The sequence below is a fragment of the Dromiciops gliroides genome, chromosome 2 (assembly GCF_019393635.1).
Source record: "Dromiciops gliroides isolate mDroGli1 chromosome 2, mDroGli1.pri, whole genome shotgun sequence".
Lineage (NCBI taxonomy): Eukaryota > Metazoa > Chordata > Mammalia > Microbiotheria > Microbiotheriidae > Dromiciops > Dromiciops gliroides.
The window spans coordinates 548246642-548318730 of record NC_057862.1 but is presented as its reverse complement, the minus strand read 5'-3'; the positions used below and the strand labels follow the sequence as shown (position 1 = coordinate 548318730).

Below are 72089 nucleotides of genomic sequence, written 5' to 3'. Positions count from 1 at the left end.
GTCTTCCAACAAATTGTTGAATGATTCTTAATTGGTTATGTTGTAAAGTGAATAATTTTCTAGGTATGGGTTGGACTTACTGACTATTGATGTCCCTTCCTATCCTGAAATTCTGTGATTCTCAGCTATGTCTGTCACCAAGATCCAGGGCTGTTCATCCTTTCTGGACAGCTACACAAGCAGTATGCACTTAGCCCTTTGCCTGGTGCTAGAACCCACTGTTCCTATATATTCACACAACCCAAGACCCACTCACCAACTGTGAATGTAGAATTAGCTACAAAGACCCCTTATGTCCCTTTCTTTCTTCCTCCCTTCCCCGTCTTCCTCTTCTCTTCTCTCTCCTTCCCTTCCTCTCCTACTATCTCTCCCTTCAATTCTCTTTAATTCTCTCTCCCTCTTATTCTCTTTCAAATTCTTCCTCCCTTCTCATTCTTTCTCTCTCTTCCTTTCACTCATTCTCTCTCCCTCCCTCCTTCCCATTTATTCACCCTCTCCTCTCCTTCCACCCTCTCTCATTTCTTAGACTGAAGATTTCTCTCATATTCCTGAGATAATAGACCTGCCTTCTCTAGTTCCTCTTTTCTGAAGTTTGGAGCCTTTGATAACACTTGGGGGACCAGTTTCCCTGAGGTGAACTTTTGCACGGGGCTAAGAAGGAGGAGTGAGCAGTGACTAAATAACCTGTGATGCTAAAAGGTTACCCTAGTTTGAATTTGTTTGATTCCCCAGGGTAAGGAATTAGTCAGATACAATCTCCTCCTCTGGTTTATTGGAGGATGATCTTAGTCAACCTGAGGACACATATCAGACAGGAAAGACTGTCAGCAAGGTGTTGCAAACGAAACTCTGAATGAAGATGTGGCTCCAAATGGACACTCTATTACAACTCGTGGGCCAGTGAAGGAGAGGCAGAAATCTGCCAATACCACATTCCTAGGCCTGGCCTGCCCGGCCCTGCCCTGTACTGTTCTGCTTCTGAGCTCTTCAGCTTGGATTTGGTGCGTAACTGGGCAGGTATTTATTTTCTCCTTTGGGGAAAAAAAGATCTGCACACATGGGGTTACTTACCCTTCCCAGGCTGGTAGCATGAATCCTCCCAGAAGCTATTTGACCCCATATTTTCCTCTCCTTCCAGAGAAACAGGGCAGGTTCATCATTGGCTGGGGTTAAGGGGTAACAAGAAAACATTTTGAGAATGAGTCATATTCTTTTTCTTTTAGTTCCCTTTAATCTACTACCCTTTTCCATAACACAAGATGCCTATGGACAGACTGGTTAGCCCACCAACAGAGACCTTCATTCTTCGCATGCTCTCTAGCTAAGGGGTATGTTCTGAGACTCCCTTTGGATCCCATCCTCTTTTTTTCCCTCTAAATTCTCTCACATTAGAGTAGCATAAAAAGAGCCCTGGACACAGAGTCAGGAAAACCCAAGTTCAAATCCTAGTTCAAACACTTACTAGCTGTGTGACTCTGAGCAAACTGCTTAATCTTCCTTGATTTCAGTTTCCTTAGATGCAAAATGGGAGTAATACTCTGAAGAAATAATGATATAATTTCCAAATTATTTTGTAAACTTTAAGGTGCTTTGAATTAGTTATTATTGTTAGTAGTAGTAGTAGTTACCTTATCAGCTCACATGGATTTAATTATCATCTCTATGCATGACTAACAGAACTTTCTTTCTATCTATCTATCTACCTACCTACTTATCTATCATCTATCATCTATCTATCTATCTATCTATCTATCTATCTATCTATCTATCTATCTATCTATCTATCTATCATCTTTCCATTCCCAGTCTTTGTCTGGACTGGATTCCAGTACTATATTACCAATTGACTATTAGACATTTTAAACTGAATGTCCAACAAGCATCTCAAACCCAACTTGTTATTTTTCCCCACACACTCACCCTCTTTTTGACCTTCCCTATTTCTGTCAAAATTAACACCATCTTTCCAGCTGCTCAGGTTCCTCAATTCCTCACTCTCACTCACCCCACACATACAACCAGTTGCCAGTTGTGATGGTTTCTATCTCCACAACATCTCTGGAATTTCTCCCCTTTTCTCCTCGCCCTACTCCACCCACAGCCACCACCTGAGTTTTGGCCCTCTCACTTGAACTGCCTCCAGAACGGTCTCCCCCACACACACACACACTGCAATTCATCTTCCTCTCCACTGTCAAAGTGATTTTCCCAAGCATAGGTATGACCACATTGCTCCTCTGCTCAATAAACTTCAGTGACTTCTTATCACTTCTTCTTCTTCTTCTTCTTCTTGTTCAGTTGTGTCCAACTCTCTGTGACCCCATAGACCGCAGCACACCAGTTTCTTCTATCCTCCCCTACCTGCTCCTATATTACTGCCAGGAGTAAATAGAACCAGATTTGTTTGGCATTAATGTATTCCCATCCTGCTTTTCCAAGCCTTCTTACACCTCCCCCCCCCCCCGCCCTTTTTTTTTTTGCAGGGCAATGAGGGTTAAGTGACTTGCCCAGGGTCACACAGCTAGTAAGTGTCAAATGTCTGAGGTTGGATTTGAACTCAGGCCCTCCTGAATCCAGGACCAGTGCTTTATCCACTGTGCCACCTAGCTGCCCCTTTCCTTCTCACACTTTCTCCACAAACTATGGTTACAGCCAAACTAGCTCCCTTACTATCCTATCTTCCATCTTTGTCCCTTTGCACTGGCTGTCACCCCATACCTGGAATGCTCTCCCTTTAATTAAAATGTGGAATATCACAGGAGCCCTGGAAAGATGCCTGGGGCACTCCATCCAAGACTCTCCTCTAAATTTTGACATTGATCACATTACATTAACCACATTAATCACCAACAAAATTTTACTAAATTCATTCTACATTCAAGACATCTTTTGCTCCGTGCTAGAGATTAAAAATTCAAAGGAACTAGTTGCTATAGTAGAAACAATAGGAACTTTGGGGTGAAGTAACTAAGCTATCTTAGAATTCACAAGGTGGGGGAGGGGAGGAGGGAAATCTTGGCATAGTCTTATATGCGCTCTGATTTTAAGATAGTAGAATCTAAAGTATTAAGAAAAAGCTTAAGTAGGAATGCTTGGCCTAAAACTTTGAAAGGTGAGTTAACCCATGAAGGACTCTCAAGAATGGTATTCTACAGTCACAAAAAGAGAGAATTCCAAAGATAAGGAAAAGAGGAAGAATATCTAAAGAGGAAGATATACAAGGATCTCATCAATCAACCTGGATCTTTAAAAGACTTGCCAGAAACCTTTGTATTTTTTTTTTGCGGGGCAATGGGGGTTAAGTGACTTGCCCAGGGTCACACAGCTAGTAAGTGTCAAGTGTCTGAGGTCGGATTTGAACCCAGGTCCTCCTTGAATCCAGGACTGGTGCTTTATCTACTGTGCCATCTAGCTGCCCATGCCAGAAACAAACAAACAAACAAAAGACATGCCAAGGGTTTCTTTCCTCTCTAAATTCATGATCCAATGTATTTGTCATGACCCCATTTGGGATTTTGTTGGCAAAGATATTGGAGTAGTTTGCCACTTCCTTCTCCAGCCCATTTGACAGATGAGGAAACTGAGGCAACCAACATTAAGTGACTTGACCAGGGTCACACAGCTAGTTAGTATCTGAAGCCAGATATGAACTCAGGCAGAAGAGTCTTCCTGACTCCAGGCCTGGCACTCCATCCCAACAATCCTATGTATAGAAGATGTTAACTAGGGCAGGTAACAGAAAATAAATACAACATCCTAGTAAAATTGTTCCAGGGATGCTAGAACTAAAAATAAATGGAAGTTGTTGAGGAAAAGAAGGATCACAAAAAGGACTGGGGTTTGGTGCAGAGGAAGGGAGAGTGTATTTGGTACAAAGAAGGAAATAGATCCATTGTTCAGATCAAATGTACAATGATAATAGATGATAGTGAGAAAACAGAACTTATAAACTCTAATTTTGCTTTTATTTTCTCTTCCAAGGAGAAGAGTCCCTGGACTTGAAATGACAACAAAAATGGGGACTAAGCAGTTGCTGCTCCAGGTAAGTAGGGAGGTAGTGTAGTAAGAGAGGATGTAGCTGACCTCAATGAGTTCAAGTCACTAGGACCCAAACAAATAACATTCCAGTCATACAAAGAAATTGGCAGATGTGATTATGGGCAGCTAGGTGGCACAATGGATAGAGAGCCAGGCCTGGAGTCAGGAAGACTTCTCTTCCTGAGTTCAAATCTGGCCTCAGATACTTATGAGCTGTGTGGCCCTTGAGCAAGTCACTTTAACCCTGTTTGCCTCAGTTTCCTCATTTGTAAAATGAGCTGGAGAAGGAAATGATAAATCACTCTGGTATCTCTGCCAAGAAAACCCCAAATGGGGTCTTGAAGAGTCAGACAAAACTCAACAACAGCAGCAGCAACAACAACAACAAAAAGAAGATAGATTACGGGCCACTGTTAGAGATCTTTGACTGGTCAAAGAAAACAAGTGAGGTACACAGGACTATCAAAAGAGCAAATATTGCTCTGATTTTCAAAAAAGTAGACTAGGATGATGGATTTAGTGCCGAAAGGGGGACATAGGCATCGCCTAGTCTAGCCCTCTCATTGTATAAATGAAAAAACCGAGGTCCAGAGAAAAAGCTTTACTCAAGGCAAAAAGCTGGTATTTGAAGCAAGGTCTTCTGGTTCCAAATCTAGCACTTTTTCCATTGCACCATGAAAAGGGTATATAGTCTACAAGTGTGAACAAGTAAGCTTGATTGCACTATCTGGCAAATATTAAAAGGGATCATTTGGGCGGGGACCAGCTAGGTGGTGCAGTGGATAGAGCACCGGCCCTGGAGTCAGAAGGACCTGAGTTCAAATCTGGCCTCAGACACTTGACACTTACTAGCTGTGTGACCCTGGGCAAGTCACTTAACCCTCATTGCCCCGCCCCAAAAAAGGGGGAGACAGTTTGTAAATACCTAGAAAGGGAAGCATTTATGATGTGCCATGCACTGTGATAAAGAATAATCATGGGGGGCAGCTAGTGGCACAGTGGATAAAGCACTGGCCTTAACCCTCATTACCCCGCCAAAAAAAAAAAAAAAGAGTAATCATGAAGACAACATGGTACCTCTAAAAACAATCAATCCAAATTAATCTCCTTTTCTTTTTTGAAAGGGTAACCAGAATGATAGATTAGGGGGTGCTACAGAGTAGATACATTTGACAAAGTTTCATAATCTATTTTTGTGGATAAAATGGAAAGAAAAAGGGTCAGCTAAGTGGATTTGAAACGAATTGAATTGGCCAGACCTAAAGAATAATCATTAACATTAATTTGAAGGGAGGTATCTGGGAAGGAATCCCAGGTTTCTGTTCATGATTCTATATTGTTTGATGTGTTTATAAGTTACTTGAATGAAAGCACATAACAGATACTTATAAAATTTCAAGATGAAATTTCAGGATGCCTTGCTGACATAGGTAACTAACATGTTGGATGATGAAAAGAGGTAGGAAGGAAAGAAGGAAGGAGGGAGCAAGGAAAGGAAAGAAGGGATGAAAGGAGGAAGGGATGAAAGGAAGGAGGAATGGAGGAAGGAGGGAAGGAAGCAATGAAGGAAGGAGGAGAAGGAGGGAGGAAGGGAAGGAAAAAGGAAGTAAAGAAAGAAAAAACAAGCATTTATGTATTTATTCATTTATTTATTTGTTTATTTATTTATTTTGCAGGGCAATGAGAGTTAAGTGACTTGCCCAGGGTCAGACAGCCAGTAAGTGTCAAGTGTCTGAGGTCAGATTTGAACTCAGGTCCTCCTGAATCCAGGACTGGTGCTTTATCCACTGTACCACCTAGCTGCCCCTGAAACAATCATTTATTAAATGCTTACACTATGCCAGGCACTGTGCTAAGCACTTTACAAATATTATCTCACTTGATCTTCACAACAACCCTGGGAATTGGTGCTGTTATTATCACAAACCTCATTTTACAATTGAGGAAACTGAGGCAGACAGAGGTTTAGGTGACTTATCCAGGATCACACAGCTAGTATCTGAGGCAGCATTTGAACTCAGGTCTTCCTGATTCTAGGCCCAGTACTCTATCCACTATACCACCTATCTACTTCTACCTGAATCCACCCAGATCTTAAAGCACTAGAACAATCCCACCTAAGAAGATACAATTTAATAGATATAAATGTAAAGTCTTATACTTGGGTTAAAGAATCAGTTTCACACATAGAAAATGGATACCAGTAGATACTCTTATTCAAATCTATGTCAATTGATGTGTTGTCTATGTATCTACTGATGTCTGTTTCAGTTTTTCTGAAGAAAAAAAAAAGAAGTATATGTTTTAGTGGATGGCAGGTTCTATATATGCCAAATGTGTAATATCCTGGCATAAAAAGCTCATGTATTTCTGCTTTGCATTAAGAAAAATACAGTGGGGCAGCTAGGTGGCACAGTGGATGAAGCACTGGCCTTGGATTCAGGAGGACCTGAGTTCAAATCCAGCCTCAGACACTTGACACTAGCTGTGTGACCCTGGGCAAGTCACTTAACCCCCATGGCCCTGCCAAAAAAGAAAGAAAGAAAGAAAGAAAGAAAGAAAGAAAGAAAGAAAGAAAGAAAGAAAGAAAGAAAGAAAGAAAGAAAGAAAGAAAGAAAGAAAGAAAGAAAGAAAGAAAGAAAGAAAGAAAGAAAGAAAGAAAGAAAGAAAGAAAGAAAGAAAGGAAAGAAAGAAAGAAAGAAAGAAAGAAAGAAAGAAAGAAAAGAAAGAAAGAAAGAAAGAAAGAAAGAAAGAAAGAAAGAAAGAAAGAAAGAAAGAAAAGAAAGAAAGAAAAGAAAAATCAATTAAAAAAAAAGAAAAGTACAGTGTCCAGAACATGAGAGTTGATGGCCCCTACTTCCCCATGGGAGGTGACAGAGAGATAGGGCTGCCCCATCAGAACCCATCTGGAAGACTGTGCTTGGTCCTGGGAGCCACATTTTAAGAAAGACATTCAAAACTGGAAGACTGTGCAGGGAAGGACAATCAGGATAGTAAGGGGATTGGACACCATACCATGCCAAGAATCAGCAGAAAGTAGGGATATTTAGCCTGTAAGAAAAAATAATTAGGGCAGACATAATAGCTGTTTTCAAGAGTTTGAAGAGCTGTCAGGTAGAAGAGATTAGCCTTGTTCTGTGCGGTCCTAGAGGCAGATGTAGGAGCAATGGATGGGAATTTCAGAGAGGCAGATTTAAGATGAATGTAAGGAAAACTTTCATAACAATGAGAGCTCTCCAAAACTGAAATGGATTGTACTAAAAAGCCTCTACTTCTCCCTCACTTGAGATCTTCATACAAGAGCAGGACAGCTACTTGTTGGGGAATGGCTTCAAAGGGACTCTTTTTTGGGTCTGTGCTTCTTGAGGTACCTTCCCATTAATTGTCAAATGCTAAAATTCTGTGGTTTCTATTTGGGTCTACTCATTCAAACAGTTTTATATCCACCTAAGTGTATCTAGCCCAACTTATACAGAAGGTCAGCATGAAAAAAAAGCTTATCAAATGCTTTGCTGGAATCCAAGAGTACTGGGTCTCTGAAATTCCCCTGATATAGTTAAGTAACTCTGTCCAAAAAGAAGAGATTACTTTAGCTTAGCCTAACATTTTATTGTTTATATTCCATTCCATTTCATTTTTAATTTTATTTAAGTTTTATTTAAGTTAATTTATTTAATTTAATTTTATTTATTTTAGACTGAGTTTTCCTATCTCACCAAGGCTAGAAATGCAATACTTACTCACTGATTCAACCCCATCAATGAACAGCATGGAAGCTTTGACCTGCTCTGTTTCTTATTTGGATCTGTTCACTCCTCCTTAGGCAGCCTGATGCCTTCCCTCCCACCCCACTCCCACCCCAGAGATTCACCATATTGGTGCTGGACTTAGTTTGGAGACACCCAATTGACTTTAGCCCTACTACAATCCAGAACCCCCGAACTCAAGCAATCAAACTTAGTGTCAGTTTTCCCCACAGCAAAGACTATGAGCCTGAGCCACCATGCCTGGTAGCCTTATCTTTCTTCATAAAGAAAGATCCAGGGGGCAGAGCCAAGATGGCGGAGAGGAAGCAGCAAGCTGCCTGAGCTCTCCTTCTGTTCCCTCAAAACGAACATTAAATCAAGCCTCTGGATGGATTCTGAAACTACAGAACCTGCAAAGAGACAGAGAGACACAGTCCTCCAACCAGAGATAATTTAGAAGACTTCAGGAAAAGGTCGGTCTGACTCGGGCAAAAGGGAGGTCCAGCACAGGGCAGCAACCCAGGGCCAAGGGGGTCGGGGCAAGTCAGCAGGAGCTGCGGGCCACAGCCGAACAATTGAGGCCCCTGGAACCTGGTTAAAAAACCTGGTGGCCAAGAAGGACAGTGGAAAAACCTACCTGCACTGGCCTAGAGGGCCACAAACGGGTCAGGCGGGATCAGACTCTGGGGTCCAGCGCCTGACTGGCTGAGCACAATCAGACAGGAAGTGCAGGGCTGGGGATCTCCACACACCATAAAGGCCTCAGAGTAAAAGCCCAGTCACACAGCACCTATACCCCTGCACAAGAAGCCCAAAACAGGGACCCTGGTGCCCCCAGAGCAGACCTCAACTTAAAAAATAAATAAATAAGCTGCAATAATGAGTAAGAAGCAAAAAAGAGCCCTCTCCATTGAGAGCTTCTGTATCAATAGGGAAGAAGCCAACATAAACTCAGATGAGGACAATAGCCTCAAATTGCCTACATCTGAAGCCTCACGAGGGAGAGTGAATTGGTCGCAAGAACAAAAAGCCTTCCTGGAAGAGCTCAAAAAGGATTTAAAAAATCAATTGCAAGAGGTAGAAGAAAAAATGGGGAGAGAAATGAAAGGAAAACAAGAAAACTATGAAAAAAGAATCAGCAGTTTGGAAAAGGAAGCACATAATTTCACTGAAGAAAACAAAGCCTTAAAAAATTCATTTGGCCAAATGGAAAAAAAGGTGCATAATCTCACTGAAGAAAACAATGCCTTAAAAATTAAAGTGGGACAGTTGGAAGATAAGGAATCCATGAGACACCAGGAATCAGTCAAGCAGAATAAAAAAAATGAAAAAATAGAAGAAAATGTGAAATACCTCATTGGAAAGACAACTGATCTGGAAAACAGATCGAGGAGAGACAATTTGAGAATCATTGGACTTCCTGAAAGCCATGACCAGGAAAAGAATCTAGCCACCATATTCCAGGAAATTATTAAGGAGAACTGCCCTGATATCATAGAATCAGAGGATAAAATCATCATTGAAAGAATCCACCGATCACCTCCTGAAAGAGACCCCAAAAGGAAAACTCCAAGGAATATTGTAGCCAAATTCCAGAATTATCAGGTGAAGGAGAAAATACTCCAAGCAGCCAGAAAGAAGCAATTTAAATATCATGAAGCCACAGTCAGGATTGCTCAGGACCTGGCAGCTTCAACATTAAAGGACCGCAAGGCTTGGAATATGATATTCCGGAAGGCAAAGGAGCTTGGATTGCAGCTGAGAATCTATTACCCAGCAAAAATGTGCATTTTCTTTCAGGGGAAAAGATGGACATTTAATGACATTGGGGACTTTCAATCTTTCCTGGTGAAAAGACCAGAACTGAATAGAAAATTCGATCTCAACATACAAGACTCAAGAGAAGTTTAAAAAGGTAAACAGAGGGGGAAAAAAAAGGTTACCCTATTAGGTTAAACTGGTTATATCCCTACACAGGAAGATAATACTCATAACTCTTAAGAACTGTAAATGTATTTGGGCAGAGAGAAGGACTTTATATAGAGGGTATAAATATAAATTGTCTTTGATGTGATGATACAAAAGAATTAAGGGGTTAAAAAGGGAGTCTATGCCGGGGCAGCTAGCTGGCACAGTGGATGGAGCACCGGCCCTGGAGTCAGGAGTACCTGAGTTCAGATCCAGCCTCAGACACTTAACACTTACTAGCTGTGTGACCCTGGGCAAGTCACTTAACCCCAATTGCCTCACTAAAAAAAACAAAATAAAACAAACAAAAAAAAAAGGGAGTCTATGGGGAGGAGAGGAAAGGGGATGTGGAATGGGATGAATTATATCATATGAAGAGGTAGAAAGAAACCTATTACAATAGAGGGAAAGAAAGGAGGGGGGAACATTGTTTCAACCCTATTCTCATTAGATTTGACTCAAAAAGGGAATAACATATACGTTCATTGGGATAAAGAAACTTAACTCATTCTTTAGGGAAACAAAAGGGGAAGGGAAAGGGGGGGACCGATAGAAGGGAGGACAAAAGCAAGGAAGAAAAGGGTAAAGAAAAGAGAGGGGGGTGATAAAAAGGGAGGGCAGATCGGGGGAGGCAGGGGTAAGAAGTAAAACCTCGATGAGGAGGAATAGGGTGAAAGAAGGGGGGGAAAGTACAAAGGGGGTAAATAGAATGGAGGGGAATAGACAGTCAGTAATAATAACTGTGAATGTGAATGGGATGAACTCTGCTATAAAACGGAAGCGAATTGCAGAGTGGATTAAAAACCAGAACCCTACAATATGCTGTTTACAAGAAACACATTTGAAGCAGAGAGATACATACAGAGTAAAGGTAAAAGGCTGGAGCAGAATATATTATGCCTCAGCTAAAGTAAAAAAGGCAGGGGTAGCAATCCTTATCTCAGACAAAGTGCAGGCAAAAATAGATTTCATTAAAAGAGATAAGGAAGGAAATTACATCTTACTTAAAGGTACTATAGATAATGAAGTAATATCAATATTAAATATGTATGCGCCAAGTGGTATAGCATCCAAGTTCTTAGAGGAGAAGTTAAATGAGTTACAAGAGGAATTAGACAGTAATACTATATTAATGGGGGATCTGAATCTCCCCCTCTCAGAATTAGATAAATCTAGCCAAAAAATAAATAAGAAAGAAGTGAAAGAGGTGAATAGATTACTAGAAAAGTTAGACATGATAGACATCTGGAGAAAATTGAATGGGGATAGAAAGGAATATACCTTTTTCTCAGCGGTACATGGCACATTTTCAAAAATTGACCATGTATTAGGGCACAAAAACATCATAGTCAAATGTAGAAAGACAGAAATAGTAAATGCATCCTTCTCAGATCATGATGCAATAAAAATTACATGTAAGAAAGAGCCAGGGGAAAGTAGAATGAAAACCATTTGGAAACTAAATAATTTCATTCTAAAGAATGAATGGGTCAAACAAGAAATCATAGAAACAATCAATAACTTTATCCAAGAGAATGACAATAATGAGACAACATACCAAAATCTATGGGATGCAGCCAAAGCAGTGCTTAGGGGAAAATTTATAGCTCTAAATGCTTACATGAATAAAAAAGAGAAAGAGGAGATTAATGAATTGGGCATGCAACTTAAAAAGCTAGAAAAAGAACAAATTAGAAATCCCCAATTAGACACTAAATTAGAGATCCTGAAAATTAAAGGAAAAATTAATAAGATTGAAAGCCAAAAAACTATAGAATTAATCAATAAAACTAAGAGCTGGTTTTATGAAAAAAAACAATAAAATAGATAAAATATTGGTTAATTTGATTAAAAGAAAGAAAGAAGAAAACCAAATTACCAGTATCAAAAATGAAAAGGGTGATGTTACCACCAATGAAGTGGAAATTAAATCAATAATTAGGAATTATTTTGCCCAACTGTATGCCAATAAATTTGACAATCTAAATGAAATGGATGAATATTTACAAAAATACAAACTGCCCAGGTTAACTGAAGAAGAAATAAAATCCTTAAATAAACCCATATTAGAAAAAGAAACTGAACAAGCCATTAATGAACTCCCTAAGAAAAAATCCCCAGGGCCAGATGGGTTTACAGGTGAATTTTACCAAACATTTAAAGAACAATTAATTCCAATATTATACAAATTATTTGGAAAAATAGGTGAAGAAGGAGTTCTACCAAATTTGTTTTATGACACAAATATGGTGGTGATACCAAAATCAGGCAAAGCAAAAACAGAGAAAGAAAATTATAGACCAATTTCCCTAATGAATATTGATGCTAAAATCTTAAATAAGATATTAGCAAGGAGATTACAGCAAGTGATCACCAGGATAATACACTATGACCAGGTGGGATTTATACCAGGAATGCAGGGCTGGTTCAACATTAGAAAAACTATTAACATAATCAACCATATCAATAAGAAAACCAACCAAAATCATATGATTATCTCAATAGATGCAGAGAAAGCTTTTGGCAAAGTACAACACCCATTCCTAATAAAAACACTAGAGAGTTTAGGAATAGGTGGAGCTTTCCTTAGAATAATAAACAGTATCTACCTAAAGCCATCAGCAAGTATTATATGCAATGGAGATAAATTAGAGGCCTTCCCAATAAGATCAGGGGTGAAACAGGGATGTCCATTATCACCCCTATTATTTAATATTGTCCTAGAAATGTTAGCTTTAGCAATCAGAGAAGAGAAAGGAATTAAAAGAATTAGAATAGGCAAGGAGGAAACAAAACTATCACTCTTTGCAGATGATATGATGGTATACTTAAAGAATCCTAGAGAATCAACTCAAAAATTCCTTGAAACAATTAACAACTTTAGCAAAGTAGCAGTATATAAAATAAATCCACATAAATCATCAGCATTTCTATACATGACCAACAAAGTCCAGCAGCAAGAGATAGAAAGAGAAATTCCATTTAAAGTAACGGTAGATAATATAAAATACTTGGGAGTCTACTTGCCAAGACAAACCCAGGAACTCTATGAACATAACTACCAAACACTCTTCACACAAATCAAATCAGATCTAAATAATTGGAAAGATATCAATTGCTCATGGATAGGCAGAGCTAATATAGTAAAAATGACAATACTGCCTAAATTAATTTACTTATTCAGTGCCATACCAATCAGACTACCTAAAAATTATTTTATACAGCTAGAAAAAATAATAACAAAATTCATCTGGAAAAACAAAAAATCAAGAATATCCAGGGAAATAATGAAAAAAAATTCACAGGAAGGTGGGTTAGTGGTACCAAACCTGGAGCTTTACTATAAAGCGGCAGTCATCAAAACTATCTGGTACTGGCTAAAAAATAGAGTGGTAGATCAATGGAATAGGCTAGGCTCAGGAAATGTAGTAGTAAATGACACTAGTAATGTAGTGTTTGATAAACCCAAAGACTCCAGCTTCTGGGATAGGAACTCAGTATTTGACAAAAACTGCTGGGAAAACTGGAAGATAGTATGGCAGAAATTAGGCATAGACCAACATCTTACACCTTATACTAAAATAAGGTCAAAATGGATACACGATTTAGACATAAGAAGTGATACCATAGGTAAATTAGGAGAGAAAGGAATAGTCTACCTATCAGATCTTTGGAAAGGAAAACAGTTTTTGACCAAACAAGAGATAGAGTATATTATAAAATGCAAAATGGATGATTTTGATTATATTAAATTAAAAAATTTCTGTACAAACAGAAGCAATGCATCCAAAATTAGAAGGGAGGCAGAAAGCTGGGAAACAATTTTTGAGGCCAGTACTTCTGATAAAAGCCTCATCTCTAAAATATATAGGGAACTAAATCAAATTTATAAGAATACAAGTCATTCCCCAATTGAGAAATGGTCAAAGGATATGAACAAGCAGTTTTCTGATGAAGAAACCAAAGCTATCTATTCCCATATGAAAAAATGCTCTAAATCTCTAATGATTAGAGAGATGCAAATTAAAACAACTCTGAGGTACCACCTGACACCTATCAGATTGGCTAAAATGACAAAAAAGGAAGATAATAAATGTTGGAGAAGCTGTGGGAAAATTGGAACACTAATGCATTGTTGGTGGAGCTGTGAACTGATCCAACCATTCTGGAGAGCAATTTGGAATTATGCCCAAAGGGCGATAAAGCTGTGCATACCCTTTGACCCAGCAATTCCACTTTTAGGTCTTTTTCCCAAAGAAATCATGGAAGGGGGAAAAGGACCCACATGTACAAAAATATTTATAGCTGCTCTTTACGTGGTAGCAAGGAATTGGAAGTTGAGGGGGTGCCCATCAATTGGGGAATGGCTGGACAAGTTGTGGTATATGAATACAATGGAATACTATTGTGCTGTAAGAAATGATGAGCAGGAGGAGTTCAGAGAAACCTGGAGGGTCTTAAGTGAGCTGATGATGAGTGAGATGAGCAGAACCAGAAGAACATTGTACACAGTATCATCAACATTGAGTGTTGACCTACTGTGGACTATATTCTTCTCACCAATGCAGTGGTACAGAAGAGTTCCAGGGAACTCATGATAGAAGAGGATCTCCAAATCCAAGAAAAAAAAAAAGAACTGTGGAGTATAGATGCTGATTGAACTTGCTGTTGGTTTTTTTTTTTCTATTTTGAGGTTTTGCATTACTGCCCTGATTTTTTCTCTTATAACAGGATTAATGCAGAAAAAGGATTAATGTTATTATGGATATATATATGTGTGTGTATATGTATATGTATATAGATATATAGATATAACCTATATCAGATTACCTGCTGTCTAGGGGAGGGGGGAGGGAGGGGAGGGAGGGAGAAAAATCTGAAATTGTAAAGCTTGTATAAACAAAAGTTGAGAACTATCTTTACATGTAATAGAAAAAATAAAATACCTTATATGTAAAAAAAATAAAATAAAATAAAATTTTTTTAATTTAAAAAAAAAGAAAAGAAAGATCCATCCTGGCTTTTCGTAATCACTACTTCCTGTTCGAAAAAATAAAATAAAAAAATTAAGCATCCCTTTAATCATCCATTGAAAATTCTGCCTGGAATGAAAATAAAACTCATTGACCTATAGTTTTCAGAGTTTATTTTTCTCTTTATTTAAAATTAGGACCCTTTTCTCCTGTCCCACTTTTTCAGTGATTACTGATAGCAGCTCAGCAATCATACCTTGTAATCCTTTCCGTATGCTGGGATATCATTAGCCCTGCGTTGATGACTTGAATTAATCAGAGACAATAAGATGCCTGCTTACCATCTTTTCACTTAATACATCTCAGATTTCAACTTCCTGTTAACTATTTTGTTATATCCTCCCAGAAAGATCATTCTCCATGACAGGAAGAAAAAAAAAATAAAGAAACAAGAGGTGAGTAGTCCTGCCTTCTCTCAGTGATCAAATATCATCATCCTGTCCATAAAAAGTCTGGTTACCCCTTCTTCAATTTACTTCTTGTCACCAACATAACCAAAAAAGCCCCTTTTTGTTGTCCTTAGAATTCCTTGCAGACTCTGCCCATTTCGAACTTTAGTATCTTTGATTCTACTCTTTTGTATTCATCTTCAGTTATCTACTCATTCAAATTTGTCAACTGATCTATGTATCTCCTGGTATCTATGTGCATGTGTATCTATCTATGTAACTATTACAGGCAGTTAGGTGATGTAGTCTATAGAATGCTAGGCCTGGAGTCAGGAAGACTCATCTTTCTGAATTAAAATTTGGCCTCAGACACTTACTAGTTGTGTGACCCTGGGCGAGTCACTTAACCCTATTTGCCTCTTTTTCCTCATATGTAAAATGAGCTGGAGAAGGAAATGGCAAATCATTCCAGTATCTTTGCCAAGAAAACTCTGAATGGGGTCACAAAGAGTCAGACACAACTGAAAAACGACAACAAATGTATCTATTGGTCTCTTTAGACACTTCCTTCTTTTTCCTCAGAATCATTTCACAGATTCACAGGTTCATAGATGCAGAGGTTGAAAGAACCTGAGAAGTCATTTAGTCCAAAACCTTCATTTTACAGATGAGGAAATTGAGGTCCACATAGGTTAAGTGATTTGCCCAAGGTCATAAAGAATACTTAGTAACAAGAAGCAAGATTTGAATCTAGGGTTTCTGACTCTCAAGCTAGTGTTTATTATATTGAACCATGTTTGTATCATTAGCGCTGCATTCTTAAAAGCTTCCCATCCCTGCTTGACTAATTTTCCCTGCAGAATTTTAGACTCTAAGGTCCTAACTATCCTTTCTTTGAACTCCTCAAAATCTACTTTCCCAAAGGTCTAGGATGAATGTCAGACCTTGCCCAAAGTTCCTTCCTTCTTGATCATGGGTTCTAACATGAAGAAATTCCCATCGTTTCTTCTTCATAACTTAATTCTACTTGTTGAGTAAAGTCCAGTCAAGAGTAGTATCATTCCTTCTTGCTTCTACCTTCTTCTTCTTCTTCTTCTTTGGTGGGGCAATGAGTGTTAAGTGACTTGCCCAGAGTCACACAGCTAGTTAAGTGTATGAGGCTGGATTTGAACTCATGTCCTCATGAATCCAGGGCTGATGCTTTATCCACTGTGCCACCCAGCTGCCCCTTGCTTCTACCTTCTTGAGAAAGATATTACCCAGGCGAGTCAAGAATTTATCAGTCAGGCAGATAGAAGCTGAGGGGGTGCCAATCAATCAGGGAATGTCTGAACAAACTATAACATATGAATAGTTGGAATACAATTATGCTATTAGAAATAATGAAGGTGATAGGGGATGATTTCAGAGAAAGCTGTGAAGATTTGTATAAAGTCATGGAGAATGAGGGCAGCTAGGTGGCACAGTGGAAAGAGCACTGGGTGTGGAGTCAGGAAGACTCACATTCTTAAGTTCAAATCTGGCTTTAGGCACTGACCAGCAGCATGACCCTAGGACCATTTGCCTTAGTTTCCTCATCTGTAAAGTGAGCCAGAGAAGGAAATGGCAAACCTCTGTAAGTATCTCTGCCGAGAAAATCCCAAACAGGGTCACAAAGAATTGGACACAACTGAAATCACTGAACGATAATAACAGACAGCAATGCAGGATGACGTGAACAGAACCAGGAGAACAATTTATGGAGTAACAACATCACGGTAAAGACAAACAATTTAGAAAGTCTAACAAATTTTGATCAATGCCATGACCAGCCACAATTCTAGAAAACCAATAATGAAGTATACTACCCACCTCCTGACAGAGAGGTGATAGATTCAAGATGTCGAATGAGAATCATCACCATCATAGCCAGCATTTATATAGAGTTTTAATGTTTGCAAAGCACTTTACAAATATTGCATTTTATCCTCACCACAATCCTGGAAGGTAGGTTCTATTTATTATTGTCCCCATTTCATAGATGAGGGACCTGAAAATAGATAGTGGTTAAGTGACTTACCTAAAGTCATATAGCTAGTAAGTGTCTAATGCTGGATTTGAACTTAGGTTTGCCCAATTCTGGGTCCAGTGCTCTATCTATTGTGTCACCTAGCTGCCACTTCCTGACCTCTAAGTTCCTGGCTAGCTCTAAATCAATGATTCTACAGTCTTTCTTCTTATTCATAGTAGTGGAGGTTCAAAATAAAACCAATATGTAGTGGATAGAGCACCGGCCCTGGATTCAGGAGGACCTGAGTTCAAATCCGGCCTCAGACACTTAATACTTACTAGCTGTGTGACCCTGGGCGAGTCAGTTAACCCCAACTGCCTCACCAAAAAATAAAATAAAAATAAAACCAATTACAAGAAATGAGTGCTCGTGGTATGTAAACGTATTCCTAGGAATTCCTTGCAGTGTACAGACTGTAACCTCAAGGAACTCAATTCAATCCAGCAAGCATTTATTAAACACCTACTATGTACCAAACTCTGTGTTGGGGCCTGAAGATAAAAAGCAACAGTTTATGTTCTATTCATTATGTCCACAGGTAAATATAACTCAAGGTAGAGAGTGAAGAAAGAAAGGGAAAGGTCAGACAAAGAACTCTAGGATAATTTGAGAAGGGTAAGAGCACAAACAACTTTGTTACAAAACAGATCTGCATGCAGATTGGCATGAGTTGTACAATGTTTTATACACGCCACACAGACATTATTTTTAAATTTTCTTTTATACTACTTATTGTTCTCTTTTTTTACCCTCTCTGATTCTGTCTTTCATTTACTCTTTTTTTTTTTTTTTTTTGGTGAGGCAATTGGGGTTAAGTGACTTGCCCAGGATCACACAGCCAGTAAGTGTTAAGTGTCTGAGGCCGGATTTGAACTCAGGTCCTCCTGAATCCAGGGTCAGTGCTCTATCCACTGCGCCACCTAGCTGCCCCCATTTACTCTTTTTAATGATGTTTTCTTTTTTCCCAATTACATGTTTAAACAATTTTTTACATTTTTTAAAAAAGTTTTTAATTCCAAATTCTTTCTCTCCCCCTCCATCCACTCCCTAAGACAACAAGCAATCTGATATAGGTTATATATGTGCAATTATGTAAAACATTTCCATATTAGTCATTTTGTACAAGAAGACTCAAACAACAGCAGCATAAGAAAGAATGAAAGAGAAAGAAAAAGGAAGAAGAAAAAAGGAAGGAAGGAAGAAATAAAGAAATGAAAAAATATTTAGACAATATCAGTTCTTTCTCTGGAGGAGGATAGCATGTTTATCATGAGTCCTTTAGGATTGTCTTGGATAGTTGTATTGCTGAAAATAGCTGAGACATTCACAATTCATCATACAATATTGTTGTTACTATGTATAACTTCTCCTGTTTCTGCTCATTTCACTTTGCATCAGTTCATGTAAGTCTTTCCTGGTCTTTCTGAAATAATCCTGCTTGTCATTTCTTATAGCACAATAACATTCTATCACAATCATATACCGCAGTTTGTCCAGCCATTCCCCCATTGGTGGGTAATTTTGAGCTATAAACATTATTTCAGAGTTTATGGGGCTTTTGTTTATTTTATTCTCACTATGAAGACTCATATGCCATTAAAATACTACTCACGAGAGGACATCTTTTCCAGGATGCTTCACTACATACTTTTGAATCTTTTTTTCTCCTAGCCTCAGTTTCCTCATTTGTAAAATGAGGTGCCTGGATTGGATGATCACTAGGGTTCTATTCAGCCCTAAATCCTAGGATCCCACGAGTATAATTTCACAGGCCTTTAAATAGTCTGAGCCCCTCTTACTCCTCCATTACAGTGCTATTCTTTTTGTTGTTATGTTGTTCAGTCTTTAATCCTTCTTGACTTGTCGGCTGCATTTGATGCTGTTGACCCCTTCTCCTGAATACTCTCTCCTTGTTGGGTTTTCGTTACATTTGTTCTTGTTCAATTGTTTCAGTTGTATCCAATTCTTCCTGCCCTGACTTGGGATTTCTTGGAAAAGATACTGGAGTGGTTTGCCAGTTCCTTCAGCAACTCATTTTACAGATGAGGAAATTGAAGCAAAAAGGATTAAGTGACTTGTCCAGTGTCACCCAGTTCATAAATATCTGAGGCTGGATTTAAACTCAGGAAGATGAGTCTTCCTGATTCCAGGCCTGATACTCTAGCCATTGTGCCACCTAGCTGCCATTTTTGCTCTTCTTTAGTCATTGTAATTATCTATAACTTTCCCTCAAGAGCAGAGAAGAATTAGTTTAAGAGGCCAGAGTCTGGGAAGGGAAAAGGGAGAGAGTGAAAAAGCATTTATCTAACACCTCTCAGCAACCCTGGGAGGTAGATGTGATTGTTATGACCATTTTACAGTTGAGGAAACTGAGGCATACAGAGGATAAATGACTTGCCCAAGATCACACAGCTAGTAAGTATCTGAGATAGGATTTGAACTCAGGTCTTCACCTAGCTGTACCAACTAGCTGCCTTCAAGCAAAATACTCTCACTTTTGTTGTTGACCTCTCTATCAAATAAAGAATGGTTGACAAATCACTTCATCCCTTTGTACTTTGGGCAGCTAGATGGCACATTGGAAGAGCACTTGAGTTCAAATTTGGCCTCAGACACTTACTGTCTGTGTGACCCTGGGCAAGTCATTTAACTTCTGTTTGCCTCAGTTTCTTCAAGTGTAACATGGAAATAATAACAGTATCTATCTCACAGGGTTGTTGTGAGTCTCAAAAGAGATGATATTTGTAAAAAGCACTTAGCACAGTGACAAGCACATATAAATGCTCTTTTCCTTATTAAGCTTTCTATCCAAGTCACAGATGGGAAATGTGCTTGGGGGTAAGTATGGGGGGGGTGCTTTGGGGCTCCCAAGTGGGAGATGGGTTGGGACAGGTCTTATATTTACTCCAGGAGGTCTCAGTTTATCCGTGTGTCCCACCTCCAATAGTGCAGAACAAAACCTATCCACTCCTCCTGATAATGTGGATTCTTGTCCCTGTGTTCCCATCTCTGGATCTTTATAGAAATGAGAAAATAAGTATGTGGAACAGAGTGCTGTCCTCTTAGTTATGATTTTGAAGTAAAAAACAAAACAACACATAATAACATTTATTAAATGTTAACTATGGGAGCAGCTAGGTGGTGCAGTGGATAGAGCACTGGCCCTGGATTCAGAAGGACCTGAGTTCAAATCCGGCCTCAGACACTTTATACACTTACTAGCTGTGTGACCCTGGGCAAGTCACTTAACCCTAGTTGCCTTACACATGCACACAAAAATGTTTACTATGTGTTAGACACTATGCTAAGCTCTATGTGCAAGCAAAACAATCCTGTTTTCAAGCTTTGTGCTAGCTAATATTTAACAACTGGCTTTGGGGGGGGTGGGAGGGTTAGTATGTGTTCACAGCACGTTTTAAAATTTAATCTACATTTCTAACGTTTTCTCCAACCCTTTCTTAAGTGTAAACAATCAGCAAAACAATAAATCAAGCCCTGATTTGTAATTTGCTCATTTCTGAGGTATAAATGCTCACACTGAAAATTTAACAATTGGCTCTTGGGAGCCAGTAGGGCCAGCTGTAGCTTGCCTTGTCCTCAAAGAGCTTACATTCTAATAAGGGAGAAAAGCAAGACACTGGGAAGTTAAGTGATTTGCCCAAGATCATACAGGTTGTAAATTTCAAAGGCAAGATTTGGTCCCAGATCCTGACTCCAGAAGTAGTGTTCTTCCCAATGTGCCATACTATCTATTTTGGTTATAGCACCAAATAAATAAATAATAACTCCCCGCCCTGATATGTTAGCATCTTCCTCTCTTTGCTCAACCTTGAAAGTCAATCCCTCAATGCTTTCAGTGCTAAATCATCCCCTGCACCTCATTTGGTCAGGTCCAGCCATTATTCTCAACTTCCTCTTTTCAATACTATTCGCACTTCCTCATAGAATATATTGGGGCTTGAAGTATTAGAATTCAAATGTGGTGGTCCCAATGTCTTCACAGATATTGTCTACGAATAAACACATAGGTAATGGAGCAGCGCAATGGATAGAGCGCCAGGCCTAGAATCAGAAAGATTCCTCTTCCTGAGTTCAAATCTGGCCTCAGACATTTACTAACTATGTGACCCTGGGCAAGTCACTTAACCCTGTTTGTCTCAGTTCCTTCATCTGTAAAATGGGCTGGAGAAGGACATGGCAAACCGCTCCAGTATCTCTGACAAGAAACCCCAACATGGAGTCACAAAGAATCAGACACAACTGAAAAATGACTGAATAGCAACAAACACATAGGTTAGTCAAAGGGGTTCATATCCTGCAGCAGAGTCTCAGAAACTGCCCCAAGATGAGGAAGAATGAATGAGTGGACACCTTGAAAGCCAGTAAGAGTCCTAGTCCTTGATGGCAAGAGACAAACAATGGGAGACAGGTAGGTGACATATGAAACATTAAACACACTTCTGCTGAGACTTCAGGACTCCCAACCCAGGCTGCCTTCTGTCAGAAATGTGGCCACAGGGCCCTGTCCCTTTTCTTCCTACAGTGTCAGGTGTGGTGAGACTGATTTTATACCACATGCTTAGGCACTCAGGTCTTGGACAGGGTGTCAGTATTGAGGTATTCAATGAAAAAGAAACAGGCAATTTAATGGGAAACATTCAGAAAGATAAAGTAATACCATTCCCAAGTTGTTTACAAGCTCAGAGCCATCACTAGCTTCCTTCCCTCTGCATCACATGTCCCAGTTGTTGACAAGTCTTGGTGATTTGACCCTCACAACATCTGTAATATGTTTCCTTCTCTCTACTCTTATTAATAACACCTGAAGCTCTGATCCCTTCTCTCCTGTCCTGTTGCAGAAGCCTCCGAATTGGCCTCCTTGCCTCAAGCCTCTTTCCACTCCAATCCATTATCTATAGAAGCTGCTAAAGTGGTTTAACCAGAGTATACAGTCTGATCACTTCACTCCTCTACCCAATAAACTGCAGTAGCTTCCTATTGCCTCTAGAATCAAATATGGACTGCACCATTTGTCATTTAAAAGCCCTTCACAACCTAGATCCAACCTACTTTTCAAAGGTATGACTCCCCTTTATACTCTACGGTTCAGCTTCCTGCTGTTCTTCCCACATGACATTCTGTCTTCCTTCTATAAAACTTTTGTGTAGGTTATTTCCCTTTCCTAGAGTGTACTCCCTCCTTAGCACACGCTATCAGAATCCCTAGCTTCCTTCAAAATTCTGCTCTAGCCCCATCTTCAATATGAGGTCCTTTGTACACACCCTTTTCTTTCTACTTTTCTCCAGCTCTGGAATCATTTGCACATTGCATATCCCATGGCTACAAGGTACCTCTTTGCCTCTTATAATTCCTGTCTTCCTTTAAGGGACAGCTCAAGTGCCAACTCCTTCAAGAGGCTTGTCCCATATCACCCCACCCCCATTCCCCACCAGATATTCATTTCCTTGCCCCTGAATTTACCTTGTATTTGCTTTGCATGTATTTTTTATTGACTTACCTGTGTAAATGTTTCTATTTGGTAGAATGCATGCTCCTTGAGGTCAGGACTTATTTCATCTTTGTCATTGTGTCCTTAGAGCCTAACACAGTGGTGTCCAAATTTTAGAGGTTTGATAAATTTTTGTCAAATAAATGGTCACTTATAATATGAGGGAATTGAACTAAACAACCTCTAAGGTCCCTTTCACTTCTAAAATTATGATCCTAATAATTCACACAGATAAAACCAAGTGGATGAAGGATTTCCATTACCCAGCCTATGATTTACAATTGGATGGGTTACCCATAGATCTCGTCCATCAATACATACATCTTGGACAGACATTACCATTGGACAATGATCTGAGCCCAAAGTTGAATAATATGAAATAGGACCAGGTTGCCTCTGGGGAAATTGCAGGGATCTTTTAAAGATGTCATAGGTCCTCCTGAAATAAGGGCCCATCTTATAACTGTGAGTCATAAACACCACTCTTTCCAAAGAATTGAAGTTAAAGGTGACCCAAAAGGTGATGGGGAGTCACAGTCAGGTAGGTATGAGAAAGCTGCAACATGTTACAAATTTTGCAGAAGAAATCATTTAAAGGATGTAATCAAAGAGGTGTATGATTGGCCGGGGTAGGGAGGGGAGATAAGACAGTCACATAAAGATGACAAAGGATAATCAAGCAAGCAAAGTAGTGAGCATTTATTATGCACCTACTCCATGCTCCTTGCTGGGAATAATACAAAGCCAAAAATGAAATGAGTTTACTTTGTGATTAAGGAGATAACATGTATTTAAATAGGTGTATATATAAAACACAAATAAAACAGGTACAAGGAAGGAAACCAGAAAAATCTTGTAAAGACTTGAGCCGAGTCCTAAAGGAAAGCAGAGTTTCAAAGAGGCAGAGATGACTATTCTGGGCATGAGAGGTGATAGAAAGGCTCAGATATGGATGATGGAGTGTCCTTTGTAAGAAACAGCAAGTAAACCAGTATGGCCCAGTGTGTGGGGAGGGGAGTGATGTTTAAGAATGCTGGAAAGCTGGAGAAGCAGGCTAGGGCTGGGTTGTGAAGAGATTGAAATCCCAAAGAGATAAGGATGGTCTCCATCCTTTCAATGATACAGACCAAAGTCCATCTATGCTTTCTCATCCTCAGTGACTCCTGTCCCCACCCATCACTGGTATACTGGAAAGAACATTGACTTGGGAGAATCACAGCTCCATCAAAGTCTGACCCTATCATCTCCAGAAGAAGGGAATTAAATCCTCTCCCAAGAAGGGGTTCCCATTGTAACTTTTTACAAATTTGATTTCATTGCTATCTTTTTTGTTTGTTTTGTTTGGGTTTTGGTTTTGGTTTGGGGGGGGGGTTGGGTGAGGGAATTGGGGTTAAGTGTCAAGTGTCTGAGGCCGCATTTGAACTCAGGTCTTCCTGAATCCAGGGCCAGTGCTTTATCCACTGTGCCACCTAGCTGCCCCATCTTTTGTTTTTACAAAGCACTTTATGTGTACTGTCTTAATTGAACCTGTAGAGTTCAGGTTATTATTCCCACTATTTCCCATTTTATAGCTAGGGCAATCAAACTGAAAGAGGTCAGGTGACTTGCTCTGGGACACACAACAGAGACAAAATTCAAACTCAGATCTTCCTCACTCTGTGACATGTCCATGTGTCTGATAGCATATTTCACAGTCACTTAAATTACTTTTCCAAAATTCCAAGTAGGCACAGACAACCCAGTGAGCTCCAAATGGGGTCCCTCCCCCACAACTGAGTCTTACTCCAGTTTCTTAGCCTGGTTTCATAACTCACTGAGGGGGCAGGCAGGAGGATAAAGAAAGTCTGAATGTAGAAGCAGAAACGTAAAGACAAAACAGCCAACACACTACAGAGTAAGAGAAGGAGATTTTTAAAATGCAGGGTTTTTATTATTGTATTCTTTTATTTTTAAATTATTTATTATTTTTATCATAAAAGTATTTTATTATTTTCCAGTTACATGTAAAGATAGCTTTCAACATTTGTTTTTATAACATTTTGAATTCCAATTTTTTCTCCCATCCTTCCTTCCTTTCCCCCTCCCCAAAACAGAAAGCAATCTGATATTGGTTATATAAGTACAATCACATTAAACATATTTCTGCATTAGTCATGTTGTGAAAGAAGAATCAGAACAAAAGGGGAAAACCTCAAAAAAGAAAAAAAAACAACAACAAAAAAGTAGAAGCAGTATGGTTCAATCTGCATTCAGATTCCACAGGTTTTGTTTTTGTTTGTTTGTTTGTTTGTTTTTCTGTATGTGGAGAGCATTTCCCACCACAATTCCTTTGGAATTATGTTGGATCACTGTATTGCTGAGAAGAGCTGTCTGTCACAGTTGATCATCACACAATGTTGCTTTTCCTGTGTACAATGTTCTCCTGGTTCTGCTCACTTCACTCAGCATTAGTCCACTTAAGTCTTTCCAGGTTTTTCTGAAATCTGCCTGCTCATCGTTTCTTACAGCACAATAGTATTCCAGTACATTCATATACCATAACTTGTTCAGCCATTCCCCAATGGATGGACATTCCCTCGATTACCAATTTTTTGCTACCACAAAGAGAGCTGCTATAAATATTTTGGTACATGTGGGTCCTTTTCCCTTTTTTATGATCTCTTTGGGATATAGACCTAGTAGTGGCATTACTGGGTCAAAGGGTCTGCACAGCTCCATTAGTCCTTCCGGCATAGTTCCAAATCGCTCTCCAGAATGGTTGGATCAGTTCATAACTCCACCAACAATGCATTAGTGTTCCATTATCCCCATATCTTCTCCAACATTTATTATTTTCCTTTTTTTTGTCATTTTAGCCAATCTGATAGGTGTGAGGAGGTACCTCAGAGTTGTTTTAATTTGCATTTTTCTATTCAATAGTGATTTAGAAAAACGCAAAGTTTTGAAACTTAAGTGGCCAAAATGTTGAAAAATGACCGAGAAAACTCATGATATTAATCATCTTGATTATAACATAGGATGGGCGTTGAGGCTAAGTAAGAGGAAATCCCCGCCCTACTGCAGCAGGTGTGGCTTTCGGAAAGGAAAGAAATGAATATACTTTGGGACCAAATCGGAGCCTGAGGGTGGATATTGGGGCGGGGGGGGGGGGGGGCGGGGGGGGGAGGGAGTGTACGGGGGACACATGTATACAGACAGCTAGTGGAAAGATCATTGGACTTACAGTCAGAAAAACTGAGTTCGAATGTTTGTTTCTTAGAGGCTTATAGAATTTAATCCTGGAAGGGACCTGAGAAGTTGCCCAGTCTTAGTAGCCTCAGGACCTGAGACAAATCGGTTTGCTTCCCTGGACCTTGAGTTTTTCATGTGTAAAATGAGAGGAATAGATGATTAGAATAGACGATTTCAAAGGTCTTTACCAACTGTAAGTGGGGAAGTCAGACCCTCTCAGTGCCCCAGGCAACTCTCTACGACTGTAAATTGCCCAGGAGATGGGCAGCCTGCCCTAAACCGATGAAATCACAGGTCCAGTCCCTATCTTTTCTAACTCCAATTCCTAAAATCCAGTGAATGTTATTCCCCTCCCCATCCCTGGACTCCTCTGCCACACCCACCCACACGTCTCCAGGGCAGAAAGTTCAATCCGAAGCCTCTAAACGTGGACACAGGAAACACTAGCCCCCTGAGAGAGAGCCGGTTCCCTCAGAGATGGGACAGAGAAGGCCCAAATTGGGGGCGTGGGGGAGTTAGGGGGGATACAGGTGAGGAGAAGGGAGGAAAGGCACTGGGACCAGCCCTGTCCCACTTAGGACACGTAAAGGCGGGAGTGCGCCCCTCTGGGGCTGGGCCCCGGGGCTCCCTGCTACAGGGCAGGTATCTTAGCACCACCGGGGGGGGGGGGTCTCCGCTGGTAGGGTCAGCTGAGCCCCGCGGCACCAGATGAATTCCTTCTGGTGCTCGTCTCCATCTTCAGGGAGGAAACACCTGCTGGGTGACTGATTGATTGATGGGCCACACCTCCCGCCGGGGCGCCAGTCTCCTCCTTCTCCTTCCTTCCCCCCTCTTAATCCTGGGAGCCCTGGGCCAGCGGGTCAGTTCGGAGTTCTCCGGCACAAGCGGAGAGAACGAGGACAGCCGGGCAGAGCCCCAAAGAATAAGCGGCACCAGGCGCGGCGGGTGTTCCAACCTTGAAAGCGGCGACGATGGCCCCTGCAGCGACTTCGGGAGGCGGCTCCCTGCCCAGCGGCTTCTCCGTTCTGGCCTCCTTCCCGGACCTGCTCTTCATTTTTGAATTTGTGAGTTAGACTTTTAAAGCAGCTGTTCTTTCCTGGCCATGGGGTGGGCGGCTGAGGTTAGAAATAAATAACACCTGCAGCCTTGCGGGGCTGTGATGCGCTGGGGCTGGTAGCGGCCCTTCTTTGAGCGAATGAGTGGCCGGCTTCCCCTACTCCGCTGACAAGGGAGGAGGCACAGGAATGATTCCAATACCGGCTTGGATTTAGCACTTTCCCGTTTGCCAAGGCTCTTTGCTCACTGCAAGCCCGTGAGGCACCCGGTTCAAGTATTACCCGCCTTTTCCCATTGCAGAAACCAAGGCTCAGAAAATGCTTTGCTTTAGCGATACACGGTCCTAGCCGGGAGCTAGTATATAAACGCAGGTCTCCTGGTCCCAGTGCCAAAGAGACCTGAACAAGCCGGTAAGAGCCTTCCAGCCCGCGAGCTCCGCCAAAGTCATTTAGGGCTGTAGGCTTTCTAGGGTATGGAGATTTAAAACCTTTTTTTACCCCGCAACTCAGATTGGCCAAATTGATGATATAGGTAGAGGTGTTTGGAATCCTCCAAACTCTATGGAATATTGATCTAAAGAAAGTACCTTGGCCGTCGTTCTTAAAACTAGAGATTTCACGTGCTTTAGTTCTATCCTTTTTGCCTTTAAAAACAAAACTATCATAAAAAATATATTTATTCAGAGCGTAGTGTAAGGAGGTCTGGGGTTTAGAGTTGAAGGATCTGGGTTCAAATTTTGGCTCTATCATTTACTACCTGTATGACCTTAGTTAAGTCATTTCTCCAAAATGATCCTATGGTCTCTCTGTGCCTCAGTCCTCACCTGTAAGTATAGATAGCTGATCATTTTTTTTTCTTTCTTAGACTTTGTTAACCGCTGTAACAAACTATTTTGGGGTACCACAACACTGTTTTAGAGAACTACTTAAGTTCCAAATGCAGTAAGAAAAAAAACAAAAACTTGTTAACGTGGTGTTAAATGAAGCACATTACTTAAAAGATTCTGAGTGTAGCTAGTTTTAAGTAATTTTTCAGGTTTTCGAACTTGTAATGACTAAAGGGACAGTAAGAAGCACTATTATGTTTTCAGTTGAACCTCCTATGTGTTTTGGAATATTGCCTTTCTTTTCTTTTGCAAGGAGGGTTAAGTGACTTGCCCAAGGTCACACAGCTAGTACGTGTCAAGTGTCTAAGGTCGGATTTTAACTCGGGTCCTCCTGAATCCAGGGTCAGTGCTTTATCCACTGTAGCCACCTAGCTGCCGCGCATATATTTCTTTTTTTTTTTTTTTTTTGGTGGGGCAATGAGGATTAAGTGACTTGCCCAGGGTCACACAGCTAGTAAGTGTCAAGTATCTGAGACTGGATTTGAACTCAGGTCCTCCTGAATCCAGGGCCAGTGCTTTATCCACTGTGCCACCTAGCTGCCCCTCATATATTTCTTAATATATGGTACTACTTTTTTTTAAAAAAATTTTATTTATGGGTGAGGCAGTTGGGGTTAAGTGACTTGCCCAAAGTCACACAGCTAGTTAAGTGTCAAGTGTCTGAGGCTGGATTTGAACTCGGGTCCTACCTGACTCCAGGGCCAGTGCTCTATCCACTGTGCCACCTAGCTGCCCCCCCTCCATATAGTTCTTAATCCTTGTCCTGATTCCTTAGTTTTTTAGGGATTTTTAACTTTAGTAAGGTACTTTGATAAGAAGAATATAATTTTAATCTGTCAAAATTGTGTAACTTTGAAATAAACACTTGATTTGGTTTATTATGGCAATAAATTATGGAGGGGGTTGGAATAAATTACCTCTAATGCCCCTTCTAGCTATAAATCTATGATTCCTGGAGATGGGGGGGAGGGGTGGGGTGTGAATTACTGAGTTTTTTCAAGAAGATTTTTTTAAATCTGTCGGTTAACAAATATTATTAAGCACCTACCACATTCTAGGCACTGTGCTAAGTGCTGAGGATACAAAAAAAAAAAAAGGAGGGGAAAAACCCCAGTCCACAATCTCCAGGAATTCACAAACTAACAACTATGTCCAAACGAGATATATACCAGATACGTTGAGGAGATTCTTAGAGGGAAGGCACTAGAATTAAGCAGGATTGGGAAAGGCTCCTCATAGAGGATGGGATTTTGGCTGGAGTTTGAAGGAAGCCTGGAAGGCCAGGAGTAGAAGATGAGAGAGAAGAGCATTCCAGGCTTGGGAACAGTCGTTGAAAATGCCCAGAATCTTGTGGGAGAAACAGCAAGCAAAAGAAGCTGAGTGATCTTTAAAACAGAATGCTTATGACAGAATTAAATATCTGGGGTGGGATATGCTATAAGGACTTTGGTTACTTTTTTTTTCTTATCCCTAATTCACAAACTGTGGGGCTTGTGGATATTCGACTTAAGTCCTATTGCTATGGATTTGCATAGCTTTGATTTGAAAAGATTACATATGAGGCAGTTGTTTGCATAATGATAGGGCAATCCCACTCCAAGGTTGACCCTATCATAGTTGAAAGTTTACTATTCTCTTCCTACTCATGTCAGTGAAAGTTGTGTGACCTTGGGCAAATCTTTGAACTTTTCTGGATCTCCGTTTTCAAGTCTTGTGTCCTCAATGACCTTGTTCAAAGGGAAGTCCATAAAGACTATATGTGGTTAAAAAACTCAGTGGAAATTCTTATGGAATTTCCTTTTGGGTACATGTTAGAAAATAACTAACGCTCACTCAATTTCAACACTTGGACACCAGCCACCACCACCTGTTAGAATTTTCTGTGTTCTTTTGTTACCAGCTGCCAAGAAACTGTTCATTTGCTTTTCTATTACTCTTAGGCAACCCCAAATCAAACCCAGTTGTTCTTTTAAATTCTAAGCCTTGTGCTCAGATTCTATAAAATTTTTGTCTGGAGAACTAATTAGAAAGGGGATGGGGGGGTGGGGTGGAGATAGTTCTGTACCACATTGAGGGGATGTAATAGACTATAAACTCCTTCTTGGATTGAACTGTCTCTCCATTGCCTAACATACATAGTAAGGGCTGGTACACAGTAGAGGCTTAATAAATGCTTATTCACTGATTGATAAGTAGCTTCCTGTTATCCAGATCAAAAAACTGAAAGTATGTTACTGAAAGTGGCAATGATGACTCTCTCTCAGTCTGACTCCTGGATGGATATTTTTTTTTCCTATTTAGTTTCCATGTAACCATGTTCAATTCAATAAAACTTTGAAGAGTACTTACTAGCTATAAATACTATGCCAGGCAATTCAAGGGGCACAGATATGTCTAAGACACAGTTCTTGCCTTTGAGGGTTTACGATCTGGGAGTGGTAGGAAGGAAAATTGAGAGGTTTGGGGGTCTCTACCACCCCACACAAACTGAATGGCTAGTTAGGGCAATAGGAGCCGTGTAAAGTACTCTGGGGGTCAAAAGGAAAGAGGGATCACTTCCAGTGGGAAGAGGGGGATCATAGAAAGCTTCATGAAGGAAGTAACATTTGATCTGGGTCTTACAGGAGGGGCAGGATTTCAACTGCTAGAGATCTCAGGTGGGGAGAACATTCCAAGCTGAGTGGAATAGCATAAACAAAGACACACAGAGGCAAGGAACCACAGGGTGTGTTCAGGGATCTGTGAGCAGTCCAATTTAACTAGAAGGTGGGGTATATATAAAAGGAGATAAAACCAGAAAAAAAAATGGGTTGAGGCCAGATTACGCAAAGCCTTGAATGCCAGGCTGAAGTGTTGGGACTTAATCTGTAGGCAAACAAGAAACTAGTTTTTAATAAAGAGACTTTTAAAATCCAGTTTGTGCTTTTTAGGAAGACCAATATGGTAATATGCACAATATGGATTGGACTAAGAAAACTACAGGTAGGAAAATCAACGTGGAGGCTGTTATAGTAGTCTGAGAGATTAATGAGGGCCTAAGCACTGAACAGAGGTGGTAGCAGTAAGAATGGAAAGGAGAGACTGGGAGACAGAAACATCATTGAGACAATTACTGATAGGAAAGAAAAGCAACATAACTCAAAGCAAGTGGGGGAATGGTGGTACCATTAACAGAAGTATGGAAGTCAGGAGAAAAAAAATGATGGGTTTGATTTGAGACTTGTTATTGTTTCTCAGTCACATGGCAATCCCACTTTCAGATCAGAAATTGAATTGTTCTTGTCTCTTGTCTGACTTTTCATGACCTCGTGGATCGTGGCTAGTCAATACTATCCATGGGGTTTTCTTGGCAAAGATACTGGAGTGGTTTGCCATGCAAACAGATTAAGTGACTTGCCCATGGCCCCACAGCTAGTATCTAAGGCTGGATTTGAACTCCGGTCTTCCTTGCTCCAGGCCCAGCTCTCTATCCACTGAGCCACCTAGCTGCTAAGAGGCTGAAAACTCCCCAAGAGGCTTGAGTTCCTCCAATAACACTGACCACTTAAGTAACTATTTATTTCTCATATGCAGACAACCCACAGATGTAAGTTAATAATAATAATAATCAATAATTATAGCTAGCATTTACATAGTGTCCACTATGTGCCAGCCACTGTGCTAAGTGCTTTGCAAATGTTCTCTTTTGATCCTCCCCAAAACCCTGTGAGAGAGGAATTATTATCATTGCCATTTTATAGTTGAGTAAACTGAGACAAATAGAAGCTAAGTGACTTAACCAAGGTCACACAGCTACTATATGGTAATTTTTTCCTATTTATCCCGTATATAGTTTACTTTGTATATATTTGTTTGCATATTGTCTCCCTCATTAGATTGTAAGCAGGGGCTATCTTATTTATTTTTTTTTGGTGGGGCAATGAGGGTTAAGTGACTTGCCCAGAGTCACACAGCTAGTAAGTGTCAAGTGTTTGAGGTCGGATTTAAACTCGGGTCCTCCTGAATCCAGGGCTGGTGCTTTATCCACTGCGACACCTAGCTGCCCCCAGCAGAGGCTATCTTTTGCTTATTTTTTGTATCCCCAGTGCTTAGCACAGTGCCCAACACATAGTAGGTGCTTAATAAAGGTAGATTTGGACTCGGGTCTTCTTGAATCCAGGCCCAGTGCTCTATTCATTGAGCCATCTAGTTGTCCCAGTAGCTAGCAAGTTGGGTGCCCAACAGGTTGTAGTAATTTATAATAGTACCACTTTATATTTGTCCAGGGCTTTTGCATTTGTCCAAAGAGCTTTAGCATAGGTCATAGCAACCCACAGAGATAGGTAGAATAAGTATTGTTATCTCCTGAGTCTCAGTCCATTGTTCTTACTTCTGTTGCCCAGTGGATCCTATTATGAAATGAGGTTGATAGGAATGTAGTTAAGGATAAAGGACAGTGTAACTAGGCAGATTGTACAACTATGGATGGCCAGAGATTCTCCTCTGCTTGTAAAGTAGAATTCAGTTAGTCTCCAACTTATGCAAAATAGGCTTCAGAGCAAAGAAGTGACTAGCTAAATCAAAGTTAGTGGGCCTTTGCCCTGGGCTTCAGAATTTGGGGAGTTCCAACAACACTTCCTACCCATTAAGCTCTTTAGGACCCTGTTAGAATAAAAATGAATCTATAAACAAACTACCAGGTGGCTCTGGCCCTCAGTGAAATCTTTCCCCAGGCCACACCCTATGCTGAACATCTTCCCTCCAAGGGGAATACCATACTGTAAGTTGAGGCTCTTGGGAGTCCCCTTCTGCTGACTTCTACTGGAATGGGGAATTCTCAGCCACCCCTCAAATTTAGCTTCTTCCTCCCTCCCCACCAACCCTTGCCCCCCCCCCAGGGGTGGTCCAGGAAGCTCAGTGATCTATGGTGAAGATGAAGAGAAGGACAGAAGAAAGGACAAGCTATGGTACCTTTTTATTGATGGCCCCCACCCCCACGTTAACCCTTCAGCAATCTGCCCAGCCAGTCTCCTCACCCCTACCTGGAAGCCCTTTCTTTTTAGACCCTGCTCAGCCACTGTCCCAACTCCTATATCCTGGCCCTGGGTAACCTCCATTTCTCTGAAATGTAACTTAATTTCAATTCAATTCTTCTTGTAAAAAAAGGGTCTAAGGCCAGGAAAAAGGGTAGGGCATGAGGTGAAGCTTTTTTTAAAAAATTCCCTGGGGGCAGCTAGGTGACACAGTGGATAGAGCACCAGCCCTGGAGTCAGGAGTACCTGAGTTCAAATCTGGCCTCAGACACTTAACACTTACTAGCTGTGTGACCCTGGGCAAGTCACTTAACCCCAATTGCCTCACAAAAAAAAAAATTCCCTGACTCTTTCATCTTTGTTTATAAACATTTTTTAAAAAACTATTCTTTAAAAATCTCACAAGCTGAGTGTCAGATTGAATATATATTCAATTCTGATCCAGAGTGGGGCAGGAAAGAAGAGGAATTCTGGCCTGAAGCAAAAGGTGGTGGCCTGGAAGTGGGCTGATATCTGTGGATCAGAGAGCCAGCCAGATGGGAGAGTGTCTCCAAATGGTCTATAGTACCAGGCACCAGAGCCCTTGTTCCCTCACATCTTGCCCCCTGCCAACTCTAGCTCCAACCTCTGGGTCTCAGGTCTGGCTGGAGGCATAGAGCTGGGAGACTGCAGGGTCCTACATCCCGGTAGGTGTGGATAGAGGACAGAGGGAGGTGGGCAGGCAGCAAGCATTTAAGGGTGTACTATATACCAGTCCTTTTCTCACCAATGGGGCAGGAAGAAGGGTATTGATGCTCTTTTTGGTTCCTCCTCTCCCATAAGCCATCTGGGTGCTCCTGCTGTTCCCCAGGTCTGGACTGTCTTCCTTCTCCACATTTGTCTCTTGAATTCATACTCATCCTTTAAAGCCCAACTCAAAAGGGATATCTTCTTTGAATCCTCCCCCTCAGACCTCAAACAGCAACTCTGATCAATCCACTTAGCATATAATAATGCTGTATCTTATCTCTGTAGAAGACAGTAAGTGATAACAGGAATCCCGTTGTATGCAAATTTTGTATCTCCTTAGGAGCCTAGCACAGTTAACATTCCCTTAGAATCATTATTCTGCAGGTATTAGGTTTGGAATTAATAGAATTTTAGAGCTGAAATGGATTCTAGAGGTCACCTAATCCAGCCACCTCTTTTTATAGATAAGGAAACTGAGTTCCCTAAAGGGAAAGGGGCAAACCCAGCTCCTTCTGACTGAAAACCCAGCTTGCTTCTCAATCCTCAGAAAGTGAGATCAATAGGACAACAGCAGTGGTTCCAATGTACTCTCCATTACAATAGGCTTGGGTTTGAGGAAGAGTAGGGTAGACCCAAACAATAAACTTTTATAAAAATTTAAAAAGAAAAGAAAAAAATGAGATCAAGAAGTGAAATGAAATCTCTAAGGTCACAGAGCTAATAAGCAATTTCAAATAGGGGTAAGTGAAGAGCTTGTTCAGAAAGCACGTAACTGACCTCAATAAATTTGAATCTTACGGCTCACATGAATACCAGCTAAGGGTGCTGAAGGAAATTATGACTGAACTGTTTTCTGTGATCTGTGAGTAATCACAGACAAAGTGAGCATTGTTGCTGGCCTGGAGGTAAATAACCATTGTCTCCATTTTACAAAAAAAAAAAAAAAAGAGTGTATAAATTCAAATTATAGGTTTGTGAAGTGGACATAGAATACACTATAAAAGGGATGTTTTGTGAGCAATGAGAAAGGGAAGCAGCAATCACTACAATCCAGCTTGACTTTATTAAAAACAAGTCTTGGGGCAGCTAGGTGGCGAAGTGGATAGAGCACTGGCCCTGGATTCAGGAGTACCTGAGTTCAAATCCGACCTCAGACACTTAACACTTACTAGCTGTGTGACCCTGGGCAAGTCACTTAACCCCAATTGCCTCACTAAAATTAAAAACAAAAACAAAAAAAAAACATGTGGGTCCTTTTCCCCCTTCCATGATTTCTTTGGGAAAAAGACCTAAAAGTGGAATTGCTGGGTCAAAGGGTATGCACAGCTTTATCGCCCTTTGGGCATAATTCCAAATTGCTCTCCAGAATGGTTGGATCAGTTCACAGCTCCACCAACAATGCATTAGTGTTCCAATTTTCCCACAGCTTCTCCAACATTTATTATCTTCCTTTTTTGTCATTTTAGCCAATCTGATAGGTGTCAGGTGGTACCTCAGAGTTGTTTTAATTTGCATCTCTCTAATCATTAGAGATTTAGAGCATTTTTTCATATGGGAATAGATAGCTTTGGTTTCTTCATCAGAAAACTGCCTGTTCATATCCTTTGACCATTTCTCAATTGGTGAATGACTTGTATTCTTATAAATTTGATTTAGTTCCCTATATATTTTAGAGATGAGGCCTTTATCAGAAGTACTGGCCTCAAAAATTGTTCAGGAGAACAATTTATACAAAGGCAGCAATATTGTAAAGACTAACAGCTATGAAAGACGTATTAATTCTAATCAATGCAATTCCAGAGAACTCGTGATGCCACTCACTTCTCGGCAAAGAATGGATGACTCAAAGTGCAGATGGAGATATATAAAATTTGGATATAACCAACTCAGAGATTTGATTTTGCTTGATTGTTTTTTTCTATATGGAACAGGAGTTTATTTTTTCTATCTTTCTCAATATGGAAGAGAAGATGCAAAGGAGAGATTTTTGTTTGTGAAAAAAATTAAGATTAAGGTATTAGATCTCAGAGTTCTCTAAAACATTAAAAATGGGATGCAAATGCAAAGGATTTGTATGTTGTTTATATGAGTGTGTTCATTTTTATATGAATGATGATCTAAGGGTTGGGAGAATAAAGGAGGAAGGAGACTCTGACTCCCTCTAGGAGTTCTTTGTTTTCAAATGCCATCATAACCAACCTTATATCCCCAATGTAGGTTATGTGCCACTGGATAATCTTTATGCATTAGTCACTAAATCAACCACAATAACGCCAAGCCGAATTCAGAGTATGCCCACATTCCTTTGGCAGGGGAACCTTCCATTGGGAACAAGATCCTGCCACAAAGACGGATCCTAGAACATTAGAGCTGGAAGGTCCTTAGAGGTCATTTGGGCAAGTCCCCTAATTGTAAAATTGTAAAGATGAAGAAACTGAGACCACACAGCTAGTTCAAAGCAATAATGGAGGTAGAAGCCTGATTTCACAAGCATCATCCCTGCCTTTTAACGCTTTGCTTGACTCTTTTTTTCCCCCCTATTTGATTAGCTTTGTATTTGAACCAACAGGTTTCTTGTACAAACCAGAAATCTTATTGAATGAATCACATGATGGTGACTTTCAGCAGTTCTTGGGGACAGACAACTGGGAAGCCTCACACCTCCTCTTCTCCCAAACCTCTATGATATCTGAAGTGAAATTGACATGTAAATGCTCTCTCCTATGACATATGCACATATGCTGCCTCTCATCTTTACCCCTCCATGGGATGCATTATTGTGCTAGTTAGAGTTGTGCTGGCTATTCTAAATGAAGTCCACATGACCCTGTCAAGGAGTTTGCTAGAAGGCTTTCAGAAGAAAATAAAACAGCAAGGAAAGATAGAGAACTGCTATTCCCTAAGTTGGACTAGTTACAAAGACTGTCTGTGTACCCACCCACATACAATCTTGGGCCACTCAGGCTGAACATATCTAAAAGCTTATTGTACCTGAAAGTCTTAGTCATGCCTCTCCTCTATAGTTAATTCTTCCTAGACCCCAGGAAGTTGAGCCATATTCAGAAGACTTTGGGTCTTTGCCTTGGAGAGACCCCAAATCATCTTCTATTCAAAGGTTCCTGAGGAATAATTAATGCCTTTGGTTTCTGAACCCTGGTGGGAGGGGGGCTCTTGTAGGATCCACTTAGGAGTCGATCCAGTCCTCCAATTCAGCTCTTCAACCTACTTGGTCACTTTGAACAGATTTCATTGAATAAGCATTTATTAACACTTAATCATGCTAGGCATGATTTTTAAATTCTAGGCCCTTCAGCTTGATTCAATTCAATAAATTCATATCAAGGGCTTATTACGTGCGGACCGCTAGAGATACAGAGATAGAACAGAACGATGCTTGTCCTCAAAGAGCTTAGATGGGGTCGGGAGATACAACATATAAGGTAGATAAGAAGATGCAAAGTAATTTGAAGAGGGAGAAGGTACCACCAATTAGGAAGGCTTCCTGTAGGAATCAGCCCCTGAGCTGAGCCTTGAAAGTAGCTAGGGATTCTAAGAAGTGAAGGTGAAGAAAGAGTGGTGGAGTTTTCTTGGGGTTCTTTCTTTCCTCCTTCCTGAGCCCCCAAACACTGAGAGGCAGTCTGGGGAGAGTCACTTTGAACAAAGAAGACCTGATGCTATCCCAGGTAATCCAAGGCCATTCTGGACTAGAGTGGACCTTCATTTCAAGCATATATTCCTGACCTGTGGAAGTGATAATAAAACATTTCTCTGTTAATGATACCTGACAGAGCTCCAGAGAGAAATCCTAATACCATGTGCTTTTAATGGGGTTTTACAGAAGAGCTATGCTCTGTAAGACTGTGATATGATTCGGGGGTGGAAACATTGGATAAATGTATGTTTTACTGTATTCTACTTTCAACATTCTGATGTGGTAACTGACACCTTTATTTCCAAGTCTACAAATAACAACTATCAAAGCTGGGACTAGGAATTATTTCACGTGGGGCAGAATGAGTTAGGAGAGTGGGAAGGTGGCAGTTCAGAAACCTTGACCATTGGTGTAGTTGTGCTAAGGAGAACAAGGCAAACGAAACCCCACTTGAAAGCTTGGTTTTTCCTCTATCCCCATCAGGATTGGAGAGAAGGTGCTATGGTGGCAGGAAGAACAAGGCAAGGTGCAGGGATGGTGAGTGGGGCAGAAGCATGCCATGCTTAGATGAGAACACCCTGGGCCATGGCCCCATTAACTTGTTCTACTCCCAACTTTGCCAAATAACTTCAGAATGTTCCAGAAAGCTTGTGTTCCAAGTAAAAAGCAGTGGGAAGAAGAATATATTGGTTTTCCATAAAGTCCCAGGAGCAGGTCTTTTCCCAAGAGTATGGTACTCACCTACTTTGATAACAAAGGTATTTTAAATTTCCACCTGGGTAATTAGCCAAAGGTACTTTAAATAAGTTAGGAACTGCCCTCTCCCCCCCCCAAAAAAGCAGAATCATCATTTTCTATGCTAAAAATGTGCTAGTTTATTCCCAAGTAAAATTTAGCCAAGGCGGCTGTCTTTCTGCTTCTCCTTTGTTTCATGATGCTCTGTGTATGTTTGTGTGCGCAATGTACTCACACATGCTAATGACTATGAACAGCTGGTATTGAACTCTCTAGCAACTTCTATTTTAATAATGAGGAAAATAATAAATAATAACAGAGATTTTCCTAGCCCTATAACATACATTATCTCATTTGATCCTCACAGTCCCTTAAGGTAAAATCATTCCCCTTTCACAAAAGAACCTAAAAAGCATCTTAATTTGCCACTGAATACAGAACTATTCTGAATATCACAAGGTTAATTTAATAGGCCTGAAGTTTCTCAGTCAGTATGGCAAAAAACGTTGACCTGTAAGTCAGTTGTTTGAATGCTTTTCTCCATAGAAACAGTGGCATCCACATTACAAGGGCTTGGATTCCCACTCTAGTCCACAAAAGACTGTACCTCCCCTACTGTAAAATCTAATGACTCCTCTTGGTGTTTCTGGGAGGAAATGCATTCTGAGATGTCATTCAGGAATTCTTCATCTGGTAGTAGAGTGTGAGTCATTGTCTCTCCCATCTGTGAGGGACTGGGCTAACCAGTTCAGGGACACTATAGGGTTAAATCGTCATGTGAAAGAAAGTGATTGAAAAAAAAAAAGTCTGTGCTTTAATGACTATCTGAGCTCAGGATTGTGGTATATTCCATAGATTTTCTCTGTTTTCAGTCTCCTTGACTATAACATATAAACACCGGGCTCTCTCCTCTAAGGCATCATGACGTGGAGGCGAGCGGGTCCCTCAAAGGCTATGCCAGAAGTTCAAGATCTCTGGTACATCCTCCCAACCTGGGAAGACCAAGGACCAGCTGAGTTGAGGTCACAGAGGCTTATCATCAGAGGGCTAAGCACTAAGTGATGAATTTTTTTCAGCCACAGCAACTAGAGAGATCAGCCTATTTACCACTAAGGCACAAGTACTCCTGGGTTTTTCTGCCTTTGGATCTCTGCTTCCACCTTTCCACTGACCTCCCTTTCCTCTTGGCCCCTCTTAACCTTATTCATCATTCAAAGCCAATTCAAATCTTTCCTGTTCTAAAAATAAATCATCCCACGACCATCCCCACCTATCATCTCCCTCCTCTCATTTATTATAATGTCTTATGTTTGGTTTAGTTTGTAATTATTTACCTGAATGACTTTGAACAAGCCGCTTAGCCCCAATCTCCTCAAGTGGTACAGTGGACATAGCACTTGAACTTAAAGTCAGGAAGACCTGGATTCAAATTCTGCCTCAGACATTTACTAGCTGTGTGACCACAGGCAAGTCACTTAATGTCTCTTAGCTCCAGTTTCTTCATTTGTGAAATGGGGATAGTATCTACCTCCCAGGGTTGTTGTGAGGAGCAAATGAGATAACAAAGAATTTGGCAAACCTTAGTGCCTAATATAAGTGCTAGCTATTGCTGTTATCTGTAAAAATGAAGGGGTTGGACTACATGGCTTCTGAGATCCCTTTTACTTCTAGCTCAAAGGTCCAATAATCCTAAATTTATAATTAAACATTATTTTAAAAATATCAACAAATATCAACAACATAGTAAACAGAATAAGAAAATTTAAAATAAAGCCTCAAATTCTAAACTTTATATTTTAAATTAAAAAAAAAACTTTTCAGAAAAATTTTTTGTGTCCTTTTCTACTCCATTTGGGGGGGGTTAATACCATATTTATTATTAATAACAGTGCCAACTAGCACAACAGTCTCTGCTTGAATAGTAGTCTAGTCAACCAATCTTTTTCTGTTTAAGCCTAGTCAGCCTGTTTTTCTCTCTTTCTGATCATCAATCTCTTCAATATATGCTATATTCTAAAAAGCCAGTGGAAAGAGTGAAGCCCTGATTTCTAGTTAAGTCAGAATATTTAGCTGTGTGACCTTGGGCAAGTCATTTAACCTCTGTTTGATTGTTTCCTCATCTATAAAAAAGGGAATAATAACAGCACCTATGAGTAACTAGTGGCACAGTAGATAGAGAACTGGGCTTGGAATCAGGAAGACTAGTCTTCTTGAGTTTAAATACAACCTCATATTTACTAGCTGTATGACCCAGGACAAGTCATTTAACCCTGTTTATCTCAGTTCTTAATCTGTAAAATGAGCTGGAGAAGGAAATAGCAAACCACTCCAGTATCTTGGAGTCACAAAGAGTTGGACACAACTGAAACTACTCAACAACAACAATAAATAATAAATAGCACTTAGTTCCCCAAACTTCTATAAGTATAAATGAGATAATATTTACTAAGGGTTTTGCAAGTCTTAAAGCACTATATAAATGCTAGTTATGATTTAAAAGTAAGTCATAATGGAATGAAAGAGTGCAAAGCTCCTTCTGTAAAGGATATGTCTATAAATTATGGTAGTGATATGATTTAATCTTTGCCCATCCCAACTACTATCATCTGTTATCTGGATATTTCAGTTAAAACTACTTGGTACATCTGACTCGTGCTTGCATAGACACAGCCTGAATGAAGTAGAGAGCTGAGCAAAAACCCCACTAAAACTCTTCTTTTCCTTCACACTCAAGAATAACAAATGGACCCTTGAAGTCTTTGTGAATTCCGACTCTAGAGCCCCTGCCTGCTTTTTCCAGCTTCAGTGTCACTGTTTGGAGTCATCGGCTATGTAAATTATGACCTAGGCTCATCTGTTATGGAACTCTCTGCTACCTAGGCCACGCAAGAGTCACCAATACAATAACAAAAACAAGATATAAAAGCAGTGTGAAAAGTAATGAAGGGAATCAAGTAATAGAATCCTCCTCTTCCCCTACACACCAGAAAGCTCCTATTAAAGGCATGAAAAACCATTGGCCATGTTACCCAAGTAATTCAGCAAAAGAATAATTTTTATAATTAGAAAAAAAACACCTTACCTGGATAATTGTAAAAGAAAATACATTTTGCTTTGGGTTAATTGGACTATAGAAACACCTGTATATCAAGACCGTGATGACTTTAAAAAAGATTAATTAAAAGGAAGGCATTTTTCATATTTTCCTATTCTCCCCTCCCTCCCCGCCCCCAGCCTAGGCAAACTGGTTTTTCTGAATTTTCTCATTCTTTCTTGTGCTTTGTTGTTGTTATTTCTGATACGAAAGCCCTGACTCTGTTTGCTTTCAATAACAGCATCACTTAAGAACTTTTTTCAAACAATCACAGTTTCATTGGGGGTGGGGGTGGGGGTGGGGCTATCTTAGTCCACCCGTGCACATCACTGCTATTTCATGCCTTCCTTCATAGATAGTTTCATGATTTTCTCTGGCCAAAATCAAAAGACTATCCCCTGGTCGATAACTAGGCAGTTCTGGTCCTTGGTCAAAGAGGTATATCACGATCTGTCTTGGAGTCAGTACTTGATCCATTTCAACTTTGAGGGACCTGCCAGAGTTTAAACACTGAAGACAAACTTTCAAAATCCATACCAAAAACAAGTAATGTGGGAATTGAGTGGAAATGTCCTTTGTCATTATAGTAGGATATTTTTTATTATGGTCATTAGATCTTGGCGTGTTAGAACTAGGAACGTGAGACTAATAACTTCAGTTTACTTTTATTTTGTTTATTTATAACTCTTCCCACTGGATTTTCCCTCATAACAAAGGAAAACTGTTCAGAAGAATCTTGTTGCTGTTGTTCAGTCGTTCAGTCATGTCTAATTCTTCGTGACCCCATGGATTATTTATTGTCCATGGGGTTTTCTTGGCAAAGATACTAGAATGGGGGCAGCTAGGTGGTGCAGTGGATAGAGCACTGGCCCTGGATTCAGGAGGACCTAAGTTCAAACCCAGCCACAGACACTTAACCCCTTACTAGCTGTGTGACCCTGGCCAAGTCACTTAACCCCAATTGCCTCACCAAAAAAAAAAAAAAGGTACTAGAATGGTTTTCCATTTCCTTCTCCAGCGTGTGGACATTTTACAGATGAGGAACTGAGGCAAACAGGGGTTAAGCGACTTGTCTCCTGACTCTTCTCATTTCACATGGTATCTGTTCATTCATTAAGTATTTATTATGTGCCAGGCAGAGATACAGAACTCAAAGTGAAACAGCTGTGCCCTCAAGGAGCTTCTGTTCTAATGGGGAGAGAGACTATTTGTGCATGTGTGTACATGTGAGCACATTTATGCACATGTATATACACATATTACATGGTTATCACATATATAATAAATGCAAAGCAGTTTGGAGAGGAAGTACATGGGGGGTACGATTCTCTCAGAAAAGCTTAATGTAAAAGGTACGTGCATGTGTGTGTGTCTATATCATTTCTACAAAATGAATGTGAGATGGTTGGAGGAGGGTGCTCTCAGAAAAGGCTTCCTGTGAAAAATGGTGCTTGAGCCGGGTCTTGCCATGTTTCTTTGAGTCCTTACTCATTGTTGACTTTGCCGGACTATTCTGCAGCATGTACGTGCCACAATTTGTTCAGTGTTTTCCAATCAGTTGCTATGTACTCTGTTGTCAGCTTTTGCTACTACAAAAAAGTGTTGTTGGCATGAATATTTGCGTAGTTGTTCTTGTTCCATTTGCTTTCAGTTGCATCTGACTTTTTCTGAACCCATTTGGGGCTTTCTTGGAAAAGATACTGGAGTGGTTGGCCATTTCCTTCTCCAAATCATTTGACAGATGAGGAAACAGGCAAACAGTGACTTGCCCAGGGTCACACAACTAGTAAGTTTCCAAGGCCAGATTTGAATTCAGGAAGATGAGTCTTTCTGACTCCATGCCTGGTATTCTATCTACTGCACCACCTAGCTCCCTATCATATTTGGGCATACATTGGGCTTTTCTTTCCATCCTTAATCTCCTTGCAAACCACTCTCTTAAAAGATAAGGTCCAAACTGATGACTCCTAAAGGCATACAATTAGCAGTGGGGCCACAGGTAGAATCAACACCGTAGGAAGCCTGTGGGAAGAACAAAAGGCTAATAGTTAATTGCCCAGGGCTCTGATTCTGAACAAGGCTGTCCTGGGGCAAAATTGCATCCTGTGCATTTGTACACATGAGCTTCCATTGTTCTGCTTCTGAAGCTGTGTCTGTGGGGTTCTGGATGGAACAGGGAGAAAATCAATGTTGAACAGTGGAAATAAGGCTGGATTTGGAGCCAAAGAACCTAGGTTCAAATCCCAGCTCTGCCATTTACTCACTATGTGTTGTTGGACAAACTCTTTGGACCTCAGTTTTCTTGTGTATATTAAAAAAGAGAGAGATGCGGGGATTAGATTAGATCAGAAGGCTTTATATTCCCCGGTGGGCCAGCTTGGTGGCACAGTGGATAAAGTGTTGGGCCTGGAGTTGGGAAGATTCATCTTCCTCGATTCAAATCTGGTTTTGTAAACTTAATAGCAGTATTACCCTGGGCAAGTCACTTAACCCTGTTTGCCTCACTTTCCTCATCTGTCAAGTGAGCTGGAGAAGGAAATGGCAAACCACTCCATTATCTTTGCCAAGAAAACTCCCAGTGGGGTTACAAAGAGTCAGACATGACTGAAAATTGACTGAACAACAAAAGATTTCTAACCATGTGATTGAGAGTACATTATGGGGCAGCTAGGTGTCGCAGTGGATAGAGCACCGGCCCTGGAGTCAGGGATACCTGAGTTCAAATCTGGCCTCAGACACCTAATACTTACTGGCTGTGTGACCCTGGGCAAGTCACTTAACCCCAATTGCCTCACAGAAAAAAAAAAGTTGAGAGTACATTACACTGTGACTCAGGTGGAGACCCAGTAGAATAGGGAATTCCTTCTATAATTGGGACCTAGCCTCTCTGCTTTAAGTACTTATTGTTGTTCAGCCTCTAACTCATTAAACTACTAACTCATTGAACAAGTTAATGAATGTCCAATTTGTCTCAAATGCCACATCTCTAACCTGGGGCTGGGTAATGTCCCCACTTGCCTCTTTCTAGACATGTGAGGATAATAAAATGACAATAGATGTCTAAATGCCTTGAGATTGTCAGGATCCAATTACCATATTAAGCCAAAATGTTGGTGATGTGATTATTAATCACTTACAGAAAAGCGGTATAGCACAGCAGAAAGACTAGGAGCCAGGAGAATTGGATTCCAAGCATATTTAAGTGTTTAGATAGTGGCCAGACACTGCTAAGCACTTTACATTTATTAGTTCTGTTTATCCTCAAAACAACCCAGTGAGATAGGTGCAGTTATTACCTTGATCTTGTAGTTGAGGAAACTGAGGCAGACAGAGATTAAGTGACTTGTCCAGAGTCAAACAGCTAGTAAGTGTCTGAGGCCAGATTTGAACTCGGGTCTTCCTGACTTCAGGCCTAGGGGTCTATCCACTGAACCACTCAGCCTCCCTATCAAGTTCCATGTCCCTTCCTTTCCTGTCACTTCCTCTCACTGGGTTAATTTCTTTAATGGAAAAATAGGGGATTAGATTAGAGGATATCTCCTTGAATTAGAGATTTTACTATCATATTTTGGAAAGGCAGCTTTGACTCTGCTTAATGATTTACTTTGTTGAGATTTTGCTTTTTATTTGCCATTATACTATACAATACCCATGGCCCAATGGCCCAACAAACATGTTCAATCCAAAACATTTAAATGCCTCCTTATCTCAAAAGATATACTTTGTTTTTTTCTGCTTGTCTAAGAGAACTTGTTCTCTCTTCCCATTGTGAAAGAGATTTAGGGATTAGATAACGAATGGCATCAGGAGAAAATCTGGGCTGTTGAATCACACACAGCTTGGCATTGGAATGGATCTCAAAGGTCATCCAGTCCCGCCAATGCCCAAATAATAAGAACGCTGTTGTTGTTCAGTTGTATACAACTCTTTGTGACCCTGTGGACCACAGCATGCCATGCTGTCCATGGAGTTTTCTTGGCAAAGATACCCTAGTGCTTGGCCATTTCCTTCTCTACTTGTCAACTGTTAGAGTGGAAATTCCTTTCAGGTATGGATTGGACTTAATGATGACTAAGAGCCTTTTCATCTCTGAGGGTCTGTGGTTCTTTGGCCCCCTTCCTTCCATTGCCCAGTGCCCCTTAGGTGTAGAATGAAAGGAACGAGCCTTCTGAATCACCCTTATCTTCTCTGTCTCCCTGCTTTTAACAAATATTTGGCTAGGGTTATCCTGAGATCAGGGATAAAGTTGACTTAATATGGGTAAACCAGTGACTTATCTCTGTGTGGTGAGTTATTACTATAGTTGTCCTCCTATATCTCTGTTCACAGTACAGATAGAGGTGGAGTGGTAGCCTTTCCTTAGCCCCTAAAACAAGCTCTTGGTCTCAGCAGTTCACACTGAGTTGAGATTCCCATACATTAGGAGAGTACTACAAGAGTCCAGAAAAAAAATGATCTGGGCATGAACTAGGGTGGTGGTTGTGTATGCAACATTTTTAAATGGTTCCCAACCAAATGGTACTTGTGTTCTAACAGGGGAGATCCCATGTACATATATAAGGTTACATATCATATGTACAAAATGAACATAAGATACTTTGGGGAGACAGGGAACCACTAGTAAGTAGGAGAATCAGGAAAGACTTCATGTAGAAGAGGGCACTTCAGTTGAGTCTTGATCATGTGGTAAAAATGTCAAATGTACATTTGCCTAAGACTATTTTATGGAGAACTCACACAAAGAAAGTGCTTACACAGAGGTCAACAGAAATGATACAAGGACACTTTCAAGGTTGCACCAAGGTTTCAAAGAAGGTTAGTTGGTAGAATGGTGGTGCCCTCACCAGTAATAGGGAAGTTCAGAAGAGGAGTGAATGGGTTTGGGAGGAAAGATAATGGGGCAAGGTACATGACCTCCTTGAGTGTCTCCTCCTCATCTATAAAATGAGGGGATTGGATTAGCTATCCTCTGAGTCAAAATCTATGATCCTGTGAATCAGAGATGGCTTCCACAAAATGATATGGTATTTTTGCTAAGCCTCGAAAGAAGAGCAGAATTCTGAAAGCTAGAGAGGGCAGGAGTGCCTTTCATACGGACGTATTGGCCTGTCTGAATGTGTGGGAATTGAATTGTTTTTCAGTCATGGCTGACTCTTCATGACCCTATTTGGGGTTTTCTTCACAAAGATCCTAAAGTAGTTTGTCATTCCCTTCTCCAGCTCATTTTATGGATGAAGAAACTGAGGCAAACAGGGTTAAGTGACTTGTCCAGTGTCTGGAAGCTAGTTAAGTGTCTGACATCGATTTTTTTTGTTGTTTTGTTTTTTGCAGGGCAATGGGGGTTAAGTGACTTGCCCAGGATCACACAGCTAGTAAGTGTCAAGTGTCTGAGGTCGGATTTGAACTCGGGTACTCCCGAATCCAGGGCCAGTGCTTTATCCACTGTGCTATCTAGCCGCCCCCCTGACATTGATTTTTAACCAAGAAAGATGAGTCTTCTTGACTCCAGGCCTAGCATTCATATCTACTGTGCCACCTAGATGCCTCTCTTCAAATATTTGCTTCATTTGAAGCTCTACTTCCCATAGGCGGTGGCACCTGAGCATTTTCTGATTCTTCCTAGTTCCTAGTGATCTTCTCAACTCAAATCATAATAGTCATACTTAAATTCAACTGAGGGATAAACATGGGTACTAGTAAGTTCCTTGAGGGCAGGTTTCACATATTATAGTCACCAACCAAACCACTGAGTTGGACTGGATATTTAAGTATGAAATGAAGAAATACTAATATACAAAGAGATTTGCTTTTAAACAACTCAACTTGTCAAAGTAATGGTACCTCTGCCCCTCCCTGAGAAGGATATGAATTTTATTGCTTTAAAATTCTGTCAGAAGGGGCAGCTAGGTGGCGCAGTGGATAGAGCATGGGCCCTGGATTCAGGAGGACCTGAGTTCAAATCCGGCCTCAGCCACTTGACTTTTACTAGCTGTGTGACCCTGGGCAAGTCACTTAACCTTCATTGCCCCGCAAAAAAAAAAAAAAAGAAGAAGAAGAAGAAGAAGAAGAAGAAGAGGTAGAGGTGGGAGGGAATAAGCATTTATTAAGTGTCTACTATATACCAGACATTGTACCAGTTGCTGAGTATTTAAAAAAAAAACAACCACTGAAAATGCCCAGAGCCAAGAAATGCAGTATGTTATTCAAGGAAAAGCAAGACTACATTCAACAGGCTGGGAAAGGGCTTGCTGAGTAACTTGCAGATGAAACACTTTAAACACCCTATGAATATCCTGCTTTTCAAGGCAGCCATGATCATACAGAGTTGGTCTATTCAGAGGCCACAGCTGGCATTGGCACAGGTCTGAAGTATAAGACTTTTTTTCTGGTTTTTTTTTGTCAGGCAATTGGGGTTAAGTGACTTGCCTAGGGTCACACAGCTAGTAAGTGTGACCTGGATTTGAACTCGGGTCCTCCTGAATCCAGGGCCAGTGCTCTATTCACTGTGCCACCTAGCTGCCCCTTTTTTTTTTTTCTTTTTTGTGAGTATAAGACTTTTGACAAGAGTTTTCATGTGTTTCTATGAAAAAGGAATTGGGGGAGGGGCGGGGCAATGAGGGTTAAGTGACTTGCCCAGGGTCACGCAGCTAGTAAGTGTCAAGTGTCTGAGGTCAGATTTGAACTCAAGTCCTCCTGACTCCAGGGCTGGTGCTTTATCCATTGTGCTACCTAGCTGCCCCTGGAAATGGAATTATAAGTAGAAGTACAATTCATGAATCTAATTCTTCCTTTCTGTTGTAAGCATTATCTATGAAACATGTCTATTTCTTAGCAGAAATATTATACATCATCCTTCCAGTAGAAGGACACTTGCAAAGATCAGAAGTGGGAGGAAATGGCTTTCTCATGTGTGAACCAATCTGACACAAATAAATATATTTAAAAGCTACATAAGTAGATTGAAGGGAGCTAGATCCTAGAACAAGGAAGAACAAATAGCAATTCCCACTAGTTATATCTCTATTATGGAGGGGCAGTCATTTATTAGCTTACAATAAACCTTATGCCTTGATCTACAGTTGTTACAGTAGGGAAAAAGAATAAAAGACTCCATCTCTTCTAGGAAAAATTAGATTGAAATTTACTTATGCTTGTGAAATTTCATTCTTAAGTATAGTTACTAAACTCTTATGAATTAATTCAAACAACCAAATGACTACACAAATATATACACACTTCAATACACATATATTGAAAATTTTGCTTCTAACTTCTTCCTTCCAGGGGACCATCACCCATCAGAACACACACACACACACACACACACACACACACACACGCCTATTTTCATATCTTGACTAGAAACCTATTGTGACCAGAAAGGAAAAAATCTGATTATAGGTCATAGGATTTTGTTGATCCTGCATTTATAGACACTGTTCTCTGTCTAATTCAATTGAGAATGCTTTATTAGCAAGGGCTTCCAAAACACTAGTGAATACTTTCTTCATGACCCAAGCGTTTGTTGTAAAGGTGTGGCTCTTTTAACATCCCCTCCCAGGGAAGTTGGCCAAAAGGTGGAAACAGGTAATTGAATTCTAATTCCATTGCTGGCATCGGCTTACCAGCAAACACCCCATTGGTGTGTTCTTAATATTAGTCCTGAGCTATTGTAGCAAAGTACTTTCACATATAAATGTGATGTATATGAAAGCATTCTGATACGTTGCAAAGAAATCTGAAAGCACAAAGGTCATTTTTTTTTTCATTTTTGTTGTATCTAACTTTACTTCCAACTAGGGGATTCACAAGGGAACTATATCCAAACTAGACAGCACTGACTTTGTGGCTGTGCTTTAATGGATCCATGATCTATATTCTCAAGGAATCTTTCCTCCTCTCTCTTCTTTTACTCTTGGTGATCTCGTCAGTTGCAAGTGTTTGTCCTTCTAGACCTCTAAAACTATTGACTACCTCCCCTCCCTTCCTGGGTATTTTCACCTCGGTGTGACACTGTTCTCTTCTGGTTGGACTCAATGGCTTCTAGTGTCCCTTCCAGATCTAAATCTATGATCATCCTTCCTGCCTCATTACAACTTTTCTCTCCTTTGATGAATCATCAGTGGACCCCCAGGTCTTGGTCATATAGGCTCTCTTGTCTTCTCTAATATATGCTCTTACTTATTGTTTGTATCAACCCCCATGGACTACACTATCATTTCTATGTGGATAATTCCAAAATCTAAACAGTCTGTCTCTCTGTCTGTCTCTCTGTCTGTCTCTCTGTCTGTCTCTCTGTCTGTCTCTCTGTCTGTCTCTCTGTCTGTCTCTCTGTCTGTCTCTCTGTCTGTCTCTCTGTCTGTCTCTCTGTCTGTCTCTCTGTCTGTCTCTCTGTCTGTCTCTCTGTCTGTCTCTCTGTCTGTCTCTCTGTCTCTCTGCCTCTCTCTGTCTGTCTCTCTGTGTCTGTCTCTGTCCGTGTGTGTGTGTGTGTGTGTGTGTGTGTGTGTGTGTCTGTCTGTCTGTCAACCTGTCTCTTCATCTGCATACTTAACATTTCCACTTGGATATTCCATAAGCATCTTAAACTCAACATGTGCAGAACAGAACACATTCTCTTCCCCCTTAAACTCACCATTCCTTTCATTTCCTTGTTTCCGTCAAAGGCACTATTATTCATCTGGTTACCATAGCTTTGCATGCCTGCAATATTCTCCCTCCTTACCTCTACCTCTTGGAAGTGCTGGCTTCCTTCCAGTTTTAGCTCAAATACAACTTCCTTCAAGAGGCCTGTCCTAATTTTGCCAGTCAGTGTCTCTATTACTGTGTATCTAGTTTGGATAGGTCTTATATTTACCTATCTGTGAACATGGTTTATCCCATCATAGAATTTAAGTCCCTTGATAACAGGGACTGGCTCATTTGTGTCTTTCAATTTCTAGAGGATAGAATAGTACTTGGTTCCTGTTGTTGATGTTCAGTCATTTTTCAGTCACGTCTCACTCTTCATGACCCCATTTGGGGTTTTCTTAGCAAAGATCCTGGAGTGGTTTGCCATTTTCTTCTCCAGCTCATTTTACAGATGAAGAAACTGAGGCAAATAGTGTAAAGTGACTTGCCCAGGATCACACAACTAGTAAGTGTTTGAGGCCAGATTTGAACTCAGGAATATTCATCTTCCTGACTCCAGGCTTGCTGCTATATCCACTATGCCACCTAGCTGCCCTCTGGTTCCTGTTGAGAGCTTAATAAATGCTTGGTTGATTGATCTCATTGATGTAGGTATTCTCTGCGGCAATGCAGATTATAGCCCATCCCTGACTATCTGTTCTGTGAGTTTCTTATCTAAATTCTCCCAGAAATCCTCCACCTGGAGGTCCATTCACCATATTTAAGACTCTTTCCCTAGAGTCTTTAACATTACACCCATGTTGGCTGGCCATTGTGTATATCTTACTCTGTTGTGTCCTGTGTTCTTGGCCATTGTGTATATTTTGCATAGCATGACCAATGGATCTTTTTGCCAGTCATACATCTCTCTGATAACATCCTTTATGCTTTCACACAATTCTTATTTTTTTAAACTAGACCTGTAATGTCATTGATACAGAGAACTCTTGTTTAAGCAATCTCCCTCTACCAATGCACTTTCTCTGCTATTTAGTCTTAAAGATTTCACTAAGGTGTTGAGGGGTTAAATAACTTAATGAGGGTAGAAGGCAGGACTTGAACCCAGGTCTTCTTGTCCCCCATGCCGGTTCTTTACTCATTATACCACGCGGTTTTGCTTCACAAGTTTTCACTGCACATGTGCTACTGCTACTCACCCCCATCCTATGTCTCCTCATTCACCGTAGAGTGACCTGCAAATTTAATTCTTCAGAGAAGAATCAGTCAATGAGTTGTGGCAACACAACATCACTGGAAGGATATTGTTATCATATGTGGAATGTAAAATTTTCTGCATAACTCTAGTGAAGAGGAAATATCCCAATGATATCAGCTCTGGGTGGGAGAAGAGATTAAAGCTGGGTGATTCAAATAACCCATTCTTTTCCCTCAAGTGGCTGTCGATGTAATTTCAAATAGTATGAGTTTCTTAACCCATGAATGGATAAATGAGTACAGCACTTATTAAGCACATACTATGTGAAAAGCACTGTGCTAAGTGCCAGGAGTAGAAATCCATGGAAGTAGTAAGTGAGCAGGAGTTTTAGGGAACAAATGAAATTAGAATCAGTCAAGTTCATGGATGATTTCTCACTTTTCATGAGCTATAGAATGTGTGGACATAAAAGAACAATTGGAAAGGATTTGAAGCCACATAGCAGATCCAAAAAGGATCAAAAGGCAACAAAAAAATGCAGTCACACAAAGATCAATAGAATGAGTGGTAGTTCATGGTGGGTAGTTCAAAGTTCATGATATAGTCTCTCCTTTATCCTCAGCATTTGACACAGTACCTGGCCCATGGTGGTTGTTTGTCCAACTCTTTCTTTTTTGTTGTTTTTTTGGGGTTTTTTTTAGTGAGGCAATTGGGGTTAAGTGATTTGCCCAGGGTCACACAGCTAGTAAGTGTTAAGTGTCTGAGGCCGGATTTGAACTCAGGTACTCCTGACTCCAGGGCCAGTACTCTATCCACTGCGCCACCTAGCTGCCCCTGTCCAACTCTTTCTGACCCCATTTGGGGTTTTCCTGGCAAAGATACTGAAGTGGTTTGCCATTTCCTTCTCCAGCTCATTGTACAAATGAGGAAACTGAGGCAAACAGGATGAAGTGACTTGCCTGGGGTCCTGGGGTCACTCAGCTTAGTAAATGTCTGAGGCCAGATTTGAACTCATGAAGATGATACTTCCTGATTCCAAGCCCAGTCTTCTATCCACTTATGCCACCTAACTGGCCCATAGAAGGTTCTTAATAAATGCTTGTTGCTTGATTTCACCTGATGATGTAGGGGAAAGGAATCTGGATTTGGCATCGAGGGACTTGAGTTTAAATCCTTGCTCTATCACTTTCTAGGTGTGGGACCTTGAGAAAGTCATTCAACTTTGCTGACCTCAGTTTTCCTGCCTCTGAAAATCATGTGTTTGTGGTCTATGATGTCCAAGGTGCTTTTCAGCTTTAAATCCTATGAACCTATCATTCTACCCCCAAATCACCACACCTAAATGAGCCACAAGATGCACAAAGCTGGGTGGAACCTAATCCTAAATGAATGCCTTCATTAAGTAAAGTTCTAGTGGTTACACCCAAGGGAGTTCAACCATTCACTGTGTGAACTATTAGAATCATACTCTCTTAGATCTTTTCTCATAGTGTTGTTGTTCTGGGTGGTTTGCTTTAGAAAGGGAACAGTTTGTAAGCAAGATGCAACTGCTACCTTGTCACATCAGCTGTGGTGAATCAAGCCAGAAGTGGTCAGGCTATTCTTAAAGATAGAATGGATGGTTGTTGGTTTTGTTGTTTGTCCTTTGTTTTCAAAGAGGACCATGACAATGGGTAGGTGATGTCGTGACTTGCAGTGAATTGGATTTAAGTGAGAGAGGATTGTGCAAAGTCACCAGCTTCACTCTCTCCTCCAGAACCATTTGGGTCCAGCAACAAGATATACATCAGGATGAGTAGAGATGGCCCCGGATGTTTTAAGGCAATTGGGGCTAAGTGACTTGCCCACAGTCACACAGATAGTGTTTGAGATCATATTTCTTTGTTTGGGGGGGGGGTTGGTGAGGCAGTTGGGGTTAAATAACTTGCCCAGAGTCACACAGCTAATAAGTGTCAAGCGTCTGAGGTCAGATTTAAATTCAGGCCCTCCCAAGTACAGGGCCAATGCTCTATCCACTGTGCCACCTAGCTGCCCCAAAGATAGAATGGAACAATCACATCAACAGTGCTAGTCAGAACACTTTGAAAATGTAGCACCTTACTTAATGAGAAGCAGGTTGACAAAGCAACCCTGTGTGTCTGGAAGACCAGAGTTCAAATTATGCCTCTGATACATACTGCTATGTAATGCTGGGTAAATCATTTAATCTCCCAGTATCCCCAAGACAACTCTCTAAAACTATAAATTGCAGAGAGAAGAATTTCATTACTAGGGATTTCTTACACCAATGTAGTCTCAGGTCTACTTTTTTAAAGTATTATATGTGGATATATATGTATGTGGGTACATATATTTATGTGTGTGGGTATATATATAAAATTTAACCAGGCATGTATTCAATCCAACTAATGTTTCTTCCTTCTTTGTATGTTGATACTTTCATCCTAAATTATGAAGCCCACAGTTGCCGCCTGGTCTAAATGAACTATCTCTTTAGAGTTTCTCTCCAGTCCCCAAAATAATTTTCTGCATTCCACAGCATACCAAAATAGATGGAATTAGTCTTTTTTTTGTACTTCACATAATCTAGTCAATTCAACAACTATCTATTAAATGCCTACTATGGGCAAAACACTGAAATCTCCTTGGAATTTATTGTACCAAATTCCAAATTCTTGGCCAGTGGCTCTTTTTTTTTCCTTCCAATTTTATGCTCTCAAATGAAAAAAATAAAACCACTTAATAAGTCACAGACTTATAGAATAATACAGTCAGGTAGAAGCAAAATGGGCTCAATGATCAGACCTCAAAAGTAGTGATTCACAATGGATCAGTGACAGAAATGCTCCCTAGAAAAGAGCTCCAAGGAATCTATCCTTGGTCTTGTGCTCTTCAACATTTTTATCAGGGGCTTGGATAAAGCAATCCATGTGTGACTATTAATGTCTACTCTGAGTCACATAAAAGCAGTTTGGCATAGAGGTTAGAGAGCTGGCTTCAAATCCAGGAAGACTGGAGTTCAAGTCTTACTTCTGACACATAAGGGCTGTAGGACCCTGACAAGTCATTTAACCTCTCCATGCTTTAGACACCTCTCAATGGCAACCTGCATTGGTAAAGGGAGTTTCCTCACCTGGGAATTCCCTATGCTGATGAAATCACAGTTCTAATCCCTATCCCTCTCTTTATATGTTGGTCTCTGTGCTTGGTATTGAGGGTACAAAGATGAAAATAAAACTGGCTGTCGTCCTTCATTCTTGAAGAGGAACAAAATGACATCTCTAGGTTGGAGTCAAAGTACAATATGTCCCACTGTAGCTGATCAAACCAATGTGAGCTAGGAAGGCTCTACCTCAGGTCAGGCACAAATAGTCCATATAAGCATTCAGAGCGGAGATATCTCTATATTTATACATCTCATGTCTTTGTTCATAGAGCACCTTCTTTGATGTGGGTATGCCACACTGGGTGGTCCTGATGTCTCCAATATCACACAACTGATCCCAAAGTCAAACTATCCTTGCCCTCAGGAAGCTTCCATTCTATCAGGAGAGACAAAGAAAGGTCTAGAATGAGTGCTTTCTAAACTCACAGAGAGCTGGAAGGGCTAGCTAACACAGATGGCAGTCATCCAGAAAGAGAGGTACGAAGTGTTATGCTTGCTTCCAGCAGGGCAATGAGAACAGGGCAATGAGAACAGAGCAGCGAGATAGCATTTGAACTGAGCCCTGGGAGAGGGGTAGGTACTGGACAGTCAGAGATAGAAGGAAAGGGCTTTCCAGCAAGCTCCTTAAGAGCAAGGACTCAAAAAATTTCATTTGCAGAGCAGGTGCTGATCTGCTTTGGTAGAAAGAGTTTTCTCACAGAAATTCTCTCTACCAATGAAATCACCAGGTTGGCTGGAGATGGGGCAAGGCAGGGGAGTCGAAATATGCAGATAATACCAGAGAATAAGGAAAACAAAGATAAGACAAGCAATTTATGTTACAGGAGACTGGGGTGGGTGTGTGTTTAATAAAGCATTTTAAGAGAGAATTCCTATCTTTTCTTTACCTCTCTTCAAACCCACAAGTCCATCCATCCCTACTAACATTGAGTTCCTAGATCCTTCAAATGCCTCTGTCCAACTCATAGCCTGCAGTGTGACCCTTTCTCCCCCTCCTGATTTCCCTTGCAGATATTTGGAGGCTTGGTCTGGATTCTGGTGGCCTCTTCCAAAGTACCATTCCCAATGGTTCAGGGCTGGGTCATGTTTGTGTCAGTGTTCTGCTTCGTGGCCACTACCATCTTGTTCTTCCTCTACTTTGCCGGCGCTCATGGTGGAGATGCTTCCTGGATCCCTTTGGTGAGTCAATTGTCTTTTCTACTGGCTGCTAGGGGGTGGGGAGATGTCAATAGACACCATCTTTTAGGGGAACTTGCCTTCCTGGGATACTTGGTACCACTGCTTACATTCCTCAAGGAGCTATGGTTCTGTTAGGTTGGGTATTCCCAATTCTACAGCAGAGGAGTGTTGGAAAGGACCTTGGAGATGATGTAGTCCAGGGCTTCTTAACCTAGGGTGACAAACTTGTTTTTGTAACTCTTTGGATAACTGTATTTCAATTTCAATTCCTTTTGTAATCCTATGCATTTAAAAAACATGATTCTGAGAAGGAGTCCATAGGTCTCACCAGACTGTGACACTGAAGGGACAGTGACACCAAAAAAGTTACAAGTTCCAGCTTATGGAGTCAGACTTCTTTATTTTGTAGCCCAGAGAAATAAAGCAACTTGGTCGTGGTTATGTAGCACGTCAATAGCAGAGCCCGTGCTCAAAGCCAGTTCATCTGACTCTGAATCCCATGTTTTTTCTATTACCCTATACTAGCAATCAATCAAGGATATTTATTAAATGGCTAATATGTGCGAAGTGCTGGGGATCCAGAGACAAAGGTTGAACAGTTCCTGTCCTCAAAGTGCTTACATTCTCTATAAGGAGACAATCTTTTTACAGCATCTGAGGTTGTCTTTGAGGAATGGCCATGACTTAAAATTGTTCTCTAAATTTAGTTTAGCGACTCCTCATAGGATAGGTCAGTACATGATCTTTCAATACATGACTGATGGTCAAAACACTTTCAATTGAGCAGGAACTCATCAGAGCTTGTGCACTGCTGGCCCAGCCTCCAAAAGACCCAGATGAAACACAAGGGAACCTTGGTAGAGAAACATTGTATGTAGTTGTTCTGAATCATTAAAACTAGAGATTCTATCAGCCCTGGCTAATATTTACCTCTTTAAAACTTCCCCCTAACTGGGGCAGCTAGGTGGCGCAGTGGATAAAGCACCGGCCCTGGATTCAGGAGGACCTGAGTTCAAATATGACCTCAGACACTTGACACTAGCCATGTGACCCTGGGCAAGTCACTTAACCCTCATTGCCCCGCTAAAATAAAAAGATAGATAGATAAACAAACGAATGAATGAATAAATGAATAAATAGATAGATAAATAAAAGGAGGGGGATGATCTCACACCCAACCAATCTGCAAAGATTACAAAAGATGAGAATAGTTAATATTAGAGGGGTTATGGAGAGATTGGCATACATTGCTGGTAGAGCTGTGAATTGGTAGTCATTCCGGTAAGCAAATTGGAATTATGCAAAGGGAGTGACCACAGAGTAACCATAGATGACCAAAGATTCAATGATAGGCACAAACTCCAAGGAGGCCTCTGACAAAAAGAAAAACTCCCTAAACAAAGGAAATGCCTATCAACAGGAAATGGCTAAATAAATTGTGGTACCTGGATATAAAGAATATTACTGTCTTATAAGTATTACCATCTTATAAGAATGATTATAAGTACAGACACACTTGGGCAGATTTACATGAATATGATTCAAAGCTAAATATATGACTATAACAACATAAATAGGACATGGGTTCAAATCTCACCTCTGACACCTCTGTCACCTGATAACATAAATGGAAAGAACAACCACCAAAAAACAAATTAAAATGAATGTTGCAAAATTTAAGACAACATAAGAAGATTTTTCCCATTGTTCCTTTGCAGAGGTGGGAGTCAACAGAGTGTGGAACATTGATTATAATGTCAGATTTTTTAAAAATGTATTTATTGTTCTGCTGAAATTCTTTCTTTTTCTTTTTTTGTTATATATTTTTTACTTTTGTTACATATTTTTGTACACTTTTTCTTTGTTATAAGGCATGGCTCTCAGAGAGGATATCAGTCATATAAAAATAAAATATAGAAGATCTAGGGAGCAGTTAGGTAGCACAGTGGGCAAAGCACTGGCCCTGGATTCAGGAGGACCTGAGTTCAAATCCGGCCTAAGACACTTGACACTAACTAGCTGTGTGACCTTGGGCAAGTCACTTTTAACTGTTATTGCCCTGAAAAAAAAAATATATATATATAGGTCATATAAAATAAAATATAAAATAGGCCATAAAAACTATCAATTTTAAAATCTATCTTTAAAATAAGGAGGTTCGACTCAGAGGCCTCTGAGGTCCCTTCCAGGCAGAGAGATTGTGAGCCTGTGAATGTTGTATCATGTCTACATGTACCTCTATCTCCAGGGCTTGTAGTGGTTGGGGAAGATTCCTGCAGGGAGGTCTAGTTAGTTGCAGGGGCAACCCTCTGGGTTGTCTGTTGCTAGCCTGCGGTAAATGATGAGTAAAGGGAGATACTCTGGTGTCATTTGGTTTGATTTTATCTCTTCCCAGCTGTAGAGAAAGTCACACTTAACTGCCTTCCAAACTGAGACCAAATCCTTGGCCTAGACCTGGAGTTTTTTCTTAACTTTGCAGGTGCTTTGCAGGTAGCCCTTTCTGGAAGTCTGGTGGATCCTGTCTCAGAATACTGATTTTTAAATGCACGAAATAAAATATGCAAGATTACAAAAGAAACAAATCATATTGAAATGCAATTATCAAAATATTTTAAAAACCAAGTTCATGAGCCCCCAGGTTAAAGCCAAATAATTCTTAGCCTACACCAAAGATGTTAGATTCATATAGAAATAAATGCCTCAAAGCTGCATACTGATTTAGAAAACCACAAATTAATATTATTTATGCTGTATCGTATTTCTATTTATTTTTTTAACCATTTCCCAATCTCATTTCATTTTGTGTCCTGCCCTACTGAGGAGTTTTGAATGAGGTGTTGGGGGAGGAGGGGGGAGAATTGCCACTCACTAGAAGGCTGGCTTCCAGGTGATTGGGTTTTCTTTCAGCCAGAGTATACTGGGTGGACACATTGGATAGAGCACTGGGCTTAGAATCAGGCTTGAGTTCAAACCCAGTCTCAGACACTTACTAGCTGTGTCACCCTGGACAAGTAACTTTAATGCCTATTTGGGGGTTCCCTGGAGAAAGAAATGGCAAACCAGTCCAGTATTTTTGCCAAAAAGAAACCCATGGATTTGGGTCATCAATGACAATATTCACAAAGTCTATATAGGCCTTGAAATTACCCTCCAAGGGGATAACCCAGCACTGAAATCACAGGTCCTTGAAGGTTTGATTGAAGTAATTCCTTCTTTTGAATGGTTTGGCTACTTTTTCCTGTATCTGACCTTTTGTGTTATGCATATTCCTTCTCTTCATGGGGCCTTTTGCTTCCCTCCACTAATTAGTTCCTTTCTGTGACTTTCCAGGACGTGTCCTATCACTTGATTGCAGCTCTCTTTTACCTGAGTGCTTCAGTCCTAGAAGCCTTTGCCACAATTTCGATAAAGGAGTATCGGAATTTTAGTTTATATAATATTACCTTTAAAGATTATCAAGAAAACGTCTCTGCAGTGGTAAGTTCATTCATTCAACAAGCATTTCTTTAGCGCCTACTATGTTCAAGATGTTAGGCTTTGGGGATACAAAGATTCCCACCCCACCCCCCAAATAAAAAGGCCTCTACCCTCAAGGAGTTTACATTCTATTAGGGGGAAACAAGAACATAGACAGTAAGTACAAAGTGATTTAATTTGTTGGTGGTGGAGGGCACTAGCAACTGGGGGATCAAGAAAAGCCCAATTGCTGTGACACCTGAACTGAGTCTTGAAGCTAGCTAGAGATTCTATAAGGTGGTATTGATGGGGGAATGCGGTCCACAAATAGAAGGCAGTTAATGCAAAGGTACAAGACTAGAGATAGATGGAGGTGATCAGGGAATAGCCAGTAGGCTAATTTGACTGAAATTTAGAAAATAGGAAGGGGATTAGGCATGCAGCAATCCTAGAACAGAAGGAAATGAGAGGGGACCCCACAGTGTTGCATAATAGAGAGAGAGCCAGACAAGGAGTCCTGGCGATCTGGGTTCAAATCTCACCTCTGACACATTAGGTATGGAACCTTATGTCCTCTGATTCTAAATTCACTGTTCCGGGGCAGCTAGGTAGCACAGTGGATAAAGTACCGGCCCTGGATTCAGGAGGACCTGAGTTCAAATCCAGCCTCAGACACTTGACACTAGCCTTGTGACCCAGGGCAAGTCACTTAACCCCCATTGCCCGGCAAAAATAAAAATAAAATAAAATAAATTCACTGTTCTTTCCACTACACTATCAGGACAAACTGGAGTAGGAAACAGAAATGGCCAGGGTATTAAAGACAAATTACTCTGGGGTCTTGGTCTATGCTATACACCTTTTCTCCATCATCTTTATAACAACTGGATAGAAGAGGATGAGTGTCAAAGTCAGGCATTGAAATGGCCAGGCAATGACTTCTCTGGGAGTTGGCTCTTTTAACAAGACCCTGAGAGAGTCCACGGCCCCCATTTGACAACAGATTATTGAGTTCTTACTGTATGTGTATAACTGGTATAGTAATATAATAATGGTATGGTATAATGATATAGTAATGATATAGTAAGCTGGACTGGAGTCAGAAAGATATAGGTTCAAATCTCATCTCTTATGATGACAAAAAGAAAAGGAAATGATAAGAATAATGCCTCAGTCTCAGTTTTCACATCTGTTAAATAGGGAACCCATTTAATATCTTCCCAACCCCAGTCTCTCCACTGTTTATGGGTCTTAAAAGAGAGAAAAACAATGCTTTGTGACTGTAAAGAAATCTATAAGCATGAAATATTGTTGTCATTATAACGCAATCATTTTAAACTCTTTACCATTCAGGGAGCCAGTCAACTCACTAAAACTATAAACTGCAGATTTTACTTACTGGGGAAGTCTATGTACATAGTGCTTGACACATAGTAAGCAATAAGTGATTTTTCATTCATACATCAACGAAATCACAAATAGTCCAACCCCACCTATCCCTTACACTCCCCCAAAGTATGTAAGGCATATAGATGGTATAGAGTGCTAGGTTTAGAGTCAAGAAGTCCTAGGTTCAAATATATCCTCTAACACTCAGTAGGGCAGATAACTAGGTGGCACAGTGAATAGAGTGCCAAGCCTGGAGTCAGGAAGGCTCATCTGCCTGAATTTAAATCTGCCCTTAGACACTTACAGCTATGTGACCCTGTTTGCCTCAGTTCCCTCATCTGAGGATACAAAGACAAAAATCTTAATTGGTCCCTGTCCTTCAGGGGCTGGCTAGAAGTTTGGAGGAATGAGTCTTACTCAGATAAGTCAGCACAAGATCATTGAAGAAGCTTAGAAAGCTTAGAAGAAGCTTAGAAATCAAACAGTAACTGAGGGAATGAGAAGAGGCTTCCTGTAGGAGGTGACCTCCAAGTTGATCTTTGAAGGAAGCTAAGAATTTAAGTTGTTCAGTTATTGTTTTCAGTCATGACTGCCTCTTTGTGACCCCCTTTGGGGTTTTCTTAGCAAAGATAATTGAGTGGTTTGACATTTCCTTCTCTAGCTCATTTTACAGATGAGGAAACTGAGGCAAACAGGGTTAAGTGACTTGCCCAGGAACACACAGGCTAGTAAGTGTCTAAGGCTAGATTTGAACTCATCTTCCTGACTCCAGGCCTGGTGTTCTATCCACTTCATTGCCCAGTTGCCCTTGGAATTTGAAGACACTTCATAATCCTTACATAAGACTCTCTTTGGGTCTCCAGGTCCATCTGTTTCCAGAAAAAAGTTCCATTAGATAGGCCTCTGTGTACTATTGGTACTGGAGTTGTCCGCAAAATCCTCTAGGACCACAGATTTTAGAATTGGAATGATAATAATTGCCCAACAGGATACTTTACAATTTGGGGTGGGTTTTTTGGTTGTTGTTTTTTATTGATGCCTCTTTGTTTTTATGCCAGTCATTTCTTGATCTCCCTGTTATTGAATCCTATCTTGTAGCAAAGAAAAACCAGTTAAGGAAAAACCAATCCACTGCTTGTCAGTGTTGCAACATTCAGCACCCCTAATTGCCCAATCTCTCTAATTAGAAGAGGGAGGTAGCATCTTACTGTTCAGATATCACTTTCTTCATGGCAACGCTATAAGGTAAGAATAGCAAGTATTGTCCCATCTTACAGAAGAGGAAACTGTAGCTCCAAGAGTTATAAACCACGGTTAAATACATAGTGAGTTAATATAAGAAACAGGATAAAAATGCAGGTCCCTTGCCCTTTCCACAACAACAACAACTGAGTTCAAATTCAGCCTCAAATACTTAATAGCTTGGGGGCATCTAGGTGGCATAGTGAATAGAGTACCAGCCCTGGATTCTGGAGGATCTGAGTTCAAATCCAGCCTTAAACACTTGACACTTGCTAGCTGTGTGACCCTGGGCAATTCACTTAACCCCCATTGCCCTGCCAAAAAAAAAAATACTAACTACCCTGTATGACCCTGGGCAAGCCATTTAACCGTATTTGCTTCAGTTTTCTCATCTGTCAAATTATTTTGAGAAGGAAATGGCAAACCTACTCCACTATCTTTGCCAAGAAAACCCCAAATTGGGTCACAAAGAGTTAGACATAACTGAAAAACAACTGAGAGATTTGAGATCATCTGGTCTAGCCCTAGTCTTTTGACAGGTAAAGTAATACCCCATTTTTAGAAATGAGGCAGCTGAGGCCCCAGAAGGTTAATATCCAAGATACCCAACGTCATACAGCCAATAAGTGGTGAAAGGGGTGAGTAGAACCCAGGTGTTCTGCCTTTTCTATTATTTCATACCACATCTCTGCCTTCTACCTAGACAAATCAAATATATTGGCAGCTGAGTGGTACAAGGCATAGAGATCGCTGCACCCAGAGTAGGAAAGACCTGGGTTCAAATTCTGCCTTGAATACTTACTAACTGTTATCCTGAGCAAGTCACTTAGCCTCTGTCTGCCTCTGTTTCCTCAACTGCAAAATAGCAATAATAATAATACCACCTATCTCCCAGGGTTATTGTGAGGATAAAAGGAGACCATATTTGTAAAGTGCTTTGTAAACCTCCAAACTTTATCTAAATGGTAGCCATTATTATACGGACAGAAAGCGCCAAGTCCTCTTAAGTGATTTGGTAAAACTGGTAAGATGAGCTCATTGGGCACAATGGGTAGTAAATGGCCCCAATGGGATCTAGATCTGGAAGTGACCTCAGAGCTTACTTAGTCTAAATCTGCCATTTGTCTAAATGGGGCAGCTTAGGCCTACCTAAGGTTAAAGGGTTAGCCCAAGTAGTAGAAAATAGCAGAGCCAAAATTCAAACCCAGCTTCTCTTACTCAAAATCCAATGTTCTTTCCATTTATGCCATTCCTGACCCTAGTCTTTTGGCTGAGAAATCTGAGTTCCATGTGACTTGGCCTAATCTAAGAAATAACCTGGAAAAAAAAAAAAGAAATAACCTGACACTAGAAGCCCTGAGCTCCTGACTTTTCACCCCAGGGCAAATGAATGAAACAAGGATCTATTACAACAGTGTGGGCTAATGGCACCACTTTTCACTTGGGATCAGAACCTGGATTTGACTTCTTCTGTGACCTTGGAGGGCTTCTTAGTCTTTTTCGTGTTGTGGACCCCTTCTTAGAATCTTACCTTTACATGTATGAAATATACAAAGGTACAAAGGTTAGCGAAAATAAAGATGTAATTGTTTTCCCATCCAAAATTTACAGGCCCCTAAGGTCAAGAATCCCTGAATCAAGAAATAAAAAGGAACCCACTGCCTCCCCAGATGATCCATTCTATATTCTGAGGGTTCTCATTATTAGGAAGTTTTCCCTTATATCAAGCAAACTAGCTCACTCTACAGTTTCCACCCATTCACTGCTTCTAGTTCTGCCCTCTGAGAAAAAAGCAAAACGTGTCTTATGCCTCCTCCATACAACAGCCTTCAAATATTTGCTCTTTGCCACCTATCCACCTAACTGTTCTCTTCTCCAGAATAACCATTCCCAGTTCCCTCAGCCCATCCTCATGTGACATGGACTCAAGACTCTTCATCACCCCTAGCTCTCTTCAGCTCATCAATATCCTTGCTAAAAATACAGTATTCAAAGGGGCAGCTAGGTGGCACAGTGGATAGAGCACTGGTACTAGATTCAGGGGGACCTGAGTTCAAATCCAGCCTCAGACACTTAACACTAGCTGTGTGACCTTGGGCAAGTCATTTAACCCCAATTGCCCCACTCCCCCCCAAAAAAATACAGTATTCAAAATGGAAAACAATATTCTAAATGGAGTCTGACCCAGGCAAAGAATATAACAGGCTTTTATAGCCCTGGATGTTCTTCTCTTTACTTTTTCTTTTCTCGGGGCAATGAGGGTTAAGGGACTTGCCCAGGGTGACACAGCTAGTAAGTGTCAAGTGTCTGATTCTGGATTTGAACTCAGGTCCTCCTGAATCCAGGGCCGATGCTTTATCCACTGCACCACCTAACTGCCCCCAGATATTCTTCTCTTAATGCAAGTTCAAATCACCACCATTTTTCTAGTCATCATAATTACCCTATTGATTTTTACTGAGCCTGCCAGTTTTTAGATGAAGAAACTGAGATTCAGAGAAAAAATGACTTGCTCAGGGTCAGCCAGGTAGAGTCAGGATTCAAATCTACATTTTCTGAGGCTAGATATAGAATTAACAAAAACCCCAGCCAGCTTGTCTAATGTCAGCTGGGAGGTTGGGGCACACTTGGGCAGCATTCCCAGGACCCATTTCTCATTTCATTCCCTATGTCCCCACCCCTCATTTGGGGAGTTAATAAATGTATTTTGATAATTGCTCTCTGGAACCTAATTTGGTTTCTCCCAAGCCCACTGGTTTCATAGAGAATAAGGTTCCCGGAGAAGTTATTTTAAATTACTGTCATTGGCTAACTTGGGTTACTCATTGTTTTCCTCCAATAAAAACCAGAATACTTTAACAACCACGGTTCTATCCCTATAGCGGGGAGGGCAGAGACAGGGCACGGATTATGGTTTGTAGGCGTGTTAGAGTCATTAAAGGACAGAGGGGATAAATAACTTGCCTGGGCTAGAATTTTTGACCCTGCGTCCTGAAGTCACTAAACCAGTTTTTGAAATTCAATTTAGAAGCAGGTAAGCTGCCAGCACCTCACCTGCCAAAATAGTGCCTGTGAATAAAGCTGGTGAGCCCAGACTGAAGGAGTGGGATGATGGCAGGAGGTGGGCCCCAAGTTAAACTGTGAACTGGGCAGTTTGCCTTCATCCTATTCCTTCCTCTCCCCTCCCTTGGACCTGACAAATGGCCAGCAAGTACTCCGTAGTCTAGACTTTTCCTCACTTTCATTTTACCCAACAAAATCTACCTGTCCTATGTTTCATTCCTTCTATCCTATTCTCCATTTGATAATAATGGACTAACCCTAATGGGAAGAAGGGAGGGAAGGAGGATAGAAGCACATATTGAGTACGAACTATGTGCCAGGCACTGTGCTTGGTGCTTTACAGATATTATCTCATTTGATCTCACAACTACCTACTTGGGAGATAGGTGCTATTTATTATCCCCACTTTACAGTTGAGAAAATTGAGGCAGTCAGAGATTATGTTGACTTGCCCTAGGTCAAACAGCTAAAAGAATTTTGAAGCCAGACTTAAACTCAAGTTTTCCTGAATCCGGGTCCTGTGCTCTATCCACTACTGTACCACCTAGCTGGTACCCACAGATGTGTACCCCTCATAAATGGTATCTCTATGTTCCTGAGGAATCTCTAAGAAAAGATCCAAATAATCATCAAAAGTTAGCTGTAAGAGACCAGGGAGATCATCCAGACCAAACAGTTCAGAAAACTGAGGACTAGAGAAGTCCGTCTCAAGGACAGACAGTTTAATTTGTGGCAGACCTGAGACTAGAACCTACAAGTTCATGATAATGTGCTATCTTACTAATAGCTCATTCTCTTCAGGTAGCATCATGCTTTGGCCCTTTAAAAACGCATACTGACTCCAGGATGCACCCCAGCAGGCTAGTATGTTGGTGTGTATGCGTGGCAAGGGCGGAAAAGAGAACTTTAGAGTTCTGCGTAGGTAGGCCTTCAGATCATACCCTAGAGGCATCTGTCCAGAGTAGCCCTAAAGGAAGATGTGGCCAAAGGGAAGAGCTCATGGCCCCTCCTCTCCTTCAGGATAGCAATAGCTACAGAAAATAGAAAATGTACCCATGTTCTGGAAAAGAGGGACAGTTTCTCAGGCTCATAGCAACCTCATTACTCCTAAAGTCTCTGGACCTTTACACCTTTTGAGCTGAATGCAAAAAAAAAAAAAAATCCTTAGAAGAGAAGCTGGAGAGGTTAGAGGCTGAATCCTTTGTTTATCTTCTGTCAGCCAACAAGTATTTATTAAGCACTTAGTATGTCCTCAGCACTATGCCAAGCCCTGGAGATACCAAGAAAGGCAAAAACATCCCAGCTTTCAGGGAGCCAGTATTCTAATTCGGGGGAAAAAACAGGCAAACCTCAAAGCACCTTAGGTATGTCATTTTGCCCAAAAAAGCACTATGCGATCATGCTAGTCATTCTATACATACTTGTATATAGAGTAGGAGTGGAAGTTATTGTTGTTTGTCCTTCATTCTGGAAGAGGACCATGACATTGGGGAGATGATGTCATGACTTGCAATGAATTGGATTTAAGTAAGGGGTAATTTCAGAGGGAAGGCACTAACAGAGCAGGGAGTTACAGGAAGGCCACCTACAAAAGGTGGTCCAACATCTACCACATCACAGGTGACCAAATGAGTATACAATTGTCACTTGTTGAGGCAGCTAGGTGGCGCTGTGGATAAAGCACCGGCCCTGGATTCTGGAAGACCTGAGTTCAAATTTGGCCTCAGATACTTGACACTTAGTAGTGGTGTGACCCTGGGCAAGTCATTTAACTCTCATTGCCTGGGGGTGAAAAATTGTCACTTGTTTCCTGGCAGACTGTGCTGGCCATTCCAAAGGGACTGGGGAGGGATTCTTCCCAAAAGCTAGCTCTCCAGATAGAACCTCTGGGATAGGCTCAGCTCGAACCCAAGCAAGACTCAAAGGAATTCCACCTCATTCTTTGCCTCACTGAGAAACTAATACCCTACAGTGTGTTCAGAGGGGAGAGAGAGAGAGATAAGAGGCCCAAATGCAAATAAAGTTAAACAGAAAGGGCAACATGCCCCGTGTGTGCATTAATATGTCATTGAAGAAAAAACCAAAAATGGCACTGGAACTTGATAAGTACCCAGACAAATCCAGAAAGGGACAGACAGGGAGCCAATAGAATTAAATGCAGTTAAAATGCGATTAAAATTGAATGCAGGGGCAGTTAGGTGGTGTGGTGGATAGAGCACATGCCCTGGATTCAGGAGGACCTGAGTTCTAATCTGGCCTCAGACACTTGACACTTGCTAGCTGTGTGACCCTGGGCAAGTCACTTAACCCTCATTGCCCGCCCCCCCCCCCAAAAAAATTGAATGCAGTTAAAATCTTTTACCATGATATAGTTGAATTTTCAAGTTTTAATTATTTTTTTTCTGAAATTTTCAGTTGTTCAGGCATTTTTCAGTCACATCTGACTCTTCATGACCCCATTTGGAGTTTTCTTGGCAAAGACACTGGAGTGGTTTGCCATTTCCTTCTCCAGCTCATTTTACAGATGAGAAACTGAGGCAAACAGGGTTAAGTGACTTACCCAGGGTCAGGCAGCTAGTAAGTCTCTGAGGCTGGATTTGAACTAAAGAAAACTCCAGGCTTCACACTTTTTCTATTGTACCATTCTATCAACTCCATGTTTAGATTCTATTTATTGAGAGATGTTGAGTTTATAATAATATCAACATGTAGAATTATATCCATGTGTATAATGGTTTGGAGGAGAGAACCCTAGACTAAGGAGCCAAAAGACCTGCATTCTAATCCCTTCTCTGCCACTCAGTGACTGTGACCTCAGACCCATCCCTTTTCCTTCTCTGGACCTCAGTTTCTTCCTCTGTAAAGTGAAGGGATTGGACTAGATAAACTTGGGTCCCTTCCAACTCTAAAATTCAAGGATCATATAATTTGTATCTTTACTTATTTCAGATATATACACATACCCCATAGTGGCTGAAGTCAGTGCCAATGGAGCATTTGCCTTTCATGGAGGGAAGAGGCTAATAATGGGTGGTGAAGGGGGTCTGTTCTTAGGGACTCTGAAAGTCCCATATGCTTGTACCTCCATGCAGTTTGGTCTTTGAAGTACAATGTTTGCTGTTAATAGGCTTGAACCCAGAGTAAAGCCAAGAATGGCCCTTGATCTGTATCTTGTCATTTAATGCCATACACTCATCATTGCTCATTTGTCTTGGTTACAGGTATTTGCATATGCTGCCACTCTGATATACGTGATCCACGCAGTATTTTCTTTAATCAGATGGAAGTCATCATAAAGTCCTATGGAAGTTTACCCCAAAATGCAGAAGGTGTTAACTGATTGGCCATCCTTACAGGGTAGCGTTTTAAAAGTCAGGGATGCTCGAATGGGGCTCTGTTCTCTTGTACAAAGCGGGGGGGGGGGGGTTTGGGGTGGAAACCTATCTGTTTCTTGTTGGCGTTTGTCTTTACTGTCTCTCATAACTAACTGCATAGAGGGATTCAGGGGATTGCTGTGTTTATTCCCAAGTATTGACTGCTTTTTCTCATCACAATTTCCTATTTGTGAGGGGCTGAACTCTGGGAGAAGGTAGATGGCAAAATAAGACTCCTCAGACCGCTTTGCTGCATCCCAAGAACTATGAATGACATTTCCCCATGGCTACTTTTGACCTCACTCACTATCCCATGCATGGTTTTAGATCTTTAGGGGATCTTGTATGTGCTAGGCATTCAATTCTCCCAACAAATTTTGACTGGAACCAACAGCAGAAGATGATGTATCAGCCATGGAAGGGGAGATGAAACAACATAGGTTTTGGGTGGCTACACAAGACATACCAAGGATACAGCCTCTATGTTCTTCAGTTTCTTTTCTTTATGAAATATTTTCATACCAGTTTTCTTGTAAAATTCTCCAACCTCAACAAAGACTTTCGCCCATGGTTTACATGAAGTCCTTTGGTTATAATTGAATGGTGCCTCCCTCAACCCAGTAAAGTTCAGCTAGCAAATATGTATATTGGCATCATCCTGTGCCTTTCAGAGGGAGTAGGAGTCTAGGCATCTCCACAGAATGGTATTAGCCTTTGTCTGATAACAGCTTTTCTAGGTTTTTTTGTTTTGTTTTTATTTGCCAATATCACTTCTCCACTTCCTCTGGGACTTTCAAAATGCCACCACTATCCATCAGTCAATGAACAAATATTTTTTGAGCAGCCACTACAGGCCCACCACTGTTGGCAATCATCTTTACGTGGGTGTATAGTCTACCCAACAGCTCCTTTGTTACAAGGCAAAATGAATTTTGCTGCCCTACCAAAGTATCCTTTAAACCAGGAAGAAATGATCCCAGGTGGGATATTTTGATTGGCTTGTAAAAAAACAAAAGAAAGAAATCCACTCAGAAACTATGTTTAAGGGTGGGCCATGTATTTTGTTCAATAGCTTTTCAACTATCAGTGACAACAATAAACTCTATTTTCAACAACTTGCTTGGATTATTCAGAGGATAAAAAGATTTCTGTGTATCAGGTAACGGATACCCCTTTCATGTTGCTATAAGGTCTTTTTTGGGAAAGAGAAAAGAAATTGTTCAGAAATTCATAAGCATATTGGGAACCTGCCAGGTACGGTTGGTCAAGAAGCTTCTGGGTCCCATCCCCCATACCCACACTCCCAAATGTACATACTAGTCTCACCTCATGATCTTGCATCTCTTCACAGTTACCAAAGCCCTCTCACCCACATCTCTAAGCCTGCTTCCTCATATGTGAAATGAAGGGATTAGATAAGACAATCTGAGGTCCTTTCCAGTTATAGATCTGTAATGCTATCATCATTTGTACACCAGGATTCAGGTGGCAGCTACTTCCCTGTCCTCCAGTGACATCTATTAATGGGGGTCAGGAGTTAAGTTTGTTCCACTTTTGTTCAGTTGACCTTAACAGTCACAGCACTTGGCAGCGGTAAGACAGAGAAGGTGCTAAATGTCTGGGTTCATGCCTGGAAGAATGGAATTTGATGGCATTAAAAATGTGCATTTTTCAAAATAATATTAAAAATTATCCCTCCTTCGGGGCAGTTAGGTGGCGCAGTGGATAGAGCACTGGCCCTGGAGTCAGAAGTACCTGAGTTCAAATCCAGCCTCAGACACTTAACACTTACTAGCTGTGTGACCCTGGGCAAGTCACTTAACCCCAATTGCCTCACTTAAAAAAAAAAAAAAACAATTATCCCTCCCTGTAGTGGTTGCTGCCCTCCACATGAGGAGATTAGAAAGGAACAGCTCTTGATGTCATGAATTTTCTCCTGAATAAAAATAGTGTTGGGGCAGTGATATATATCCTCCAGGAAAAGCCCAGGTCCTTACATATGCTCCATTACTATCGGTCAAGTCAGATTTCCAGCACTGATAGGACCCACAATCTTTTGTAGTACCTATCTTTCAGTCCTCCCCTAACCTGAATCTGGATATAGGCCCTGGATTGCCCCACTAAAAGCAGGCCATACAACACCTCTGCTCTGTGGCTGTTTCTGAGCCCTCCTGGCTTCTTGGTAATTCCTTCACTCCTTTCAGGCACCTGGGTAGGGCAGTGGGTAGAATTCTGGCCTGGGAGTTAAGAAGACCCTAGTTCAATCCTTCCTGAGACATTTTACCAGTTGACAGACAAGTTGTTTAACTGCTCTGGGCCTCAGTTTCCTCATCTGTAAAATTAGGGGTTTTGGGGCACCTAGGTGGCACAGTGGATAGAGCACCGGCCCTAGAGTCAGGAGTACCTAAGTTCAAATCCAGCCTCAGACACTTAACACTTACTGGCTGTGTGACCCTGGGCAAGTCACTTAACCCCAATTGCCTCACCAAAAAGGAAAAACAAAAACAAAAACAAAAAATATTAGGGGTTTGGACCCAATGGCCTTCAAGGTACCTTTCAGTTCTAAATCCGTGAACCTATGATCTCCTGGAGGGGGTCTTTCCTCATAGCAGCAGCTACATCTCCCAGCCAGAAGCAGATTATTCCCATCCTCTTTCCAAGTCCTGACCTAAGAGCTAGACTCATTCAATACAACAATTTGTTATCAAACACCTAATTTCCACACAAGGTGTTGGTGATACAAAGGCAAACCACCCCCCTCCCCTACCCCTTGCAGTCCTTCTCCTCAAGGATGTCACCTTCTCTTGAGAGCAGCAATGAAACGTTATGCAAATGAGTAAATGTGAGGTATTTGCTGATGGGGAAGAGAACACCTACACCTGCAGGAGGGAGGAGGTGGCACCTCCTCTCAGCCTCCCACCACCCTTGAGTTCTACCTTTCCTCTGGGCTTCACAGATGCTCTGGATAACACAACTGAATTTGTGTTCATAGTTATTTGTGCTCATGGTAGAGTATAAAATCTATGAGGGCAGGAACTGTGCCCCATTCACTATGACATGCATGACTCAGAATAATGCCTTGCACTTAGTAAATGCATAATAAATCATAGGGATGAATCTCTGTAGTGGAGATAACTGACCTGATGATTCCAATTCATCCAGCCCCACAACAAACTCCTTGTATGACATTGGGCAACTCACTTGTCCTCACTCAGCCTCAGTTTTTTCATCTGTGAAATAAAGGAATTGGACTAGATGAGTACTAAAGGTCTTTTTGTTGGGGCACCTAAGTGGCAGTGGGAGTAACTATGTGCCACAGTGGGTAGAGTGGTGGGCCTGGAGTCAGGAAGACTCATCTCCCTGAGTTCAAATCCAGCCTCAGACACTTACTAGTTATGTGACCCTGGCCAAGTCACTTAACCCTGGTTGCCTCAGTTTCTTCATCTATAAAATGAGCTAGAGAAGGAAATGGCAAACCACTCCAGTATCTGCCAAGAAAACCCCAAATGGGATAACCAAGAGTCAGACACAACCAAATAAAAAAAGGGCCTTGTTGACCCTAGAGCTATGATTCAAGAATCTCCTTCAACAACATTTACATGTATTTAGTGCTATGCACAATGTCCCACACAAAGCAGGTGCTTAATAAGTACCTACTTCATGCAATACATGGTGCTAAGACCCATGAATTCAAAATAATTCAAAGATAATTCAAAGCTCCCACCCCCAGGTGCTTTTCAGTTTGAGAAGGGCAATCGGACAAATATGTAGATAAATAACATAGATAATAAGTGGTTAAGACCACCTGTCCTGGGTTCCCACACTCAGATGGCTCATTATTTCACTGGACCGTCCTCAAGGGAATGAATGGGCTTCTAGACCTGGTCACAATTTTTAAAGACCAAAATATTTTGAGTGTATGTTAAAAGTGACATAAGCACAAATCCCACCAAGAAGGCAGGCACCTTGCCTTACATACATTCCTAAACAGGCCCTTTCTTAGGATAAAAATCACATGCACAGTGATGTCTCAACAAGGGAGGATGCGTGTTCAGTATTACACCTCAGTGAACAGAAAGCTCTTGCCAAGATGATGGGATGATCAGTCACTTCTGCCTCCAAAGTCTACACTGCAGTGAAAAATTCAGTGCTCCTTTCAGTGCAGAAATAAAGCAGCATATGCATGCTTGCATGCTTGCATGCCCATTATTTACTTTAATCCTGAACACAAGGATCCATGCTCCCTTAATTAAGAGAAGCAGTGGCTGC

At 40.9% G+C, this 72089-nt stretch overlaps 1 protein-coding gene across 1 annotated transcript; it reads left to right on the top strand.

Moving 5' to 3' along the window:
- Window positions 1-26581: 26581 nt before the first annotated feature.
- Window positions 26582-68341, top strand: MAL (mal, T cell differentiation protein). The gene is made up of 4 exons (XM_043985304.1): window positions 26582-27028; window positions 55129-55296; window positions 58627-58773; window positions 67668-68341. Exons 1-4 carry the CDS (start codon window positions 26936-26938, stop codon window positions 67740-67742), a joined length of 483 nt encoding a protein of 160 aa, XP_043841239.1. The 5' UTR covers window positions 26582-26935; the 3' UTR covers window positions 67743-68341.
- The last annotated feature ends 3748 nt before the right edge of the window (window positions 68342-72089 follow it).

Excerpts from the sequence above, each read along its gene's own strand:
- MAL (XM_043985304.1), top strand. The coding sequence starts at position 26,936 with ATGGCCCCTGCAGCGACTTCGGGAGGCGGCTCCCTGCCCAGCGGCTTC. Across the intron at positions 27,029-55,128 it reads TGCTCTTCATTTTTGAATTT|ATATTTGGAGGCTTGGTCTG; the intron begins GTGAGTTAGACT and ends TTTCCCTTGCAG. Across the intron at positions 55,297-58,626 it reads ATGCTTCCTGGATCCCTTTG|GACGTGTCCTATCACTTGAT; the intron begins GTGAGTCAATTG and ends GTGACTTTCCAG.